General features: G+C 35.8%; 2 protein-coding genes and 1 long non-coding RNA gene across 4 annotated transcripts; 1 reads left to right on the top strand and 2 right to left on the bottom strand.

Moving 5' to 3' along the window:
* Window positions 1-15,616: 15,616 nt before the first annotated feature.
* LOC125647891 (atrial natriuretic peptide receptor 1-like) lies at window positions 15,617-52,234 on the bottom strand. Its single transcript, XM_056140652.1, has 23 exons — window positions 52,005-52,234; window positions 49,522-49,899; window positions 38,379-38,539; window positions 37,754-37,894; window positions 37,122-37,257; window positions 36,587-36,678; window positions 35,506-35,647; window positions 35,210-35,291; window positions 33,893-34,010; window positions 32,364-32,432; window positions 29,133-29,210; window positions 28,937-29,041; window positions 28,203-28,274; window positions 27,798-27,945; window positions 27,452-27,613; window positions 27,153-27,321; window positions 24,450-24,599; window positions 19,714-19,837; window positions 19,207-19,275; window positions 18,824-18,998; window positions 18,631-18,729; window positions 17,790-17,881; window positions 15,617-17,576 (listed from the first exon to the last, which is right to left on the bottom strand). Exons 1-23 carry the CDS (start codon window positions 52,156-52,158, stop codon window positions 17,520-17,522), a joined length of 2,973 nt encoding a protein of 990 aa, XP_055996627.1. The 5' UTR covers window positions 52,159-52,234; the 3' UTR covers window positions 15,617-17,519.
* LOC125647892 (uncharacterized) lies at window positions 20,961-22,005 on the top strand. The gene is made up of 2 exons (XR_007360127.2): window positions 20,961-21,190; window positions 21,319-22,005. It is a non-coding gene; the product is annotated as an uncharacterized LOC125647892 (long non-coding RNA).
* Window positions 52,235-56,659: 4,425 nt separating the features above from the next.
* On the bottom strand, window positions 56,660-69,935 carry LOC125645829 (lysosomal aspartic protease-like). Of its 2 annotated transcripts, none has more exons than XM_048871680.2 (9): window positions 69,696-69,935; window positions 66,984-67,119; window positions 66,612-66,735; window positions 64,885-65,003; window positions 63,794-63,993; window positions 62,310-62,432; window positions 61,955-62,102; window positions 61,523-61,621; window positions 56,660-58,821 (listed from the first exon to the last, which is right to left on the bottom strand). In XM_048871680.2, exons 1-9 carry the CDS (start codon window positions 69,758-69,760, stop codon window positions 58,657-58,659), a joined length of 1,179 nt encoding a protein of 392 aa, XP_048727637.1. In that variant the 5' UTR covers window positions 69,761-69,935; the 3' UTR covers window positions 56,660-58,656. The 2 variants fall into 2 exon arrangements, with proteins under 2 accessions (XP_048727637.1, XP_048727636.1); XM_048871679.2 differs by having other exon boundaries at window positions 56,660-56,954; window positions 69,696-69,904.
* Between the last annotated feature and the right edge of the window lie 2,154 nt (window positions 69,936-72,089).

Here is a 72,089-nt window from a genome sequence, read left to right as displayed (position 1 = left end):
ACTCATCTGGTATATTTCTCATTTGTTTGGAAGCATACGCGCTAATCCGACAATATCTCTACAGAAACAAAATCTACAGAGTTTCAGTGGCATCATAGGGCCTCAGAGGCCCGACAAGCTGGGAAACATCCATTTTGATTATTTATGACATGCCACTTTTTGCATTTCCCTAACAATACAACAAAAAAGGATGTGATAATGTTGTTTTGTCAAAACAATATATACAGTCAGAAATATACACACTCAATTCTGAAAACTCTCTGATTGCAGTGTCGGGCCCATTTATTTCTTTTATATGTAGTCAGTTTGTATAAGAAGAATACACGGAGGCATTTTATAGGTTGGTTCGCAGTATATTGTTGAACGTCCCATTTAAGAATCTTTCACTCATATGGAGACCCCACCATAAGGGCTGCAAAATTTAGGCCTATGCTTACGGCCTTTGAGCAGGAAGGGATCTTCATCATGTCACACCTGCTGTATTGAGGAACTATTCTAAACTGGATAGGTATTCAAGGTAAATGTGATGAATATATTTTAGAGTTCGATATCGAAACAAGCAAATCTGAACCAGATTTTATACCAAATATCAAATGAAAGGTGAAGATAACTCATTATCTCATAACTCATATAAGTAATACAAAATAGAGAGTTCAGCAAACATGGACCCCTGGATATACCAGACGTGGGATCAGGTGCCTAGGAGGAGTAAGCATACCCTGTCGACCGGTCACATCCGCCGTGAGCCCATATCTTGATCAGGTAAACAGAGTTATCTGTAGTCAAAATCAGTGTGCCAAGAACGGCCTAACAATCGGTATGAAACACGTCAGACAGCATTTGACCCAATGATAGGTTGTACTGGAAATTTAGATCGTTATAACGATCATAGAATTTGCGAAACGCTGACTTTAAACGAGACTGTTGAAACGCCTGTACTATCAACTTGTTTGTCAGTAGCTTGCCTCGATTTAAAAGCTGACCATACGTATCGAATCAGTTGGGAGATGTAGATTCATAATATGTGACTGACACTGACGATTTACAAAATGCATTGTACAATATTTTTTTTTTATATTTTTGATTACTTTAAGGCAACCAATGTACGAAAGGAAAATGAACAATAATATTGAATGATTCAAATTAAAATGAAGGTTTATTGTTAAATAATGATGAAAGTGAAGTAGATCAAATTCACATGACTGGTAAATTATTAGAAGCTGACCTTTTTGCACTTGAGGATTTCATAAAGAGATATCCTCCCTTGGTGTAATAAGAAGAAAAAATAGTTTTCTTAAAAGATGTGCGGGAAATGATTAATCTTATTCCATATTTTCATAAAGAGGAAGTGTGCTCGTATCTATGAAAATATAATTTCATTAAAAGTATTTTGATAAAACATACTCTTCCCATATACTTCAATGTTTTAAAATTTTAAGTGAAATAAAACAAGCAGTACCCAATATTTTGATGATGCCATGATTAGAGAAATCCCACCATCCAGAAAGTTAATTATGAAGTTGACATAATAAAGAGTTGAGCATTTTTTGAATGGGCCTCGGTGACTGATGGGGATAGTATTGAAAATGTACGTGTGAATTAATTCAAGTATTTGGTTATAATATTTTTCCAGACTAGATTCATTTGTTAGGGAGAAAACACCAGTGTTGAAGCACAGAAAGCCATATATGACGCACGCAATCACAATTCGAAAACATATATTTGTTTATCAATTGGATTCCAACTTGGCCGGATTGATACGCTTGTGATGAAAGTTACCACGAGTATTAAATGTATGTAAGGTAACTGAGATGTCACATAACAGACATGAATGTACTGATTGTTTTTTTAAATATGTTTTGTACTTTTAAAAGTTCTACAACTATCGTTACTTATGTGTATAATAGAATGGTTTCATATTCTATATACTTTTCAAGACATTCTTTAGAATCTTATGTGCAATGTAAGGTGAAGATAGCGAACAGTGATCAATCTCATAACTCCTATAAGCAATACAAAATAGATAGTTGGGCAAACACGGACCCCTGGACACACCAGAGGTGGGATCAGGTGCCTAGGAGGAGTAAGCATCCCCTGACGATAAATTACTTCGTATGCCAGGCAGATGTTGTACAGAAATAATTTCTATATGAATATTACTAAATAATTGAATCTGTCAAACTCGTGAACATCAAAAATGTTATTTTTAGTAAAATGTTTGTAACAGTTGATCCGCAAACATAAACACTATTCATACTGAGCATTTCTAAATCCTTCTAATTCTCCATTGTTTGCATTATATGATAGATCATTTTTACCATGCCTCTGACGTAATGATACATTGTTATATATTGTTTTATATACATGTGTAGTACCTCATATTTCATTGAATGTGGAGTGAATAAATAGAAAACTTCAATGGTGACTATTGACAATTACTTATTTTCAAAAAATAATTTGCTTAATCATTTTATCCAGGAATATGGTAAGAAATTCAATATTTGAAAAAATTAACAAACTATCAAACTGACAAGATTTTATTCTTATAACAGTAAAAATAGAATTCCAAAAAACTATAATAGTCAGTCAAACTTTGGGTTTAACATACCTAAAATAACATTAGTATATATATTACTAGAACAATTTTTTACGCCAGACTTCAAAGGTCTCTTCATGCAATCAGTGTAAAATTTCTATCTTGCTAACGAAGGGTTAATGAAATACCCGGAAGATTCACAATAATTAAGGGAAACTAACGTCCCGTGTTGTTCGGTCAATTCCAGTTGAAAGGCACAAACAAAATTTCAGAGATATTAATGACCTCAAATTAGCAACTTTGAAGGCCGTGCGTTTATTAGACAGTGAATGGTGCAAAATGTGTATGAAAAGCGAGTAGATCGCCATACGAAATGTCTTCTGTTGAACGGTGTGTATTTTGAATATGTGTTCAGCGTGTACAATATTTGGCGGATATATATATATATATATATATATATATATATATATATATATATATATATATCATCCTTAGACGAATTTGACTCCACTTTTTTGGCACGCTGTTTTTGGCTATAATAGTTCGAAAACTTCATTGTTATTTCGGATTTCAAACATTTTGGTTGAGCATCACTGAAGAGACATTATTTGTCGAAATGCGCATCTGGTGCATCAAAATTGGTACCGTATAAGTTTTACATACATACACACACACACACACACACACACACACACACACACACACACACACATATATATATATATATATATATATATATATATATATCACGAAGACATTTAGTAAAGCTTTACTAAACTTCTTCGTGTATCTTTTTTATTTTTTACCTATACTTTTACTGATCATTGCGAAAAGTAATTATGAACATAACTGCCCTAAGTGAAGAAATATTTAATATAAAGCACAGAAAATTTCATTTTATTTGGATACCCACTTCCACCCCTACCCAGAGTTGAACTCACGACCTGCGGAACCAAATCACCTAGCAGCATGTAACCAGCGCGCTAGACCGCTCGACCATCTAGGCAAGACTTACATAATGTGGCCAAAATTAACAGAGAATAATAACAAAAAGTACATATAAATACATCTAGCACTACAACTACACTAATCTACAAACATATTTACAACGCACACCAGACTACATGGTTTTTTTTTGTTGTTTTTTGTTTTGTTTTTAGGCTTGTCAATCAATGTTAAAAGCAGAGCGAATTAGGTCATGCCCAATGCCTCCAATGAGCTGATCAAAAATCTTTAAATATGAAAAACTTATACGGTACCAATTTTGATGCACCAGATGCGCATTTCGACAAATAATGTCTCTTCAGTGATGCTCAACCGAAATGTTTGAAATCCGAAATAACTATGAAGTTTTAGATCTAAATATAGCCAAAAACAGCGTGCCAAACAAGAATATATATATATATATATATATATATTCTGAGCACATTCTGTACAATATTATGATACAGTAACTATGATAAGTTCATGTTAAGAAGCTAAAATGTTCATTTTGTAAGACAGAGGTAGAATTATGAAAAGATCAGGTTCCATCTATTTCACTGGGTATCAAATTTCCAGTGTTATACAAAAATAGTGTTTCATAATAAGGTATATATATATATATATATATATATATATATATATATATATATATATATATATATATATTCCGATGAAGATTTCCCATTAATTCCAAAGCGCTTTCGCTCTACGGAACTTCAGTGGAATTTGAAAAAACAGCATTGTTGTTCACTGAAGAGCGCTTTCGCATTGTTGTTGGAATACACTGTAAATGTGAAATCTCCATCGGATTTTTTGGGGTATTTTACTGATACCAAGGACTTATTTTAGTCATATATATATATATATATATATATATATATATATATATATATATATAATGACTACTCTTGTTTCTATCATTCACAATCACAGACAAAAGGACAAGGGGCAAATCGCTCATCTGAGTTACCTTGGCCCATATATAAAGATTTTCTTGATATATTAGTATGTTCACCTTGCATGTAAAATTTGTACTTTCCTGGCCCAGTGGTTCTTGAGAAGAAGATTTTTAAAGATTTTCCTTATATATTTTTATTTGATCCCTTATTGTGGCCCCAACCTACCCCCGGGGGCCATGACTTGAAGAATCTTGAGAAGAAGGTGAAAAAGTGAAAAGTATACAACGGCGACACAGACGACAGACAACGGACATATTTTGATCAGAAAAGCTCAGTTGACCTTTCGACTCAGGTGAGCAAAAAACAGTAAACCCCAATGGTTTCAATATTGAATTGGTAACAAAATTCTAGCCACAAATTCATTTTTTTTTTCAAATTAAGATGGTAAACTCTAAGATGTCACAGAAAGGATGAAACAATAGAGCATATGTAATGGGAATGTAACAATGTTCAATCATTTCTTGATAACTTTGAACGTTACTTAGAACTCGGTGAAAAAAAAATCATTTTTGGGGGTATTCTTGATAGGAAATTGATTTTTCAACAAATATGCGTAGGTTTGATTTAATATTTTCTAATTGTGCTATATAAACTACATTCACGCAAGACATTTAGCGATTTTCTTGATTAAGCGGTAGGTGCTTTCCTCGTAAATGTAATACGTTTAAAGTAAAAGATGAGAGTGCATGCGTAACGACATCTTGACGTTACGATATTCGTGGTGCTGACATTCCTAATTTTGAAAGCATGGTGAGACTGATTGATAAATGCTATTAATCCAAAAACTGGCTCATCAATAAAACATTAGTGTAATTTTAATCTATTATATTTTTATGATTTTAGCATCATTTCACGACTGAAATCAACGATGTCTCAATAATTTCCGAACAAGCCTATCATTTGAATTTGTATATATGAATGTCATTGGCTCATTGGCCAAATTGTGCTAGTATACTCTCATTCTCAAAGCAAGATAAAATATGTTCCATCTTATCACAAAAAAGACCTTGCCCATTGGTGTTTTTTATCATACGATTACATATTGTCATGTTCAATGATTATCATTAACCTACAGCAGTCATGAAAAATTCGTCATTCATTAAAAACGATATTGATTTCACTTGAGTCACCAATACGTTTGTTGTAACTATTATACATGCAATTCATGGTCTATTTTTCAGAAAATGTTTTCGCTTACCTCTGGACGTTGTACTTGCTGTGTTTAATAATTCTATGTAGTCTTGTTCTGAATCAGACACGAACTTCAGGAGTGTAGAAGTTAGCCCAGCTTTGTCGAATTCCGCGTGGAGGTTTTCACCAACGATTCTATTCAAATTCTTACTTGGCACAGTTCGTTTACCCATCAGGTCATACATTACAGTTATGTCTGTCCAGTTGAACTCCTCGAAGATATATCTGTAAAATCGACCCAATTGTTCATAATTGTAGGCAAGTCTGGTGAGGGTCCTGAAATCAGCCTTGTTGCCTAGAAATTCATCGGTACCGACAGGAGTCAGAATAGGGTAGTTCCAATAACTTGCCATTCTGCCCACAACATCAACGGCAGCACTGCAACCTGATATAATGCCAAAATTAACATGCATTCATACTATTCAAACTCACCGGGACGAATGACCAGAGAGCTATTGCTATAATCCGGTTATCCGTGTCACACTATAAGGGAACATTTTTATCTGCTGTATGTTATCGGTGTCACACTTTAAGAGAACTTTTTTATCTGCTGTATGTTTTGAACCAAGGGGGTATGACTTTTATATTTCAAAAATACATTCCTCATGACCACGCCTTTTCTTTTGGTATCTGACTTTTGAAATATTGAATTTAACCATGTTCTTTGACCTACTTTTTATAAAAACCTATGCGATATCTATTGAACTAAGGGGGACATGATAAGTAGAATCACGGAGAACTACGTTCTCATGTAAACTATTGTTTTAAATAGTCACAGAGACACGATCATATTCCATCATATCAAAAGATTACATTAAGATATTGGTATCTACCAAAACAAGTAATGAAAGACAGTTCAAACGTCTATGTACATGTATTGTGTAGTAGTGAATTATCTACTTTCACATCTTAATATATTTACTGAATCCGTGAAACCACGACTTTAAAAATTCATGCAATCATTTTCATGTTCCATCTACTGAATCATTGCAAAATTAGTGTAAATTGTTGCGTGCTCCATTTTCGTTCAGTACATTAGTGAACATCAATAAATGAAAGTTAAAAAAAACCGTAGTCTTAGATAGATTCATTGCACGAAATATTGTAGTCTGATCGCTATGTAATAGTATCTAATATATACTAGATCAAAGATGCTAACGATATCCACTGTTCCTACACGTAAAACCCGTTCCAGGTAAATAGGGATATCTTTTCAATGGCTTTACTAGTTCTTACAAAGTCCAATATGTAAATACATACAACTTTGTTTACCACGGTTAAGATATCGGGACAAGTATTTAGAAACGTTAAGAATTCATCCATGCTAAATAAATACAGAAAAAACTTACTAGGTCCAATAAATGCAGACATGTACTTACCAGGTCCAATAGATACAGAAAAAACTTACCATGTCCAATAAATGCAGACATGTACTCACCAGGTGCAATAAATGCAGAAAAAACTTGCCAGGTCCAATAAATGCAGAAAAAACTTACCAGGTCCAATAAATGCAGATACGTTGCCAACGTAATACATTTCGGCAGCAAATGCGCCAACTTTATCAGCAGCACACCTTTCCGACACATAAAGCATGAAAGTGATGTTGGCTTCCTCGGAGACAATTTCTCGAAGTTTCTCTACTCCCATTTCAATTGCTGGGCCTGTTCGATAAATCGAAAAGGGCAAAACCCATTTGTCGGCAACAATAGTTCCAACAGTGATGTTTATTCGTTCCGCTAAGACAAATCCCATAGCCAAATTTATAACACCGAAGCTCATCAGCAACATTTCGATGAAATTGCGAGTATAATAAAAATCCATCGATACAATTTGCTTTTAAACTATGACCATCGCGTACATTATTGGATTTAATGAGTCCCTAATATATCACTGCTGCTCTTGCAACTTTTAGTCAGTGATTATTATAGAAATTAATATAAAGCAAATCTGAAAAGATCAAAGTGAAAGTATGTTATATCATTTAGTTACAGTAATTACAGGATGAAAATGAAATGATTTTTTTTCGTCAATTAATATCCGATATACCATATACAAGTGTATCTCTAGTAAATATTACAGAAAACCAATACCTTAAGATTAGGACAGTGTCATGTAATACATCAATAAGAGCGTGATACCTGAAACTTAAAACTCATATCAGCTACAACATATCCTCCAAATACACAATTGATGTTACAACGTTATAGATGAGAATCCCTGTCAGTTCTTCGATGGTATATTGTTTAACAACGGCGACGTCTTAAATATTTTCGAAAGGAAATAAAACATGTAGAAGATCTTCCCGTTTCGAGATACAACCAACAACTAGCTAATAATTGAAAACATGGCAGGTACATGACGGTGGTCGATATATTCCATATTTAGTTTTCTTAAACCAATACCAATGATCTAATTGGCATTTAATGATAATGAAAGTCAGTATAAATAATATTCCAACTTTTGATTTAGGGAAAATAATGCTTTTACTATGAGCATCCATTCCGTTATGCCTTGCAACAGCATTAGTTTGGACCACAGCTTGCACTTGAACATCCACCTTGGCCATATTTATACATCGCCATCAGCGCTCTACCTGTCTGTCCCCTTGGCAAGGTGGCATGGCGATAGTAAAAGTTAATCGTTTCAAAATAGTTCCCCTTATTAATCAGTGTAAGAGTGAAAAATAACTAAGTGAAGCCATATTGTTATCTGCAACATTCTTCATGTAATCAACATCCATTGGTTCAGTTCAAGCGTTTGGTGTATATACTACATAATCCAAAATACTGTAAAGGCAGCTAAATCTAACCAGAGATGTAAAGATTCCATAGGAACAGATTGGGTAGGTAAAGACAACGAACAGTGATCAATCTCATAGCTCCCAGGCTATAAGCAAGGTGAAGATAACGAACAGTGATCAATCTCATAACTCCCAGGCTATAAGCAAGGTGAAGATAACGAACAGTGATCAATCTCATAAATCCCAGGCTATAAGCAAGGTGAAGATAACGAACAGTGATCAATCTCATAACTCCCAGGCTATAAGGAATACAAAATTGAGAGTTGGGCAAACACGGACCCCTAGACATGCCAATATCTGACTGCAAATCCAAATAGAACTAATATATACAAGTATCCATATTTGATTTTTAATCAATGATTATTCACATTTTCTTCACATTTCATTTTTAAAAGGTCTAATGATGTTGACTACAAACTATCAACTCAACTTTATTAGAAACAAACAATATTCCATTATGACCTGCGTGTGGTGGTTATCTCTCATTCAACTGATAAGAGATAATGTTCTGCATATGATAAATTTTTAAACCAATGCAGGCTACTTTCAAATGAGTTAATGTTTAAGGCTTTCAACAGTTTCATTTGAAGTCAGAATTCGTTCTATGGTCGTTATAATGATCTTGTTTGTAAATACAACATGTAATTAGGTCAAATGCTGTGTGACGCATTTCATACCAATCAGGTCACAAGATGGCAATTTAAATGTTTGAAATTATTTGTATCGATCGGTTTGTTTGTCTATCATTGTAGCTCAGTGGTTAAAGCATTGGAATGCTGAACCGCATATCTCGAGTTCAAATCCCCCAGAGTCTCATATGTGTTGAAATTATTTTTTTGAAAATCATGTTTTTATCCAAATTTGTATATTTTTGCCTTTTTGGCATATATACTAATTGTATATCATCATATCTTTTATAATTAAATCAATTTATACTGATTTGAGAAACTATTTCTGGGTGACGTGAGCCACCTTAAGTCCAACTCTCAATTCTGTATTCTGTATAGGATTTGAGATTGTCCACCGTTTATTTTCTTCACGTTTCTCCTTTTTCCTGATCAAGATAAATGAACACGGCGGGTGTGATTGGTCACTAGGAGATCCTCCATCCTCCTAGGCATATGATCCCACCAGGGTTGGGGTAATTGAAAAGAGTAATTGTAATTAATTGCAATTTATTACATTTTTTGAAGTAATTGGATGTAATTTGTAATTGAAGATTTTTTAATTACAAGTAATTGCAATTTAATTAATTACCTGAGGAAAACACCCTGTAATTCAATTACTTTTTTAATTACTTTCAATTGCGATTACAATCCAGGACTATGAGATTTGTCCCTGGGTTGAGGCCTCTGCTGGTGGACTGTTAGTCCCCGGGGGTCTCTACAGCCCAGTAGCTAAGTACTTCGTTACTAGCTTGAAAATACGGATGTACATTTAATTGCCGTGATAAAATTTTGAAATTCATTTCAAAATTAAGGATTATCTCCATCATAATAATAATAATAATAATAATAAGACCTTTATTTAACCAGGATTACATATTTAGCGATAACGCTAGTTTTCAATATGGTCCTGCATATAACATACATACAGACAGATATTAGTAAAATAAACACAGATTAAAAGAAGTAGAATACATATAAACTTAAGAAATAATTATGAATGTAAGATAAATAGAATACAAAATGAAGCTTAAAAAGTATGGTGATAATCTCTAAGATAATTTCTCTTAAAACACGCAACACTCGTTGAGTTTCTTATGTTTTGACTCAAGGCATTCCACACTGTGCTCCCTGAAATGCTGAAAGATCTTCTATAATATTCTGTTTTTGCCCTGGGTATATACAAAATATTTGAATAAGAATTTCTAGTTTGCCTCTGACTGACTTCTGATACATATCACGCATAGCTCTTATCCTTAAATGAATTTGTCTCCACTTTTTTGGCACACTGTTTTTCCCTATAATAGCTCTAAAACTTCATCGTTATTTCGGATTTCAAACATTTCGGTTCAGCATCACTGAAGAGACATTATTTGTCGAAATGCGCATCTGGTGCATCAAAATTGGTAATCTCTCTCTCTCTCTCTCTCAGCAGTTGGTCTTTATATACACTGTAAGCTGATCAAACTCGCTGTACTTTAGTTGGTAAAATTCAAGCTTATCTGTACAAATCTCACATACCAGCATACATTGTGGTTTGCAAAGAACTCTGTGTGTGTGTTTTCTGTTTCTAACTTTAACTTTCCAAGGACTGCGTATGTTTTTAAGCTGATCAAATCTCACTGACAAAATTGAACAGGTGAATTCAAGCCACCTGTATTGTTCTCTGAGCTCCAGCTAATATATAATCGCTATAAAAACAATTCACATAATTGGCAAAGCCATATCATTCTTGACTGTTCCTGAACAAGGAATATGTCTAGTAGACCCCCAATATTCTGATAATTTGAAATCCCGGAAGATTGTGGAAGTGGAAACTTCAACGCAAAGTGTACTCTTTGTTCATCATTCATATCTGGAAGTTTGAAAGTAACCTCGAACTTTGTCACTCACGTTACTGGAGGAAGAATTCACAAATATATCCCTTACTATCAGTGCTAGCAAAGAAATACCTTAGCCTTATTACAACTTCCGCTCCAGTTGAAAGACTATTTAGTGTTGCAGATAAAGTTTTTCGGCCAGACAGATGCTGTTTAAATGATAGCACCTTTAAGAAACTGATTATGATCAAATGTAATAGCCGAATTAAACAGTAATCTGAGAAAAATTTATAAATGTTATTATTCATGCATCATATGATTATATGATTTACCATTAGTTTTCTGATAAAATTTCAGAAAGTAATTTGTAATTTAATTAATTACTTTTGCAAAGTAATTGTAATTTAATTAATTACATGCTCTAAAAATGAGTAATTGTAATTTAATTTAATTGAATAAATAGCAAATTAATTGTGATTTAATTAATTACATTTCAATGTAATTGACCTCATCCCTTGATCCCACCTTTAGTGTTTCCAGGGGTAAGTGTTTAGTCAACTCTGAATTCTTTATGAATTGATTACTGTTCATTATATTCACCTTTCAGTCTCCATAAGAGTGAAAAATTCTCGAGCGAGACGTTAACCAAGATACAATCAATCTTCACTTTTCATTGATTTCTGTTGATTATCTTCACTTTTTATTGATTACTGTTCTTTATCTTCACCTTTCATTGATTACTGTTCATTATCTTCACCCAAAAGCAGAACGTATTTCATCATAAACATAACGCAATGAAACTGTGTTCGTTATCCCGAAAAATTCACATTTGGCATTAAAATTTATACATGTATGATGCATAGATATACAATATTGTATACTAACCTTGTAGACCCTTCATTTCCATAAATGGCTGTCATACTGCTGATCGCATTGCGATATATTGTTTGACAAGATGGCTTCCGAGTACCACAGTTTCTGCGAATAGCAGCAACAAAATGACCTCCGTTAGCACTTCCGGCACATGCAGCTTGTATATAGCGTCATAAGCTAGAATACCAGTATCAAATTGAGAAAACGTAACAAAAAGCCGGAAACAACCTACCTATTCTGTTTTTCCGATTTAAGAAATGAATAATTCAGTAAATGGACATTTTGCTGATATTGACATAAAGGTTATACGGACATTTTAAAGCAATTTTTATAGAATGTTTTGTTTTCGTGCAATCTTATCAGGGATATCAACCACTTATTTGTCGGTATTTTTAAAGGTTTTAGTACATATATACAAACATATCAAAAATAGGTATTGGTCACATCACATCATGGTATTTGGAATTTGGGAACAAAATTAATATGTTTTAATCTGGGGTAAAAGATGAAATAAGTACAGTTTTTGTTCATACTGAGATAATTCTCACAAGATTAGAGTTCAAAATGATAATTCGTATTGCATGTGTAGATTCGCATACTAAAACATTGCAAATAAAATATGAAATCTCTTGCTGTGGCCTTCAATTCGACATTTAAATATATCGACGACGTTTTCTCTATTAACAAGAATAACTTTCATTCATATGTCGATTCGCTTTATCCCTGTGATCTCGAAATAAAAGACACCACAGAGTCGTCCACTTCTGCTTCATACTTAGATATTTTATTGAAAGTAGACAATAACGGCAAACTGACAACTCAACTGTATGACAAACGGGATGATTTCAGCTTCTTCATCGTCAACTTCCCATATTTATGTAGCAATATTCCATTATCACCTGCATATGGTGTTTACATCTCTCAACTGATTCGATATGCAAGAGCTTGTTCTGCGTACAGTGATTTTTTTAAATCGAGATAATCTACTGACAAACAAGTTGATGGTACAGGTGTTTCAACAGTCTCGATTGAAGTCAGCATTTCGCAAATTCTATGGTCGTTATAACGATCTAGTTCGTCAATACAGCCATCATTGGGTCAAATGCTGTCTGATGTGTTTCATACCGATTGTTAGGCCGTTCTTGACACACTGATTTTGACTACGGATAACTCCATTTACCTGGTCAGGATATAGGGTTCACGGTGGGTGTGACCGGTCGACAGGGGATGCTTACGCCTCCTAGGCACCTGATCCCACCTCTGGTGTGTCCAGGGGTCCGTGTTTTGCCCGACTATCTATTTTGTATTGCTTATAGGAGTTATGAGATTGATCACTGTTCGTTATCTTCGCCTTTCATACGTCTCAATCCCTATTTTTACTCCTCATGAAAATATTAGTTACTATGAGGTAGGAACGTCAGACGTAATTCGTTACAACATACGTAGAAGTGGTGTAAATCAAGGCTATTGGTACATGTATTTTGCGGAAAGGAACAAAACTGGTTGTGGGGTACCAAATGGGGAATGAATGAAAGATAATATAAAGCAATGGTATTTGATTTTAGGCTTGGGCATATCTTTTTTCTACTTAACGGAACCAGTTGTGTTAATGAAATGCCGTTTAGTATTAGCACTTTGCCAGAAAAAAAAAATGGTTCCGTTTCGTGAAATACCAATATCCGTGTGGATATTAGTATTAAGCGGAACGGAGCGAAACAAAGTGGTTGGTTGGCTGTACATATATTGTTTAACATCCCGAGAAATTTTCACTCATGTGGAGACGTCACAACTGTCGATGAAGGGCTGCAAAATTTAGGCCTATGCTTGGATCTTACAGCCTTAAAATCAAAATACCGGGCTTTAGAGTTCTAGTTTTCATATATAATTGTGTCCATTTGTAAGCTTTATTTCTGTTTTGATATCTAGTTACTGTGTAAACTGTATTTAATATTTTATATGCATTGATATTTTATATTTATTATCGATATAAAAAACACAATTTCTGCGCTGGTTCTGTTCCGCAAAATACCAGTATACGTGTGATTATCAGTATTCAGCGGAAATTGAAGTGTTATACTACACATACAAATAGTCTCTTGTTTTCAGAAAAGATCTCGTCACAATATATCACGAAATTTCTTGGCATTCGCTTGAAAATTAAAAAACAAAAGATTTTGAATACTTTCATTTCTTTGATATCGTTATGGTTACTCTCTTGTAAAGTAATGTCACATGGTTTTCCCTGTTTCTGTTGAAGTATTCTTTTTCTTTGGTTTATCAGTTGACCACTCTGAAAGTATGCGGAGTTGTCAATGGAAAAAAAATAGGGGTCAATGTAAAATTTTCTGCATAAATGATAGTGGCAAACAAAAACCTCAGGAAAACAGGACTGGAAATTTGCGAGGTTACATTAGTGAAACGTGTTTCATATCAATTCTTCAGCCGTTCTTTACATACTGATTAATTTACGGATTATTCCGTTTACCTGATCAAGATATGGTGCTCACATTGGATTTGAACAGTCGAAATTGGATGCTTAATCTTCCTTGGCATCTGATCCAACTTCTAATGTTTCCGTGTTTGCCCTATCCTCAATTTTGTATTTCTGAATATATGAGATTGATCACTATTCGGCGTCTTCACTTTTCCATGCATAGAACCAATTCGAACAAAACACGTCAGACAACATTGGACCGAATTACAGGTTGCAAACCGAAACAAAATATTGTTAAGTCAATTATAGTACATAGATGATAGTTTTACTTACTGATATAGTAAATCAAAAAATCAAATTTAAATTGTCACCTTATAGTAAACATAGTTTACGATTTCCAAATCGAAGAGTTTTAATTGCTTACCGTATAAATTTTACATATCCCTAAATTGTGCACGCTAAAACATCCAAGTGGTTGTGCTATTTTCTGTATGCTACATGTATTTTGTTTTCCCTTTATAATATTTTGTTTAACAGCATATAAACAAAATTCAACACTATACTTCTATTGCAACTACATGTATAATGATCTTTTGATAATACAGAAAATGAACAGCGCAATATTATGCTTTTAAAGGCATCTCCACATTGCTAGCTGTCTCACCCCCCACGTTGTCCAAGCCTAGAGAATAACTACGGGGATTTTTAAGGGTCTGTGAGGGGCCGAAATAAGGCTCCATTCCCAATGCTAAAAAGCAGGTACTTTCCCCAATTTTTGCTTTAAAATTCCCAAACAATGAAAACCGATCAAAGCAGGGTAGCCTCATCGTTCATAAATCTGGTTCATAAACCCACAGATTACAATTTTAGCTTCAAAATTGCAAGGTAAACCTAATTTTCTGGCCTCGGATTATTTGAATGAGGTATGCTTTGACCAAATTGTAAGTCAGAAGGAGTCCAATTATTCCTCAATGCACTGATTTGATTTTCTCTCTACTTCTTTTATCCATAGAACGTTTTTCCCCATTTCAAGCAAATGTCGCTATTTTTCCCAACTGGAAAGGCCCAGGCCCTTGAAATCGAGACCTTAAAAACCGGATAAAGTAAGTGGATGAAACGTATTAGCCGGAATTTTGCATCGCAAACGATAGGAGGACTTTCACCAAATTAAATGATAACTGATTCCCCTCAATATGATGAAATAACTGTTACTATTATATGATATCGGTAAAGTATTACGTTCTTTATTTTCAGTAAACGACCCATTTACTAGTTTATTAGACAATTGTTACGTCACAATTAAATGTGCACATAAAAACGCGATCGTTTATTGTCAAGGAACACACTGGAGAACTGCTTGGTTGTATGACTTTAATCGTATTAGCATAACATACAAATTGATACCTTGAACATACACGTAGAGCATTAATAATCCGAAATGTTCTCAACACTTTCATTAGTCAGTATAGTTGATCTCGCGCATGCGCTAATCAACAACTTGGGATTACTGCACACAAATTTTACAATCGATGGTGTCATATATAATTGCTGACAATCCCATTTGGGCAATGTGAATGACAAACATCAACTTCTACACGCTATTTACAACTATATCATCGATCTGAAATGTTCAGCGAAGATTTATGGAGAAAAATCATAAACGACCAGGGAGCAGAAAACTAACAACACGTATAAAGCCTAACATTATGACAGCTGACCAACAATACACCACAATCATTTAATATATCTACAATAATTCTGTGTAATTATTAGAGATTGGCAGGGTTATAATTTAACAAAATAAACATGGCGGTGACAACTTCCTGAATCTGGATGTAATTATGTACCCAGTACCTAAACATGTACAACAAGTGTGTCAAACACAAAAAAGACGAAAAACAGTCCTTCTGGAATTCAACAAACACATGTTAAGTGGTCAATTTCATAACTCCGGCATTGAATACAAAATTACTACATGCAGTACATGTATATGGCAAACACGTTCCTTGGATTGATTGATTCTGTATTTTTTAACGTCCCACTCGATAGTTTTTCACTCATATGGAGACGTCACCATTACCGGTGAAGGACTGTGAAATTTAGGCCTATGCTCGGTGCTTAGGCTTTGAGCAGGGAGGGATCTTTATCGTGCCACACCGACTGTGACACGAGACCTCGGTTTTTACGGTCTCATCCGAAGGACCGCCCCATTTAATCGCCCCTTACCACAAGCAAGCGGTACTGAGGACCTATTCTAACCCAGATCCCCACGGTATCGTCCCTTGAACATACTAGATGAGAATAGCAATACGACTACTTGGGGCATGAAGGCTAATGATATAAAACAAGCAACATGAATAATGAGCTTACAGCCATTTAAATATCCTACAGTTTTGCATTTACTCCTCATTGTGTTCCTAAGCTTCACATAAATAGTATCAACATAGAGTGTATATAGTGAAGCTTACGTTACCAAATTCTTTATTATGCTGAGTTTTAACATAAATTGTATTATTAAACAGTGTATAGTAAAGCTTACGTTACCAAATTCTTCATCATGCTGAGTTTTAACAGGTTCTATTATATCTATGGCACAAACAAGGTTTAATTTCTTCGACTTTATGAGAATACTTTTTAAAATGTACACTTCGTCAAATTGAAAGAGTTGTTGAAGGGGCGTGTGTGTGTGTTATAGCCGTATTTGACGTTTATTACTGTCCACGTTATGGACTTTAGCACTAAAACAATATGCCCCTCTTCTGGGAAGGGGATACATAATTAGAAATGATTTAAAAACCATCCTTTTGATTGACCTTGATCTTAGATATTTAACCTTGATCACCGGTAAGAACTCAAACTGTTGTGTAGAGTATTCCTGAAATGTGGCGACAAATGAAAAGTTTTGTGCACGTAATTTTGAAGTTGTATGTCCCAACTCAATACCAAGAATTACACGAACATATATTTTCATGCAAGTACCATTCTTGAAAATTAGTAAAATGGATAATGTAGCTTAGTTCCTGTACATGTAAATAACTAACCTAAAAATTTCCCTTAGAGGTAGTAATACAAGGAACCATCCCTGCAAGGTTGATAAAAATATGAGGGTATGTGTGCATGACATAAATAAAATTCACAAAGCAGAACACATAATGACTACAGGAACGAGAATAAGAAAAAAACAGACAGTTAACCACACCCCGCACCTCAACTGTGTGGATCATGATCATAATAATATACCAGATAAGATAAATGTTCTAAATTAACTGCACTCCTCTCCGATTTAACCAGTATGTCTTCATAAGACCCTTTCCCTAAAATATATACTTGTTGACAATAATCAATATCGATGTTGTTTTTTTAAAGCTAAATAACCAATCACTGACCAAATTGAATTTTTAACATGATGAAAACAATCGCAAAACTTCACTTTATCTTATTTTTAAGTATCAATTGCAATGGAAATAAAACAATTAGTTTACACTAAGATATTTCCATTCCAAATTTTCATATAATGATATAATTACCTTCACGAGTATCTCTCCCCTCTCTTCCAGGTCAAAGTCTTCACTGTCAAGAAGAAGATTTCTGGTTGATTCGCTCACATGAATTTTCATTGCTAGAGGAAAAAAAAGTTAACTGCAAGGATATACATTCGGGTATATTTTAAATAAAAAGTTTGACAACTTCTCATAATTGCATTAATGATGTTTACGTTCGTATTGGTAACTGATCATGAAACATAAGAATATGTTAATTTGACGAGGCCGAATACAATTCGAATTTTTGCGTTCGCGATTGTCGCGCATCATTTCACTTTCATGAAGTCGTAAAAAGTGAACTGTAGATATTTTAACAAATACTATCTTTTTAAAAATAAAACACCAAATGACTGTTAATTCATGTTCAAATATAGTAAATTCTAAAGATAATTTATTTTTTTAAAAGTGGTCAGAACAGACAAGGAGAAAGAAATATTACAAAAAGAAATTGTTTATAGTAAAAAGTTGGACTCGACCTTTGCCCCAAGATAAATGAGATCAGTGTTATCATACGCACATTGATACATACATTTTCCCCTACATGCGCATACACGTATTTCTATTTCCAAACGGCAGGGGCATTCGAGGGGCAGCATAAAAATACACACGAATGTATACATATATCATGAAAAAAAAAAGTAAGTACACAACACATAGTTTAGAAACAATGTCACTGTTGTTTTAAATTGCATATATTGTTCTAAATAAATTTCATAAGTGTATGTTCTGTTCTACTTTAAAAGAAAAAAAACTCCAAAATGGAAATATAATAGCGCTATCAGTAAAAGTATCAGTGATAACAGAGTGTCCAGTGTAAAGTACCCACCCTCTCCGTTTGACTCCATCCGTGAGGCAGTGTTCACTGTATCACCAAACAGACAATATCGGGGCATTTTTCGCCCCACAACACCAGCACATACAGGACCTAAGTGATAAGAATATGTTTGGAAATATTGACTGGGGTACATTGGATTTAGTGTACAAAGGCTCGATATCTTCAGGATGTAAGTAAGCACTACCTGAATGTAACCCAACTCGAGCACACAGCTTCACGCCTGGTCTGTGGGGTATCTTGAATATTTTGACATTATCCAGTATGACAGTCGACATTTTGGCAATTTCTACCACATGTCGGTCTCCGTTACGTACTGGTAGACCGGACACGACCATGTAAGCATCTCCAATGGTTTCTACCTAAAGATGAATTCTCATTTACAATAGATATATTATGCTTTCACAATAATTTGATGACCTACTATGGCTGTGTTTATTCATATATATAAATTACTTTAAGTGGAGTAGGAAATAATTTACAAGACTTCCTTCAGAATTACATGTTGAATTTGACAATGTCTAATTTAAAAGCATATTTTTTTAATCTTTCGACACACATTTGACATACCTTGTAGACATCAAAATTATCAATGATGCTGTCAAAACAAGTGTAAAGGTCATTTAGTAAATCCACTACCTAGAATGAAGACAAGGATATCGGTTATAATTCTCACCATGTTCATACATCAATGTCCCTCATAAGTTTGGAACAGTACTAGTAACCAAGCAATAAGTCATGACCAATCATTCAACAACTATACAGATACGCTGCATATCTTGCGATGTTGACAAAATTACCTCATGTCATTGGAAAGAATAAATCTTTTAAAATGTATGGCACACTGATTTTGACTGCGGATAACTCCGTTTACCTGATCAGGATATAGGGCTCACGGTGGGTGTGACCGGTCGACATGGGATGCTTACTCCTCCTAGACACCTGATCCCACCTCTGGTGTGTCCAGGGGTCCGTGTTTGCCCAACTATTATTTTGTATTGCTTATAGGAGTTATGAGATTGATCACTGTTCGTTATCTTCACCTTGCATTGATGAAATTGAATCTGTCCTATGTACCTGCATGGGAGTACTTTCCGAAGAAAGGGATGTAAATCCTACAATGTCACTGAAGTATTTTGTGACACAACCAAACGCCTCTGGATCCACCATTCGACCGTTCTTTAGTTCATCAGCCACATACCTGTAAAATAATCAATATCTCAAAACAGAAGAAAATGTTATGAATTTTGATCACTCAATGTCTATGAGGTGTCAGTTTTGCGAATTACAACCAATATCCCCATATAATTAAAAAAAGAATCTTCAGAGACCACAGAGATGCATCATAGCATTTTCCGAAGTACCTGTGACTGCTCCTAATAAACTACCACAAAACTTTCACCAATTGTTGATAGTCTTCAGGAGCAATAAAATATGTTTGTGAAACAATATTGAAACACTCTGCCTGATCATTATTTTAAGGGCTGTACGTTGAAATGCAATGAGTGCATATATCATCACAGAGAAAAGACTGGACTTCAGATAGAGTGATCATTCATTACACGTAATCTTTTGTCAGATATGTCACCTAGACGCAGAATTGGCAGAAGATGAACACTTTGACAAACGCATAGGAACATTACAAAATTAAGAGACGTGCAAAAATGAACCCGTGGACATACCACAGGTGAGATCAAATGCCTAGTAAGAGTAAGCAGCCCCCCTTTGACCAGTTACAGCCACAGTGAGCCCTATATCTTGATCAGGTGAACGGAGTAATATGTCATTAAAATCAATATGTAAAGAACGGCTTTAGAATGAATGCATTGTCATGACTACATGCACAGTTTGTCTGTTCGAGTAACTAACCCTGAAAACCAAACATCCGCAGAGAAACGAAATTCATAATTCATATTTCCTTTTACCACAATAATGCTATATGCCAACTCATTATGCAACCCAGTAAAATGGAGAATAAGTCAAAAATATTCAAATGTTAACATACTACGTCGGACAACACCAGGCCTCACGACCATAAACTAAGGATAGACTTACGTCAAAATTTTTGATTACTTATATCTTAAGGTTTTGCCTAGCACATATGTTTTTTTTTTTAAATTGCAGGTTTATGAAAAATGTAAAATGCAAACATATAATGTAAATTTAAAGAGGTATAGTGCATTTGCTGACGAAACGGCCGACTCAGAAATCTAAATGGAAAACACCGGTTTCCAATAATAGACTGGCGTGTTATATTTAAATATAAGGCTGTGATGAAGTTAATTTTCATTTTGTTAGTTTTTTTTTGGTGGTGTTGTCTGTAAATAGTTGTTTATGCTTGTAAGGTGTTTCCATAGTGTGAGTGTTGGTCGATAAGGCTATTTTTAGCATACCGGTTTGGTCAGTCAGGTAGCGGCTGTTTGTCAAGCGTGCGGCCACGTTTTCATGCTGTCCAGCAGGGGTCTTTTCTTGGCGAATTCCAGAAGTTAGTCTGGGTAATGGGTAGCCAGAGAGACAAACATTTTACTGTGTGGGCATAGGTTTTCTCCAGCCGGTAAGCTATTTTTGTGTGAAAATATTTGCGAGGTTTCGGGTTAATTTTCTCGTGTATTGTGTTTTCAATTTTGTTGTTACCCAAGTCACTTTGTGTATAGGTTTTAGGTTAAGTTATTGCTATTTCAGTGCAGAGGGGATTTAAGAAGCTATCTGGGCCATATCAGGCAGTACTCTCAGCGTTTCAGTAGGTGCTCGGCGTGGGAATCAGAACACGTGAGACAGTGCTGTACGTACATGGGTGTTCCACGTGGTGGACTCGGCAATTATTTTGTGAGCCTAGTGTTGCCATTGGTTCGAAATCGGCGTTATACCCAGTATCGTTGTTCAGTGAGAGACCTGCGAGTCCGGGACTGGAAGCGGAGGGGTTGTTCGAGCTGTATGGAGGCCTGGTTGTGCCAAGTGTGACGTGGCGTTAAATTGAATTGTGCTGAGTAGCCAAACTTTCATATTGTGTTTCAGTAAACTAACATTTTATCAAAAAGGAATTTGAGAAATTTGTACAAAACGTAATTTACTACTGTTTAACCTTTTCTGTAGTTAGCGGAATTAGCGACTATTCGAACCATTATGTAATACATTTATTACCAGTTATATTTTCAGCCTGGAACGACATACTTGTTGTATTAACTATTGAATTGTCTTGACAGTTATACGTTATATTGATTGTCAATATTGCCAGGTTTATTATACCAATTTATATTTCTTTCACACAGAGAGAGTATGGGTGTGTGAATGTGAAAGTGTGATTTCTTTGTTTTTCAAACATCTCTATATTTCTTATCTTATTGCTAAATAAATTTTCTTTTTATTTATTCTACGATTTATCATTTTCTCTACTCCTACACAAAATCCAAAAGAACTTCATTACAAAGGCCAACGTTTTTTATGTTTCGTTAACCAAGATAAATAACTGCCACAGTTTAGCATTACTGACATGTATTACATTTATAACACCCCACCCCTTAAGAAAACTACCCCAAAAAATTGAAAAACAATATAACATAAAAACATATAAACACAAGAGGTACTGTGAGCAATGCTCACTAAGAATACCCCCCGCTTACCCCAATCTCCCAAAGGGTGTTGGTAATCGGTAAAACTTCAGTATTATGATCTAAAAGGTATCTAGGAACACAGCATCTCCATGCGATGAAAAAAGCCGTTAAAGAATTTAAATGGAAACCATATTGCTACTTCGATGTCCAGTGCGCGTGACCTTTGACCCCAAAATCGATAGGGAATATCTTCATCCCATGGGTAGTTCATATGTATGATATGGTGACTGTAGGTGGAAATGATAACGCTTTAGAGCCCGGAAACCATATTGCTACTTCGATGTCCAGTGCGCTTGACCTTTTGACCCCAAAATCGATAGGGAACATCTTCATCCCATGGGTAGTCCATATGTATGATATGGTGACTGTAGGTGGAAAGGATAACGCTTTAGAGCCCGGAAACCATATTGCTACTTCGATGTCCGGTGCGCTTGACCTTTGACCTTTTGACCCCAAAATCGATAGGGAACATCTTCATTCCATGGGTAGTCCATATATATGATATGGTGACTCTAGGTGGAAAGGATAATGCTTTAGAGCCCGGAAACCATTGCGTCTACAGACGGACGGACAGACAGACGGACAACCCGATTCCAGTATACCCCCCCCCCCCCACAACTTGTTGCGGGGGTATAATAATATATTGTACTAATTAGGGCTATACGGACCGTGGATATCGGCCTGGATAGCTCAGTGGTTAGAGCACCTGACTAGTAATGCAGGGGTCCCGGGTTCGATTCCCGGTCTAGCCAAAAAAATTCTCCTCTCTCCTATATATACTACATTTGGTGCCGTTGACCACCCCTGAATTTGCAGGTTGTCCTGCCAGGGGCAAAAAGAACCTGGGTTGTGTGTGTCTTCGAGGGTGAAGACAACTTTAGGAGGGCTATACAGATTTTCTCCTCTCCCCATTACCACAATATTATGAATCAGTGGGATAAGACATTTTTTAAAACGTAGATAAATTAGTGTTCTGTGATAATGACACGTGTATTTCAGCTTCCTGGAACATGAAAAAAATGTATAAAGAGACACCATAGATCAGAGAGAAGTATTTATTCGTGGTTTGAATTTCCTCCATCGTTTACATATAGGTTATAGTGCAATAGCCTTGACCCAGGAGCCTATGCTATTTACGACAAACTGTAACTATATACAAATAGTTACTAGGCCTATAAGAAATATTATAGAATATTGCATCATCTTTATGATATTCTTGTTTCCAAGAATGGTAAGGCACCATAGAGCCCTTGTATGCAAGCCCATTAAACTGTCAATTTCAAGAATCTTCAATTCTTCTAATAATTCCGACATTAGCAGATTTTTTAATGTTAGTATGTTTATATAGTAATAATCTCGATGAAAACATTCAGGGACAATATAACAAGCAATATTATGACTTGAATTATACTTAAAATAAAATGCAGAATAACAGTTCTTTAAACAAAAATCTAAATCGTATTTATTTGTCTGATATTTATTAATTGAAATCGAAAACGCTAAAGCGCACATTTTCTACGGAACATAATCTTGAGTTTGATTCTGTGAATGTCGTTTTGTCATAGGCATCACACGAGTATCTAGGAAGATAGATGAGATGTAGGAAGATAGATGAGGTGTATGAAGATAGATCAGATGTATGAAGATAGATCAGATGTATGAAGATAGATGAGAGGTATGAAGATAGATCAGATGTATGAAGATAGATGAGAGGTATGAAGATAGATCAGATGTATGAAGATAGATGAGATGTAGGAAGATAGATCAGATGTATGAAGATAGATGAGATGTAGGAAGATAGATGAGATGTAGGAAGATAGATCAGATGTATGAAGATATATGAGATGTAGGACGATAGATGAGTGGTATGAAGATAGATCAGGTGTATGAAGATAGATCAGATGTAGGAAGATAGATCAGGTGTATGAAGATAGATCAGATGTAGGAAGATAGATCAGGTGTATGAAGATAGATCAGATGTAGGAAGATAGATGAGATGTAGGAAGATAGATCAGATGTAGGGAGATAGATCAGATGTAGGAAGATAGATGAGATGTATGAAGATAGATGAGAGGTATGAAGATAGATCAGATGTATGAAGATAGATGAGATGTAGGAAGATAGATGAGATGTAGGAAGATAGATGAGATGTAGGAAGATAGATGAAATGTATCTCAAGTAGTTTGCTGGTGAACATCTTACCTTGGAAGGACTTGGTAAAGCAGTTCCTCTGATATCCGTTTCTCTTCTAAAAATGCTTGCGTTCTCTCATCTACCAGGTCTTCGAGATTATTAGCATATTCTTCCATCCGAGAGAGAAGATTATCCAAGAACTTATCACCTGTTCTATCCCTTTAATTGAAACCATAAAAACCGGAAATCAATGTTTATATCCACTAACAACAGTACCGCAAACGGTGCAACATACGCCATCAGTGCAATATCTGTCTCCATGATGAGAAAAAGTCCATACATATATTTGATGTAGGTCACGGTACACCAATTAAGTTCAAATGTGAATTGATAACGTAAATTTCTTTGAGAGGGAGAATGTGACAAAATTTCAGGGAAGTACCTGTATTCATTATAGTAAAAATATCTGGAAAACTGTTTGACCTACTTTTACCTCTTACGTAGGTCATGGTGCACCATTACAGCTGAAGTGCAAACTAAACATATATTCCTCCGAGAGAAATTCAGGGCAATGTATCCATAACAGAATCAAGGTTTCATTATCAAGTGGTACTACGACCTTGACTTTTGACCTTGAGAAACAATAGGAATCCGCCACCTGACATAAGGTGTAAGTGTACCATGTTTAATGGTCCTAGCCCCAACGGTTCAGTCTGTATCCTGCCTATAAGATACGTTTTCTTACTAAGTGATACTACGACCTAGACTTTTCACCTCTGACCTTGAAGAACAAACTCCGTCCTCCACTTGGCATAAGGAGTATGTGCACCAAGGTTGACGGTCATAACCCCAATAGTTCGGTGTTTTCTGCATACGAGGTTTTCATATTAACTGATATAACGACCTTGACCTTGAAATACAATATGCATCTTCCTCTCATGCTGATCATTGAGAAACAATAAGGATCTTCCTCTCATTGATTAAATATACCACGTTGTAAAATTCTGGAGCTTACGGTTTGTATCCTGCCTACACGTCCTCCACTTGGCATGAAGCGTATATGTAGCAAGTTTGACGGTCCTAGTCCCAATAGTTTGGTCTGTATCATGCCTACGAAGTTTTCCTTCTAGGTGATTGTATCTTGTTTAACGTCTCTCTCGAGAATGTATCACTCATATGGAGACGTCACCTAGACCGGTGAAGAGCTTCAAATTTTGGCCTATGCTCGGCACTAACAGCCATCGAGCAGTGAGGGTTCTTTAGCGTGTCACACCTTCTGTGATATGGGACATCCGTTTTAAAGGTCATATCCGAGGACCCATTACATTCACACCTGATGTCGAGCGTTTGGCGATGGAACTGTCACTACCTGTTTTAACGACATAATTCTATAGTTACCGGGATTCGAACTCCGACTTTCCGCATGCGGGGCGAACACTCTACCTCTAGACCACCGCGGCGGTAACATAGAAGAGTGTGCACAAACAGCAGTCACAAACGTCAGGACAAAATGCTAGTCTGTTAACAAATCTAATCAGAACATAAACTTCTTATTGTATTTTTCTTTGATCAGTTTTTAATGATTTCCATGCAAAATATATTCTAATGAAGTTTTTAACGTTACCATAATTGCAAACATCGTGAAAAAATAATAATAAACCGCGAATATTACATGTTTAAATTTTTCAATACTGTCGTGGCAATATATATATCATCTATGTGAAATGTGAAAATAACGAACAGTGATCAATCTCATAACTCCTATAGGCAATACAAAATAGAGAGTTGGGCAAACACGGGCCCCTGGATATACCAGAGGTGGGAATATATTTCCCTATATATTCCGATGTAAAACTTTGATCCCCTATTGTGGCCCCATCCTACTCCTGGATAAACTTAGATCTGTACTCCCTGGGGATGTTTGCATGTCAAAACAGTGATCTCGTATTATGGTCCCACCCTACCCACGGGGGCCATGATTTCAAAAAACTTGAATTCCCTTTAGCCATGGATGATTTGTGCCAAGTTTGATTGTAATTGATAGATCCAGTGGTTTGTAGAAGATGAAAAGTTTACAGACAGACAAGCGTCGTACAAAAGGTGATCAGTTATTTAAGGAGGTACTCTACATCTCATAATGGCTGACTTTCTTTAAAAACATGGAGGAAAAAATCAGTATCAGCAATATTTGACTTTTCCTTTTCAATTTAAATACCTGGCCGAGTAGCTCAGTAGGTTAGCATACCGATTGGTGTTCAAGACAGGTTCAAGTCCAGCATGGGTTTTAAATTTTTTTCCAGACTATCTTCTACTAAAACTGTATTTTTTGATCAAATGATGTAAATTTGAAAATTTTCAACTTCAAAATATTGTTGTACATATCCTCCACTTTTCATCTACATCAAATTTCTCTGGTGTAGCATACCTCCTTAAAAATCAGAGAGCATTATGATATCGTTCACTTAAATTATGGAAAAATTAAGAAAGACTATGAATGACATTAATTGATGATTTAAACAAAGGAAACTTTGAATACAATTTGTACGTAATGAGCACAAGGATATCTCCAATTAGTACGCTTTTTGTACTTCGGCTCTTCAATAGAAAATATAGCCCATTCTACCTTCGATGTAGATAACTGATTTCCCCCGCTATAAACATTTTGACGTTAACCCATTAAAAGATCAATATGTAGGTTAGCAATGATTCATTAAAAAAAATTTCAAGAATAAGTACAAACTAAAGTAACATTTCCCAATTAGTTAGCATTACCAGCCCAATTTTGTAGATTCCATTTTGATGGCAGAAAAGGTTGGTCTATTTTTGGGACTTTCATCCCAGCAAAGCTTCATCACATTCACCATGCCTAAGTCCAAACCCGCAACTTCTAACCGTGGGCGAAATGGCGTTCCATTAAACTCCTTCAGTTTTCTTATTATCTCTGAAATATTAGGTAAAACTAGTGAAGTCATATACACGTTCAAAGGAAGTAAATATCAAAACGGTTTAGAATTATATCTTTTTAACAATCATGGTATATAACGCTGCATATAAAATTTGTCTTTGCATACCTTCAAAGAATAGAACATCTGTGTCGTCCTCGAACGGTTCCTTACGTGACAATATTTCGTATAGAATAATTCCAAAGCTGTAGATGTCAGCATTCTGCATTTCTATAACATTTCTCTTGGTTGTCGGAGTACGCAACAACTCGGGAGCCATCCAGAGAGATTCTGTATATATACCACAGGAAGTTTTAATAACAATTTCCTAGTCAAGACAGAACAAGAATTTAAACAATAAAAATATTGCATATAATCACAGTTAATTTGTTCGTATAGAGAGAGGTAAAATACATGATACGGATCCCTCCGGATAATAAACCCAAAGTGGATTGTAAAACATATATTTCCATACCTTTTCCGGTAAGATTTATATTGAAATCCCGCAGAGATTGTATTCCGAACTCAGTAACTTTCAATACAAAACGACTGTCGATGACACAGTTCATACTATTTAGATGGCCGTGATATTTTAAGTTGGAACCATGGATATAGACCATTGCCTGTAGATTTGAAGATACTGCACATATATAACATCATATATTTCTTTGATATCATTAAAGCTTTTTTTTTTTTTTTTTGGACTGTTTTTGTAACTATTCCTCGATATTTTTTTTTAAGAAGACTTGAAAAGTATTTACTAGAGAATCAATTTCTTCCAATACAAATTACAGTATATAGGATTTCAATTATGATTACGTCATTCATGTTAATCATTTCGATGGATAATCTTGAGCCAGAGAAAAAAGGAAACATATACCTGAATGACGTCATGGGTTAAAGAGGCCCGGAAATCCCAGTTCAGTTTAAACGATTCATTGCTAAGAATATCCTATCAAAATATGTACATGTTTTACAAATTTGCAGCAGACAAAGCGGCAAAAAATGCGCTTCAAGATGATATTGTACACTTTAAAAGACTACGCATCGGACATTCAAAATTAACTCATTCTTACTTACTAAACAGCCAGAATGCATACCTTGTTAACTATACATCACATTCTTTTAGTGATTTTACTGCCATACGAAATAGACTTTCTGATAATGTGCAATCAATAAAAGAACTTTTTACAAATATCGACAATCATTATATTATACAATATTTACAAGAATGTGACTTTCACAGAAAAATTTGAAAACTTTTATAATACAAGTCAACTGTTTATATACACAAAATGATTTTTAAATGTGCTTTTAACTTTTATGTCCGTCGGATAAGACGTTAAAAGGTGGGATAACAATCCCCTTGGCACGCAAAAATTCGTTTCCCTGATGTTCGAAAAAGAGTAGGCTCACAGGGGGCCGTCAGGGAAACCCAAACACTCACAACCAAACACATTTCAATTAGTTGACCGCCGTAAAATGGCTGAAATGTTGCCAAAACGGCATAAAACCTCAACCAATTAATCATTTTCCAAATTTGCTCTTACCGATTATATATCACAGAAAGAAATACCATTATAGAGGTTTTATATTATAATGAGAATAACTTACTCTTAGATCACCACGGGTACAGTATTCATTCATGGCGTAGAGACCTGATGGACCATCAGTCAAGCCAATGAACTTTGTCAAGTTCTCACAATGTATGTTTCTCAGCTGAAACAAGCATTTTGTCAAATAGACTAATTTTTTTTTATAACTTGATAAAAATATTTTGAAGACACTGCGTCATCAAAAACCCTCTCACCTGTAATAAATCTAAAAGGAATTCTCTCGTGGTAGGCAACACGTCTCGATTCAACTTGAATAGAAACACCTTAGCCCCCTGTTGAAAAAAAAAAGATTTACTTTTCATAATTACATTTCATACCCGATGGTGCATGTGTTTCTCTTAGATATAATAATAACTTAGATATTTTTGTGATCAATCTACCATATTCATGAATGGAAGTTGACCAAAATTTAACAAAACTAGGCCAACAAGACAGTTATATTACGATATTACTTACTATTGACAATTATGATATCAAGACATGATTTATCGGTAATATATGTTATATAATTTGTTGTTGAGAATCATACATGTATTAAATTTCAATTTGAATGCTGCACCATGACCTATTTAGTGCTAAAAGTATATCAAATAGTTTTCTGGGCTATAAAGATTTTCCACTGACATTTTGTCACAACCTCTTTCTCAGAGAAATACATAATCAGTTCACAGATATATTAGTATACCTTGACCTACTTTAAAGACCCAACTTTAAGTTAACGCCCCCAAATTTTACCTGTGTCGCGATCAATGATAAGCCGCTGGTCAATCAAACTTTTAACAATAGAGCTTAGGTTGATTGACGTTTGCAGAGACCGTGGTCTACAGCTACCTGAGAAAGATGTTTTGATAACAATCATGGCTAATGATGACCGGCAGTCTTCAGATCTCGAGGAAAGCCCCAGTATACCCGAGTTTTGATAGCATTGACTCGCACCTAGAATATTTTAATTTCTAACTTCCCCTATACAATGCAATTTATCATCGTATTTTCTCTCTCCATCTTTATACATGTATTATAGATTAAACAATCGGAAATCAAACAATAATAATAAAAAAACCCAAACATAAGTTATTGGAATACTTTCTATTAATGATTTATTATGGCTTTATATCTATAAAAACATGAACAATTCTTTATTGGCGCAGCACATCAACAGTATAATGGTTATATTGCCCATGCGTAAAACTGTTACAGTAGTTTAAAAAATGCTTCTGTTTGAGATACCACATGGATTATAAATTACACAATCAGAAATCAAACAACAGTAAAAAAGCATAAATAAGTTATTGAGATATTTCTATTTATAATTTATCACGGCTTTAAGTTTATATTTAGAGAGAGAGAGGGGGGGGGAGAGAGAGAGTTAGAGATATTTCTATTTATAATTTATCACGGCTTTATATTTAGAGAGAGAGAGAGAGAGAGAGAAAGAGAGAGAGAGAGTTATTGAGATTTATAATTTATCATGGTTTTATATTTATAAAGATAAAGAGAGAGAGAGAGAGTTATTGAGCTATTTATAATTTATCAGGGTTTTATGTTTATAAAGAGAGAGAGAGAAATGTGTAAAACTGTAGCAATAATATATATGAAATAATATGGCATGGCAATAGTGTTGCATACGTATGACAATAATTACCCATTTAGTCAATGATTGAGAGTAAGGGAGAGAGAGAGAAAGGGGGGGGGGGGTAGACTAGCTATGTGTCAGCTTCTGTTTGGGATACCATCGTTACACAAACACTACGTCCACAGAAACCCTAAAGAGAGAGAGGGGAGGGGATGTACACTTCGTGTCAGCTTCTGTTTGGGATGCCATCGTTACACAAACACTACGTCCACAGAAACCCTAAAGAGAGAGAGAGAGGAAGGGGGGGGGGACTTCGTGTCAGCTTCTGTTTGGGATACCACCATTACGCAAACACTACAGCTACAGAAACCCTACAGACGGCCCATATTGAGGGGTATCTTGACCATTCTTCATTTGGTTGTATATGTACACAGATCTACTTGGATTTATTCATTCTCTCGAAACATGGATATTTTACCTACTACACCCACGACACCGCGAACTCCCAGGACACCAGGAAGTGCCTGGAAACGCCGGGTAATATTATATTTCGGAAATTATTTATATACGATATATAACAATTTAATTAGAAGTTTTAAAAAGCAAAGGTTTAGAAATGGGCTAAACCTGTCATTTGCAATACATAAATATGACCAAGTTTGAAGGTTTACGGGAAATAGAAATGCGGTATGCATGTAGGTAGAAATTTGAATTTATTTTTTTTTTGCACAAATCAAGACACTAAGCATAATTTGTAATAACCTGAGAAATTTCCTGTGTATATCATAAAAATATACACAACAACCGATCTCTTGGCCAGGTAAATTCCAGGTAAATAACATTGACCATGGATAAGCTCCGCCCACATTCAGTCATCCGTGGAGCAACCGTACGGTGTTTTGGGGGGGGGGGGGTCTTTAAGGCTTTTCTATTCGAAATGTGTATGCTATCAGTGCACAGTTCTGTTTTCTGTTGTAGTGTTTGCGGTACTCTTGTTAAATTTCACAAACGTTTCGGCAATACGGAACTTTGGAATGTGCCGGAACGACCGATTAGAATTGACGTTTATACACCACGGACACGTGATAGTAACCAATTGTAGGGCAAAGAAATGGTGTTTCGCTAGCAGACAGTCCGTAAATAGTTATGCACAGTCCTACGATGACGATCCAAATCAGTATTGCTGCATAGTACCTGAGTGAAAATTAGATGGAAGGGAAAAGGCACATTAAGACGCGTATCCTTGTATGCAAGGCGTGAAGTTTTGCCGACATCCTCAAGATATTCCCTAGATTTATTTCCCTCGCCAACTCGCATACTTCAATCAAATGCTGTTGTAGTGGTTCCTATCTTTGAAAGATAGCATATTTTAATGCAGGAATGTGATAGCAGTTGAAGTACTCCATGCTTGTTTACTTAGTTGTTATTGTAATCCGGAAGTGACATGCCCTACAAAGCACGTTCAACGTGTGATAAATGTCAGAGTGGATCCGTATCTCGAAAGTCCTGTATTACAGGTTATTTTTTCAGACAAAAACTGAACATGGTTGACGATTTATATCGCTGTATTCTTGCATCACCGTCTCAGAAATTTAATATAAAAAATCCTAACACATTTCCCTACTATACTTGTGTCCAAACATACCTTCAAACCTTCATTAAAGTCTCATACAACCCGAAAAATGGTTTTGTTTGTTGACGTAGCCATTTTCTCTGCACCGTAAATCGAAGGGTTTTACAAGGAGTGGATCTGCAGCTCTCTGGGCTTTCCCAGATCTGCAGCTTTCGGATTGATTGTAATGTTAAATGTATGTTCATTTACATTTAATGCAAACATTTTTACATCACAAACCTTATATGTAGCCAACACATTCCTTTTGAATTCGAGTGTGGTCAATTCCTCATCACACATTGATTTCAACTGAAATATATAAAAATAAAAATGATATGTCTAACTAAAACTTTATCGCTTGTTCATTCCATCGAAAGAAAATTGAAATTTATCATTGACGTTTTACTTCTTTTTCGCTCTTTTCTTGCAGTAAAACCTGTCAGTATATGTTAAGGTAACTCATTACATCAAAATTTTATTTAATGGCTCGTTAAAACATCTTTTATGAAGTATGATTTCACCATCGAAAGAGTGATACAAGCTTTCAATTATTTTTTATGAATTTTTTGTGATTTTTCTCGGAATGATAAAAAAGGTTGGTTTTTTGCCAATAAGAGATTCTAGAGTCCAAATTTCACCATAATCTGATGTATAATATGAATATCTACGAAAACATGCCTGAACGACTCAGATAAACAGTCAATTTTTTTTAAATGAAAAAATATTTATGAAAATTTAAAACGTTATTTGTTAATATTTTTTAAATCTACGGATAAAATCTTCGAAAAGCATGTCAATTAGAAAAGCGATATATATAGAAGAAACATATTTTAAAAAGAAATTGAAACGAAACGACCAAATTTCAGATATATATATTATGAAAATGAGAGAAAAAAGTACCGATCCCGATCAAAATTGATAGAAAACACTGAAATAATCATATTTTTGCTAATTGTACGCATTTTTCATCAATAGATTAATTTCCTTTATAAATTCATTTGATTTGTAAACCATTTTACAGCAAGGGAATGTAGTTTTCTGATTACAATGTTCTCTATGACTACTTTTATATAACTTCGATCGGGTTTGGTTCAAATTTGAAAAATCGTAATATTTCTGAATTTTGACCATTTCATTTCAATTTATGTTTGAAATATATTTCTCTGATATATCCTTTATCTAATAGACAAGGGGTTTTTTGGTTGTTGTTTTTTGGGGGGGGGGGGTGTTTTGTTGGTTGTTTTTTTTTTTGAAGATTTTATCCGTAATGTTTTGGGGGTTTTTTGAGGGGTGTGTGGTTTTTTTTGTTTTTTTGTTGTTTTTTTTTAAATTTTTTTGTTTTGGGGTGGGTTTTTTTTGGAAGATTTTATCCGTAAATCTAAAAATTATTAACAAATAACGTTTTAAATTTTCATAAATATTTTTTCATTTATAAAAATTGACCGTTTATCTGAGTCATTCAGGCATGTTTTCGTAGATATTCATATTATACATCAAATCACAGCAAAATTTGGACACTAGGGTGTGTTATTTGCAAACATTGCAACTTTTTTTTATCATTCCGGGATAAAATCACAAAAAAAAATCATATAAAATACGCAAGAGCTTGTATCACTCTTTTGATGGTGAAATCATACCTCATAAGAGGTGTTTTAACGAGTCATTAAATAAAATTTTAGCGTAATGAGCTACCTTAAATTAAGGACGATAACACACATATATGTAGTTAAAACATTCACAAAAACACAACCAATAATAGAACTGACAACCTTAGCCACGGAGAGTCCTATGCTAGAAGTTTTGCTTTTGCCACAAGAAATCCAGGTAAGATCCACCCAAGGAATCCGCCACCAGTTACTGTGGATTTCAGACTCATTTTTCATTCTCCTATCAATATGTACATGATTGAAAACATAAAAACCTATAAATTCATCTATGCAAAGGGTCATTAGGCAACAGTCAGCCGCCCATGGCCGTGATCAAACAAAACTTCAATACACAATGATTCTATGAAGTTACAGTCACTGATTGATCTTATACGCCAGTCAATGTCCGTGATGTGGGCGTTCCCACCCTGCCCGTCCGTTCATCCGTCTGTTATCCCTCCCACTCCTGGTCCTAGATACTTTAAACTTCAACTAATTGACTTACAGGTTCCCGTCTTTGATAATTTACATGTCTGAGAAAACTCATAAAAGGTATGATAATAAGACAAATTTAAGTAAGTATATACACGAGAGTGTACAGGTAATATGGTTGGGTTTTTCCCCCTGTGGCCCCCTAAAAAGTCATTATACAAATTGCATTAATATTATAAAATAGAACAAATTGGTTGTAACTTTTTTTTTTTTTTTTTTACAAAGTGTTGTACATGTATTCGCTTTTAAATATACTACAGGTATTTATGATACACCCATTTCACTTCCGCACAGAAAAATATCGAAAAGAAATAAATACATCTAAATAACGAAATGCCTTTGCTCTGGAAAGCATATCTACAAAGATAACAAATACTTTATTTACTACGTACATGTAAATACGGCATGTAAACACCTAGAGCGTTTTATCAACCATAGAAAAAAGTTTTCAATGAGTCAGTACTTTCTACTTGTGTAATGTTGTGAATATTGATGAGCTAATCTCGCAACCAATGAGAATGTAGGTCACCATTTGACAGGCAGTAAGTACGTAGCGTCAGGAAAGTCACGCCCTACTGAAAATCCAAGTAAAACAGAGATTTGTACTGTTTACTGCGCTCTCCGTTTCTCTGGTAAATCGCCCATTATACATTTTTGTACATGTTGAAACGCGTGTAATTGCTTGTCAATTATTAGTGTTGCCGAGTGAGGCGATGACAATGGAGAAAGGTCCCTATATACTACAATGTACTACACTAAAAACGAATTCAGGTGGTTAAAAACACTGGGGAAGAGGTGCTTTCAAAAATATCTTATTCAATTACTTTCTTATTTCATTATTCAATGAAACCATAGGACATTATATTGCTTAATGAATACGGTTCATTCCACTCTTGAAACTACTCCAATTTCATCATATATAGATACATGTAAGAGTTCACTTCTCACCTGTATCCAATGACTACGGATACTCCCAGGATTAAAATCATACCCGCAAACACGATAGATATAATACCAATCAAAGGGAATTCTGAAATTCATATACATGTATTTTGAAATAAGCTGAGGGTGTGTGTCCGTTATGTAGTTGAAGATTATTAGGTTTAAATGATATATAAAACTCCAATAACATTAGATTAGATTGGTATTGGTATATCACACTTAGCATATGACCATGCATTCAAAAGCATGAGAAATACCAGTAGGATGTAAGAAACAAACATACAATTTCCAATACACCTTACCTTTGATTTGACACACGGGTGAGTCGCCAGTGAAGCCACATCGCGGACGATTTGCCGGTGGCCCATTATTGTTTGGCCAGTGAATAGAGACATTGGAGTCAAATTCGAATTTTCCTTTCCACCCGTAGAAGTGGCCTACTACCTACAATACAATGCTGTAAATTCTAATACTACCTACAATACAATGCTGTAAATTATAATACTACCTACAATACAATGCTGTAAATTCTAATACTACCCACAATACATTGCTGTATATTCTAATACTACCCACAATACAATGCTGTAAATTCAATTATAACACTACCTACAATACAATGCTGTAAATTCAATTGTAACACTACCCACAATACAGTACTGTAAATTGTAACACTACCCACAATACAGTACTGTAAATTGTAATACTACCCATAATACAATGCTGTAAATTGTAATACTACCCACAATACAATGCTGTAAATTGTAATACTACCCACAATACAATGCTGTAAATTGTAACACTACCTACAATACAATGCTGTAAATTGTAATACTACCCACAATACAATGCTGTAAATTGCATACTACCCACAATACAATACTGTAAATTGTAATACTACCCACAATACAATGCTGTAAATTGTAACACTGCCTACAATACAATGCTGTAAATTCTAATACTACCTACAATACAATGCTGTAAATTTAATTGTAACACTACCTACAATACAATGCGGTAAATTCAATTGTAACACTACCTGCAATACAATGCGGTAAATTCAATTGTAACACTACCTAAAATACAAAGCTGTAAATTGTAATACTATCCACAATGCAATGCTGTAAATTGTAATACTACCCACAATACAGTACTGTAAATTATAATACTATCCACAATGCAATGCTGTAAATTGTAATACTACCCACAATACAGTACTGTAAATTATAATACTACCCACAATACAATGCTGTAAATTGTAACACTACCCACAATACAATGCTGTAAATTGTAATACTACCCACAATACAATGCTGTAAATTGTAATTGCTTCTGTACATTGCAGTGAAAAAATAATAATGTACAACATAGTGAATGCCTTACCTGGAATTTCCCCGTTTCCGGTTCCATATCCGTTAATATCATATCCATTTCTCTATCACCATTAGCATTGATATAAATCTCACCACTAACTCCTGTATCAGGAAAGATTATGGTGGTTTATAATAATGAGAAAAAAATACCACGTACATGTTCAACTCAACACTTCAAATAAGCAACTTTGATATGAAGTTGAAATAGTTAGGGTTTGTGAATTTCTCAATTTTAATTGCTTATTGATAAAAGTTGGATGGTGCAGTTTATAATCTTTAAGAAAATTGAGAGGAATTTACTTGAAATGTTCAGCCTTTACCATAGACCAAGTAAAATATAGGCAAATAGTTTATTGTTGTCATTCTTCGTAACAAATATAGATGCCGAATTCATTTCACAAGCATATTGAATATCTAAATATTCTTGGATTCATTTTAAAGGGAAAGGCTTAACGAAATTCTACAAGGATGAGTCTAATTTGATTATAAGTACATGTACAACTGTGGTAATCATATACATATTCTTTCTAGAAAATTGGACAGACCATGAAAAGTTCTGTTCCATATTCTTTTGTTGATCTCCTGACCGTTCCTATAGTCCTGACCGGCTTGTAATGTCTCTTTCAGTGCTTGTCCATAAATACTGAATGCATCGTAGAAGGCGGTGACATATGGATTTACCTGAGATAAAATGAGTTTGTTACTGTAACAAATATATAAAGTATAAGACGGAGAGGATTTAAAACCAAATATGCTGAAGTGAAGTACTAGTGATGGAACAATACGCCGGAAGACCTGATGTACCCTACACAATCGCCTTAAAACAACATTGCTCAATGACTTGTGATTCATTCAGAGTACCGTTACGTGTACACTTCCATCAAATCCGTTACGTGTACACTTACATGTACATCAAATCCGTTACGTGTACACTTACATCAAATCCGTTACGTGTACACTTACATCAAATCCGTTACGTGTACACTTTCATCAAATCCGTTACGTGTACACTTACATGTACATCAAATCCGTTACGTGTACACTTACATCAAATCCGTTACGTGTACACTTTCATCAAATCCGTTACGTGTATACTTACATCAAATCCGTTACGTGTACACTTACATCAAATCCGTTACGTGTACACTTTCATCAAATCCGTTACGTGTACACTTACATCAAATCCGTTAGCATCGTAGTCAAAACTGTACAGTTCCAGGGATCGGTTCTTCACCTTTGCTTCAAATTTTTTGAACTCAGCACTGGATGGTTGAAACAATTTAACAACGAACATACACTCGTAAGCTTTCTTCACAATCTATTGAAAGAAAACGGGTATTGTTCGATATCATATTCATATAAAGATAAGCGTAGGGGGTACGACAAGGTCACACGTTTGTAAGAAAAAATTGGAACCTTTCCTCAAATTATATTTTGATATGTAGATGAGGGAAGTTAAAATATCGTATAGAAAACAAGTAAATTTACAACTTGTTGCTTTTGAATTCCGCTATAGTGTTCTAATACATTTTTTCCTTCTAGATATTTACATCATTTAACCGTGTTAACTAAATTCTTCCTTATTATTCCTTGTTTATTTGATTGTTCTTTGTTGTTGTTGTTTTTTTTTTAAAGATATTTATTTTACCTGATACGCACATATAAAAAAAAATATATGGTCTGGTAAGGTCTTAATTCGTTTTTCCAATGATACCAAGTCGTACATCGCAAGTATCATATGAATGTTCGGATTCTATCGACTTCGTCCAAATAATACAGCATATATATACATGGATATTTACATCGTCATTCTTGTCCCCTTTCCTCCAGGAAATGTCTCCGGTCTCAATGCCACGAAATCCCTCATAATACACGAAAACGTAGTCTCCATTTGTCATCCCACGGGAATGGGCCACTAACATGAGTTCTCTGAGAGCGACACTGTCACAGGCTATAACGAACACTGAAAGAGTTGGATTACATTAAACAGTGAATACATTGTCACGTCATATAATATGAAATAGTTTTCAGTTTTGAAAATGCGTAAGGGCATGAAGTGCATACTGAATGCCAGCATAAATTGTTGCAGTTCATATTCTCATGCATTTTCAAATACCTGCACTTTCCGTCCATCCATCTGTCACACTGTTTTCTTCCTCAAACCCCTCTTTTATTTTAGGTAGCAGGGGACAATTTCGCACTATAGGCCCATTTTTTATTTGATAGTGTATACTACTATAGGCCCGGTCAAGTTTCTTAAAAATTGGAGATACTCCATATTTGAAGTGATATTACATGTGTAAAAATGTGTAGAATAATTTTAGGATACATTTCAAGTGTAGCTGAGTGCTTAGTGAAAACAATTATATGCAACATGTAGGTGTCACCATGATGCCTAGTATATAGATTGGTGCAAATGTGAAACAAAGACACGTGGTCAGCAGCTGAAGAAATTCAGACTAAAATCTCCAGGAAAAGGTAAGTAGCTCAGAGGGAAGGTGGATGTCCCCATATGAAAGGTAGATTTTTAAGAAGGTCAGACAGGGTTCTTGATTATGCACAGCGTCTATATCCCCTCGCTTCTCGGTTGGTACTGTGGTGGTGGTGGTGGTGGTGGTGTGTGTGGGGTGGGGGTGGGGTGCTGATTTAGCCTAAATGAAGGGAAAAGCAAAGCAAGAAGGGGGCACCTGCTCAGGGCATGTTTTGTGCAGCAACACCTGCATGTATGGATGACATTTAATTAAGGGCCCTAATTTAATAACTACACTAATATGAAATACAAATATTGAGAAAACAGGGTAGTATGATGTTTCATTAACCTGTCATAACCTTAGATGTATACCCCCTTCCCACATCACGAAAAACAAAAAAAACTGTCCTCTGCATCCTTAAGCAGTAACCAATCAATCGTTTGGAATATAATAAGTGGTGCAAGAGGGTTTTGGAATTATCATTTTAATCCTTGGGACAAAATTGGTGTCAAAAGTGACGATTTTCTACAAAAATTATGTTCCCAGAACTCCTCTTACATTTACGCAGTAGCCAAATCATCTTTTGAAGATAATTGTTGGTTTCTTGTACATGTGCAATAAGGTTTCGGAATTTTCAGTTTCACACTGGGAGAAATTATAAGGGTTTAAAACTACGGAAACTCTCGTTCCCAGAACCCCCCTTACATTTTAATCAGTAGCCAAATTATCTTTTGAATATGATTGTTGATGTACATTTTAATCAGTATCCAAATTGTCTTTTGGAAGATGATTGATGGTGTTCTGTATATGTGTAACAACGTTTCGGAATTTTCATTTTCGTTCTGGGGGCCAAATGGATGTTTTAAACGACATTTATTCTATAAAAAACCTGGTTCCCAGAATAATTTCTCTTACAATTTAGGCAGTAGTCAAATAAGCATATGGTAGTTTCCTGTAGATGTGCAATAAGGTTTCGGAATTTTCATCCTGAGTACCAAATTGCGGCATTTTTTTTTTTTTTGACAAGAAAAACTCTGGTTCCCGTAATTTCTCACATTTTATACAGTAACCGAATCATCTTTTGGAATGCAATAGGCAACTTTCGAGATATCAGCTCTTTTGTGATAGAGGTAAGTTCAGTGTTCTGTTGAACGCTTGGGTGGGTACAAGATGTATACATATACTATAGACTAGCTATGTTAATACGAATAAAAGTAATGAAAGTGTAAATTCTGTTTATATCAGCTGTTCGTATACATTAAACTGACCATATCAAGAATGCTATTTGATTGAATTAGGCCATTAAATTAAATATAAAATTATTTTTTATTTCCTCTTCTGCGCGAGTGATATTTTAATCATAGAAAAATGTTGATTATCGATTTCTGTTTGAGATATTTTATTATCTAATAAACTAATAAACTTACTAATATTGTGTGTCCCTGCAGTTTGGGTGGTTGCATGTTGTCTGATAATCAGCGTTTAGGCAATATATCATTGCAGCGATAATCATTTTTACCCACCGCGTGTGGACGACAGTATGTTTTGCGTCTCACTGTGCGTAAGAGTTCAACAAAGGGAAAGAACTATTGGGCAACTCGGAAATTGCGTATTAATTATGTCCTATAGATGTGCAATAAGGTTTCAGAGTTTTCCATTTCACCCTGGGGGGAATGGGAGTTGAAAAACGACGTTTTTGAATAGAGAAACTCCTCTTACATTTTATGCAGTAGCCAAATCATATATTGAGAGATGATTGGTGGTGTCCTGTAGATGAGCAATAAGTTTTCGAAATTCTCTTATTCATGAAAAGGTGAAGATAACGAACAGTGATCAATCTCATAACTCCTAAAATGAATACAAAATTAAGAGTTGGGTAAACAAGGACCCTCGAATATACCAAATGTGGGATCAGGTGCCAAGGAGGAGTAAGCATCCCCTGTCGACCAGTCACATTTGCCGTTAACTCTGTCAAGGTAAACAACGTTCTTCGCCCACTAATGTTTATTGCGGATTGCTCCAATCCGCAATAAACATGAGTGGGCGCAGAACGGACTAACAATTGGTGTTAAACACGTCAGACAGCATTTGACGTAATGACAGGTTGTATTGGCAAACTACATGTAGATCGTCATAACGACAATATGATTTGTGAAATGCTGACTTTAAATGAGACTGTTTAAACCCCTGTAATATAAACTTGTTTATAAGTAGCTTGCCTCAATTTAAAGACAGACCAAACGCAGAACAAACTAATATGTATTGAATCAGTTGAATGACATGAACACCATATACAGGTGATAATGGAATATTGCTAATAGATATGGGAAGTTAGCAATGTATCAGTTGAAATCATCCTGTTTGTCATAAAGTTGAGGTCCCGAGAATAGGTCCTCAGTACCCCCTTGGTTGTCGTAAGAGGCAGCTAAATGTGGCGGTCCTTCGGATGAAACCGCAAAAACCGAGGTCCAGTGTCATAGTAGGTGTGTCATGATAGAGATCCATTCCTGCTCAAAAGCCGTAAGCACCGGGCATAGGCCTAAATTTTGCAGCTCTTCACCGGCAATGGTGGTGTCTTTTATTTCGAGCTCACTGGGATATATCGAATATATATGTCGAATGAAAATGATCATTGTTAAAGCAGATTAAACATTGTCGACATCTCTGAATGGAAAGTTGAAGGCCACGTGTTGAAAGATTTTTTCTTCTCATGTAGAAGCTGTAGGAAAAACTCTTCCTCATAAAAATATCAAAACAGGTCAACTAACAAAGGAACACCATTCGTGCCCAATGGCATCCCAACAGACTGCTAAAAGACCTGATTATCAAATACTATGAAGATATTGTCAATGAGGAACTCCAGCATCTTTTTGATATCAACTTCAAAGTACTTGTGTGTAGAAACATAGTGGTTTTTAACAAAGTAATTTATTGAAAGACTGATCATTAGATTTTTTAATTTTTCTTAAAGAAGCAATTGTCTATGAGGTCAGAAAGTCTAGTCTTCAATTCATCCTGAGGAATGGTCGTGTAAAGTGTTGAAAAGTCATACGTTTTGATGTGATTCGAGAAACATTTGCTTTTACTAGAAGTTCTTTAGAATTTTTAGTACCCATATTTGATTTATTTGTATACTATTTCCGGCATATGTAATTGCACAGTACGTTTGAAGTTTGTCCTTCACAGCTGTTAATATTTTCATGGGGAGCAAAGATATTGACTTGGTAGAACATTTACTGGATTCAACAATGTATCTTTGTAAGGGTTTTGTGAAGTTTATGAATCCAGTATAGGTACGGTAACTCATATTCATCTGTCATCTTATGGGGCAAATGAAGTGGGAAAAGAACAAAATCCTGGTGCTGAGTACATTATGTCATATGCAAAAAATATATCGGTGGTTATACATTGTAGATGGGAGTTTTTATAAACTGTTTACGTCTTAGGTTTGACTCTAGATCTGCTATGGCACGAGCGCGGCTCAAACTCACGACCTCCCGGATACGAAGTGAATACTCTACCACTGCGCTACCGCGACCGGTATTAATTGGCGACATATGAGCTGATTGTAAAAGCACCATACACCTATATAACCTCTGTCTATTACTTTTGGTGCTTGTGAATTACTTTATGACAGAAAGATTAAGGGAGTTACAATTATCGCTGCATTCACGCTCTGCTTAAGGTTCTCATCCTACACATCAGTGCGGAGGCTCATCAAACATTATGTACGTTTATTTTGTAAAGTTTATTTTTCAACCCTGCATCAATTCAGATTGATGATTTCCCCACGTTTTTCACTTAATAAGTTATGAAATATAAATGATTTTTTTAAAACGTTTTTCACTTAATAAGTTATCAAATATAAATGATTTTCCCACGTTTTTCACTTAATAAGTTATGAAATATAAATGATTTTCTCACGTTTTTCACTTAATAAGTTATCAAATAGGAATGATTTTCCCACGTTTTTCACTTAATAAGTTATCAAATATAAATCATTTTCTCACGTTTTTCACTCAGTAAGTTATGAAATACATGTATAAATGATTTTCCCACGTTGTTCATTTAATAAGTTATCAAATAGAAATGATTTTCTCACGTTTTTCACTTAATAAGTTATCAAATATAAATGATTTTCCCACGTTTTTCACTTAATAAGTTATGAAATATAAATGATTTTCTCACTTTTTTCACTTCATAAGTTATGAAATAAATATGATTTTCTGATGTTTTTCACTTAATCAAGATTATTTGATTTTATATCAAATAGTCAACTATTAATTTAGTACAGGTTTCCACCCGGGCTGTCACCCTGGGCGCCCTTAACAATTATACTACAATGGTATCATCTTACGACTACGTTATGGTACGACTATGCTACGGCACGAGTTAATGAACAACAAACAGTCTCCGGATGTCGTTCTCTTTTTCAAAATCCACCGAACAAGAAGGACGTTTTTTTTTTGACAGCCAAAAAAAAAAAAAAAAAAAAAAAATCTGACATCATCGTTGCCATCTTTTAGGACAATGCCACCGGTTAGGACCAGACCAAACACCTGAGCATCTCGGAAAAGAAGAGAGAGCATCGGAACGCCCGCTAGAGGGAAAGGGAACCGGTGCAAACAAAGCACCCCGGTGCCCCCTCCATCACCACGTGGTCCACCCCAAGACCAGCCACTATTGCCTTACGTATCTGACGAAGAGATACCTTCATCAGCTACATTAGACCCTAACACCACGCTAGAGCTGGGTGAGACATTTTTCTTCAGTGCTTATCAACAATTAAGTTGTTACGATTCATTGGGCGCCTACATCCCGCAAAGAATTAAGACTCAGATTTGGGAGGGCAAATTCATAGACCTTTCCCTTCTCATTAAAACCACCAACGAATTGCAAGATTACGATTCACAAGGTGATATTAAGGTTAAGGAGGGGCGGTTGTGCATCGTTAAGCCCAAGACCAATTCTTACCTCAATATAGACAAGTGGACTTCCGCTTTTGTCATCTTCATTAGCATCATGCTAGAAAAGTTTCCGACACGGGCGCAAGAATTGATTAAATATCTCAGGGACATTAGACTTGCGGCGTCTAGGTCTAACTATTGGTTTCGATACGATGAGCAATTTCGCCTCAGAATGGCCAGTCAGCCACAACTGTCGTGGGGCAACATCAACCAAGAATTTTGGTTGTTGCACATTTCGAATAGGTCAGAAACCCACACCCGAAACAATGCTCATCAGAACCAAGGCAGTTATTTTAATCAACCAAGCCGTTCTGCAGTAATGTACTGCAACCATTTCAATAAGGGAGTAAGTTGCCCTTCTTCCCCAGGTGCAGATACAGGCACGCATGCAGCAAGTGTGGAGACAACCAGCCAAGCAGCAGATGCCCAAAATAACAGTCCCATATATTCTTTGGGAGCAACACCTCTATAAAGTTCTATAATTTATGCAAACATTTGGAAGGATACAGGGACGGCAAATTTATTCGGGAAGGTTTTCTACACGGTTTTAAACTTCACCACGCGAATCCAATAATCTCCCTAGCCTTAATGCTAATTTAACAATAGCTAACAATAAAATTCACAAAGAAGTTGCCTTAACAAGCGTGGCTGGCCCCTTTAATCCACCACCATTTCCCAACTTGCAAGTTTCACCACTAGGCCTGGTCCCCAAAAAAGATGGTGACATGCGACTCATACACCATCTGTCTTACCCTGAAAATGCATCGATCAATCATTTCATTGACCCTAAAGCATGTTCAGTACATTATAGCAACATAGACCAAGCAGCACAGTTGATAGCCAAGCTTGGAAGGGGGGCAATTTTAGCAAAGACTGACATTAAGTCAGCATTTAGGCTGCTCCCTGTATCCCCTGGCGTTTTCGATTTGCTTGGGTTCAGAGTTCAAGGCAAGTACTACTTTGATAAAATGCTACCGTTTGGGGCTTCAATTAGTTGCGCATTGTTTGAAGTTTTCGTCATTTTTACATTGGCTCATCCAAAAACATACACAGAACCAGTTCATTGTTCATTATCTTGATGACTTTCTTTTTTGTGGCCCACCCCATTCTTTTGTCACCCACCACTCCCTTCAGGCTTTCAAGTCTATATGCGCTGACATCGGTGTTCCCATCGCGGATGAAAAAACCGTGGAGCCTACCCACATTCTCACATTTTTGGGCATCGAACTCGACACCACCAATATGACCATGCGCCTCCCTCACGAAAAATTAAATCAACTTAAGTCTTCATTACAGTACTTCTACAACGCCAAAAAGGTCTCGCTTCGCGAAATGCAGTCTCTCATTGGTCTGCTTAACTTTGCTTGCAAAGTCATCGCCCCAGGACGAGCCTTCTGTCGCCGGCTCATCAATTCAACTATCGGCATCACTAAACAACATCACAGAATCAGGGTAACAAAAAACATCAAAGCAGACCTTGAGGTCTGGAGCAATTTTTTTAGAGTCTTACAATGACATTTCTGTGATTTCGCTTCAACCTTGGGTATATGATGAAACAATTCAATTGTTTACAGACAGCGCAGGGGGGGGGGGGGGCGGAAGGGAGGTTTTGGTATTTATTTTGCGGGGAAGTGGGCACATGGGTCCTGGCCAAGTAGTTGGGCTGAGCAAGACATCATTAGAGACATGACTTTTTTGGAATATTTTCCAGTGGTTGTCGCTCTCACCTTATGGGAAAAGCAGTTTGCTCATTCCAAACTCCTATTTCACATTGACAATATGGCAGTGGTCCAGGTTATCAACCAGGCTACATCCAAATCCGACCGGGTTATGAACCTGGTTCGCAAGCTAGTATTAACATGCCTCAAGTCCAATATCTGTATTCAGGCGTCATACATCCCAACCAAACAAAATTTTATAGCGGACTCCTTATCTCGTTCACAGTGGGGCAGATTCAGGCGACTGGCACCCCAAGCAGACCTGTCCCCAGTTCCACTGCCACACGACATCTGGCAAATCTAAAGCTGGGGGCAGATCGACTTCTTCACAGATCATTAGCACCATCTACACAGCAAGCATATTCGGCTGCGCTTAACAAATTTCACAATTTTCTTGTTCAGTTCCATTTACACCCATTTTGGCCAGTCCTAGTCACACAGTTACTACATTACATTGGGCACCTTTCACTGCAAAACATGTCTTACAGGACTGTATCACTTTATCTAAATGCCATCGCCTACAAGCATAAAATACATGGCCTTCAAGATACAACCAAATGTTTCATTGTTACCAAAACCCTTGAAGGACTACGTAGGTCAGCAGGCGTAACCAAGGATATCCGTATTCCTATATCCTACGAACTTTTCTGCCGAATTACCCACTCCCAACCCAATGTATGTAGGTCTGCTTATAAGTCGGCATTATTCTCGGCGGCATTCACCATCACTTATTATGGTTTGCTCAGAGTTTCTGAAACAATTGCACTACAGCGCTCTGACATTACTATTGTGCATCACAGCCTTTGCCAAATTATCATACAAAAGTCCAAAACGGACCAGATAGGCAGCTCTGCCAAAGTGGATATCACTCCACATCATAACTCCACGCTTAACCCAGTTGCGACCATCAGTCAGTTCCTGCGCCTTCAAGACCGAGTATCCAGAACCGGCCCCTTGCTAGCACACCTGAACACTAAGCCCTTAACAAAATATCAGTTTCAAGCAGTACTCCAAAAATCACTGCAATTCATAGGAGTATCAGGTCACTTTAGGTCACATAGCTTCAGAATAGGCATGGCAACAGAATTGGCAAAAATGGGCCTTTCTGATTCTGAAATCAAGGCCAAGGGAAGATGGCGATCTGCTGCATATTTAAGTTATATCCGAACATAACTCTTAATTTATTAGATGTTCTCCTATGCTAACCATACCAAAGTTATTGTAGGTACCCCTACAATTTGGATCCTTGGATCATCAATCCCTTTTTGGGCAGGACACCATGCAGCAACCCAACGGCCAGGGGGAAGTAACCTTAATTTACCTGTTTTAATCAATTGGCTTGGTCGCAGGGGAATGCATTGGGACCAACTGGATAGTGTGGTGTCTGAACATTTACTTCATCTACCCCCACCAAAATGTTTGCTAATACATCTTGGCTCTAACGACCTTACTACACCTGCATTGACAGGCATTGAGCTTGTCCACAGAATCCAGTGTAGCTTGTACTGCTACAATGTACTTCTTCCCAACACCACATTAATTTTTTCATCAATGTTACCCAGATTATATTGGCACGGTGCCCCACTTACTGCAGGCGGCAAAATCAATAGCAAACGCCTCAAAGTCAATAAGGCTATCAAAAACTTTATTACCCAAGAAGTCACTGGCTGTTATATTAACCATGACACAACTATCAGGGTTTCAGAAACTCCCCTGTTCAGGCACGATGGTACTCATTTCTCCAAAACAGGTCTAGAAATCTATCTAAACAACTTGCAATCTGGGATTCAGTTGTTTTTAAATAACACGTCTAACATCTACCCTTCAGAGTAGCTCAAATTAAGTGTTCAATTCTTATTTTTGTGGGGGGACATAGTGCCTATGTCCTGTGGCGGGGACTGGGGGATACCGTAGTGTAGGCTGGGATCAAGTGGCCCCATAACCTGGTGGTCTCCCCACCCTTCATACAAAGCAGGGGGCGTGGCTCAAAGTAACAATGTGTAGTTGTGCAAATATGGTAACAATCGTGGGTCATGGCCTGCCAGGGCTGGTCCCACCTCCACCTCGTTCAAGCGGGGGGAGGCCACAGTCTGGTAAATGTAAAACCAGATGGCGCTGGAGACAGGGAGAAGGGCGGTCCCACCTACACTGGTCCAGAACGCGGTAATCGTTCGGATCAGGCACTTGTGCTTACACTCGGCCTCCTTTGTGCCCATACTGTCTTGGTACAATTGCATGTATCCCCCTGTCCCCCACAAAAATTGCGGCCTTTTCATCCACTTACAAACCTTGTTCCATTCCATATGTTGTATCGTGTAAATTGTTCTGTTGTACCTTTTGAAGCATCAATAAAGTCATGTTCATATTCACGGGTGTTATCATTTCAAGGCAATGCTGATGCATTAAACAGGCTGGGATCGGACTACCTTTGGCTCGAATGTCGAGCAAGCGGGCATGTGCTGCGGAATGCCTAGCTCACTGGATCTTATAATTAATAAGTTATCAAATATAAATGATTTTCTCACGTTTTTCACTTAATAAGTAATCAAATATAAATGATTTTCTCACGTTTTTCACTTAATAAGTTATCAAATATAAATGATTTTCTCATGTTTTTCACTTGATAAGTTATCAAATATAAATGATTTTCCCACGTTTTTCACTTAATAAGATGAAATATAAATGATTTTCTCATGTTTTTCACTTAATAAGTTATGAAATATAAATGATTTTACATTAACGGCAAACTAACAACTCAACTGTATGACAAACGGGATGATTTCAGCTTCTCCATCGTCAACTTCCCACATTTATGTAGCAATATTCCATTATCACCTGCATATGGTGTTTATATATCTCAACTGATTCGATATGCAAGAGCTTGTTCTGCGTATACATATAGTCAGTTTTTAAATCGAGGTAAGCTACTGACAAACAAGTTGATGGTACAGGGATTTCAACAGTCTCGACTGAAGTCAGCATTTCGCAAATTCTATGGTCGTTATAACGATCTAGTTCGTCAATACAACCTCGCATTGGGTCAAATGCTGTCTGACGTGTTTCATACCGATTGTTAAGCCGTTCTTGGCACACTGATTTTGACTACGGATAACTCCGTTTACCTGATCAGGATATGGGGCTCACGGCGGGTGTGACCGGTCAACAGGGGATGCTTACTCCTCCTAGGCACCTGATCCCACCTCTGGTGTGTCCAGGGGTCCGTGTTTGCCCAACTATCTATTCTGTATTGCTTGTAGGAGTTATGAGATTGATCACTGTTCGTTATCTTCACCTTGCATGTATGAAATATAAATGATTTTCTCACGTTTTTCACTTAATAAGCTATGAAATATAAATGATTTTCTCACGTTTTGAACTTAATAAGTTATGAAATATAAATGATTTTCCCACGTTTTTCACTTAATAAGTTATCAACTATAAATGATTTTCCCATGTTTTTCACTTAATAAGTTATCAAATATAAATGATTGTCCCACGTTTTCACTTAATAAGTTATGAAATATAAATGATTTTCTCACGTTTTTCACTTAATAAGTTATGAAATATAAATGATTTTCCCACGTTTTTCACTTAATAAGATGAAATATAAATGATTTTCTCACTTAATAAGTTATCAAATATAAATGATTTTCCCGCGTTTTCACTTAATAAGCTATGAAATATAAATGATTTTCTCATGTTTTTCACATGATAAGTTATCAAATATAAATGATTTTCCAACGTTTTTCACTTAATAAGTTATCAAATATAGATGATCTTCCAGCTCACCTCTTGAACGTGTACTTGCTGTGTTTAACAAATCGATGTAGTCTTGTTCTGAATCTGACACGAACTTAATGAGTCTGGAAGTAAGCCCAGCTTCGTTGAATTTTGCGTGGAGGTTTTCCCCAAGCAGTTTGTAGAGAACATCACTCGGCACCCGCCGTTTACCCATCAGGTCATACATTACAGTTATGTCTGTCCAGTTGAACTCCTCGAAGACATATCTGTAAAATCGATCCAGTTGTTCATAATTGTAGGCAAGTCTGGTGAGGGTCCTGAAATCAGCCTTGTTGCCTAGAAATTCATCGGTACCGACAGGAGTCAGAATAGGGTAGTTCCAATAACTTGCCATTCTGCCCACAACACCAACGGCAACACTACAACCTGATAGAAAAGATAAATAAGTGAGTTTGAAAACATGCGCCCTGTATATCGAATTTTAATTGAGTTGCTTTAATTTTCACGTCATTTCAAGAAAGAAATGAGTTTTTAGTTTTGCCTTAGTTACTATGTTACGTGTAATCTCAGTTTAATAGAATATTTTTTGATGCATTTATTGCTCTTTGTTATAGTTTGTTTTACATGTAAAGCGCTTTAGGATAATTGTGTTAATTAGATAAAGCGCTACATAAATGTACAATGATAATTATAATTTCACAGATTTCGACTCGCTAAAAGCTCTTACTATTTCACACAGATATAAATTCTCAAAGGAATTTTATGCAGAGTATCACAAGTTGACGAACGTTCAACAGCAGTATAGAGCATAAACTCGAAAAATTGAAGATTTTTTTTAACCATTTGAAGATTTCATTCATTCATTTGATGCACGCAACATTTCAGTTATTGTTCTCTTCAATTAAATTCACGCGCGCATCAATTCAATATTGATACGCGCAATTATTCTATTATTGCCCTCTTCAAGTAAATTAATGATATCATTATTTCAACTGATGCGCGCAATAATTATGAGAGAGAGAGATGGGGGGGGGGGGGGGGGGGGGGGGGGGAGAGAGCAATTATTTGATAAGAGATATCTTTCAATTCAAAATATCCACATCTGATTTAATGATCTCTATTATACTGAATTGTTGCAATTGCTCTCTGATGCATTAATTCCTGATACAAAATTTTAAAGATATATTCAATTGAAGTTACATCAATTGATGAAGGCAATAATCGAATTGCGCGTATATACATGTATATGCAAATCATTAATGATATCATAATTTATTTGCCTTATATTAATTTGGTGCTCCATAAATCAGTACCTCAAAACAATAAGAGAAGTGCGAAAAACAAAGTGTGGGAGGCAGTCTGACGTACGGACGGATATAGGAACGGACGGACTGACGGAAGGAAACTTATGAATGCAGACACATACTTATGCAAACTGACTTAAATTACTTGCTAAGTCTAATAGATATAAAGTTATACTTACATTCACCAGATTCAACATTAAATGTAAGCGCGTACTTACTACATGTAGGTCCAATTAGACATGCATGCACATGATCTCCCTCCGCTAATTCCAGTCATTAACTTCATAGATGCATTAAATGCAGGGAGGTACTTACCAGGTTCAATGAAAGTATGTAATTACTAGGTCCAATAAATGCAGACTTACTAGGAATAATAAATGCACACTTACCAGCGCCAATAAATGCAGACGCATATATACTGAGCTCATTAAAGGCAGATGTACATGTACTAGGTTCAATAAATGCAAACGCGCATGTACTATATTCAATAAAGGCAGACGTACATGTACTAGGTTCAATAAAGGCAGACGTGCATGTACTAGGTTCAATAAATGCAGACGTGCATGTACTAGGTTCAATAAAGGCAGACGTGCATGTACTAGGTTCAATAAAGGCAGACATACATGTACTAGGTTCAATAAAGGCAGACGTACATGTACTAGGTTCAATAAGGGCAGACGTACATGTACTAGGTTCAATAAAGGCAGACGTGCATGTACTAGGTTCAATAAAGGCAGACGTACATGTACTAGGTTCAATAAATGCAGACGTGCATGTACTAGGTTCAATAAAGGCAGACGTACATGTACTAGGTTCAATAAATGCAGACGTGCATATACTAGGTTCAATAAAGGCAGACGTGCATGTACTAGGTTCAATAAAGGCAGCCGTGCATGTACTAGGTTCAATAAATGCAGACGTGCATGTACTAGGTTCAATAAAGGCAGACGTACATGTACTAGGTTCAATAAAGGCAGACGTACATGTACTAGGTTCAATAAGGGCAGCCGTGCATGTACTATGTTCAATAAATGCAGACGTGCATGTACTAGGTTCAATAAATGCAGACTTACATGTACTAGGTTCAATAAAGGCAGACCTACATGTACTAGGTTCAATAAAGGCAGACGTGCATGTACTAGGTTCAATAAAGGCAGACGTACATGTACTAGGTTCAATAAAGGCAGACGTACATGTACTAGGTTCAATAAATGCAGACTTACTTACCAGGTCCAATAAATGCAGACACTTCGTCAACGTAATACATCTCCGCAGCAGTGGCGCCGACCATATCCGCCACACATATCGTTTTTGCCGCAGCTAGTCTGAAGGTGATATCAGCTTCCTCGGAGACAATTTCTCTGAGTTTTTCTACCCCCATTTCAATCGCTGCTCTTGATCGATGAATCGCAAAGGGTATTCTCCATTCATCGGCTACAATGGTTCCAATTGTAATATTTTTTCGTTCAGCTGACACAGATCCCATAACCAAAATTATAACAACAGACCTCATGAAAAACATCTCAATGCAATTGTAATATTAATGTTACATGTAAGGCAACATCTAACAATTCTCTTTTACATTATGACCCTCGTGTTTATATGTCTTATTGGATTTGAAACGTTATTATATCGCTATTCGTTTGCAGATACTCTGCAGAGCAATTATCATTGCAGAAATTGGAATACATCAAAGTGATTGTAGTAATTAGCATTGCTTGTAATCCTATGGTGAAATCGTTGAGTAAAATACATATTATTGTACCATATAATAAGAACCTTCAAAGGTCAGCGCAGTGTTGAATGTATGATAAGACTCTAATGAAGAAGAATTCGAAATAATTGCCTTCACTAAATACAGTGTAACAAGTCCCACAGAGTACACACTTATCGTTTATCTTAAAGTTAAATACTACTGGATGAAATTTCGATCCAAATGTTAAATATTAACTCTCAACGAGTGTGTTGCTTCTCATGGTGTTCTACAGAAGGGCTACCAACAACCCATCAACACATTATTGTTCATTCAGCCTAGACAACAGAAGGCTACCGACAACCCATCAACACATTATTATTCATTCAGCGGCAGCCTAGATAACAGAAGGGCTATCGACAACCCATTATTCTTCATTAAGCCGCAGCCTAGACAACGATGAGCTGGTCGTCCGAGGTACTATCAATGTGAATCACAAAAACATTGAACTTTTACATGCACACAATATGTTACCCTAATACCCAAGATGGCACATTCAAATGACAATTTGATGTGAATGGTGGCTATAATTTACAGTAATTTTCTTTGAACAATGTGATGCAGAGTGCTTTGTGGTGTTTACACATACATGATAGTTCAGTTAAATAATACAGTAATCATTTGTCGAATCTGAGGAATCTATAATTATTCTAAATTAACTCTTGGGTTCACAGAAGTCAAACTTTGCATGTAGTGTAGGATTATATTATAATAGTATTTCACTTGTTGGATTTCAACTCGGTATAACAAATTTACTAACAAAGAAATAGATTCTGTCAACATAAACAACATTTTTCGTCATAAAAAAAATCAGTCTTGTATTCCATCATACATTAAGTTAAAGTCTACACCCTGAATTTCCTACATATATACTTCTACTATTACATCAAAACTTTTTAAATTACAAATAAACTTTACAGCGTCTAGATGCAGACCGTCTCACACAAAATCCATCTTCATGTTCTTCTTTCAACTACATGTATAATTCACCTGGACATATCACTACAGGTGATGAAAATGACGAGTTAAAGTTTCTTATTTTAAAGGATAAAAGTACAAGAGGAATGGCATGCATTGAAATGTCGTAATAGGCACATTAAACCATGAGCCACAGGGGCTAAGCCCGTTTTGGGCCCGAACTCTGTGATACCATAAATATAGTTATGGTATCACAGAGTTCGGGCCCAAAACGGGCTTAGCCCCTGTGCCATGAGCGGATAACTTGGTTTATCAAGATATATGGCTCAGGGCGGGCGTGGTCGGTCAACAGGAAATGCTTACTCCTCCTGGCCACCTGATCTCACCTCTGGTGTGTCCAGGGATTCTTCTTTGTTCTACTCTTAATTTTATATTCTTTATTGGATTCATGAGATTGATCACTCCTCCTTCGCTTCACTTGATCACATGTACGGTACCCCATGCAGCCAGTTAGAGGTTCAGCGGCCGAACTTCTATTTTTCGTTATCGTGTAAAAGATTACTTTCTTTTTTGCTCTTATTTTCATTGCATATTCATTTTATTTTATTATTTATTACCGCATAAGCGACATAACAATAACGGAGCGGATCAAAGATCTTATTTAATCCGATTGATTACCACATAGCCTCTACCAGGCAGACGTTATGATAACAGTGATCAATTTTAATCTCATAAATACTAGAAAGAATGCATAATTGAGAGTAGGGCAAATACAGACACCTGGAAACACCGAAGTTGGGTTCAGGTGTTTCGGAGAAGTTAGCACCCTCTGTTGACCGGTCACACACGCCGTGAGCCCTATATCTTAATCAGGTAAACGGAGTAATCCGTAGTTAAAATTAGTTTGTAAAGATCGGCCTAACAATTGGTATAAAACATGCCAGACAGCATTCAAGCAAATGGCAGGATGTATTTGCATCCATTGTAACGAAAGAGAAGGATTTGTGACTCAGTTGTTCAGGAATTTTCCAAATAAAGTAAATACTCTGAATTACATATTATACCTTGGTCTATCACCAGAAGCGTTGCTGGTATTTTGATCTATATGCTTCACAATCATTAAATGAACAAAGTCCTCAGAATCTGTGTCACGACAATTGTAGTGCAAGCTGACGTATACTGATAGTTTGGTCCCAAAATGGACGGACGATTTAAAAGGTCTATTATCGTAGCTCAGTGGTTAAAGCATTGGGCTGGTGAACCGCAGATCTCGAGTTCATATCCCGCAGTCTTTTGTTCATGTGTTGATTTTTTTTTTTTTTTTTTTTTTTTTTGAAAATCATATTTTTTTTCCGAATTTGTATTTTTTTTGTTTTTTTGTTTTTTTTGCCTTTTTGGCATGTATACTTATTGTATATCATCATATCTTTTATAATTAAATCAATTCGTACTGATTTGAGAAACTATTTCTGGGTGTAGTGAGCCACCTTAATAAGTGGTTTTTAACACACATAATTACACTGATGCCTGGAGTACCTAGGGTACCAAATGACATTACATGTATGCTCGCAACATCCAACATTTTCATACATGTATTAACTGACGTGAATGAGAAACCTCACATGTTTGTGGTGTAAATCAACTGTGGAATAGCGTTTTCTGTATGGTGCAGTATTAATGCTTTGATTTGGATTCAGTCCCCCCCCCCCCCCCCCCCAACAAATGTTTTTGAACAGCATTTACAACCTACTGGTACTAATGTACCGATATGATAAAGGTATCAGTTTTCGCCTCTTTTGGTACAACTCTGGGGCAGTTACAGAACGCACACTTGCTGTTATATTTCCCAGCAAATACAAATGTGACAGAAACAGACACTTGATTTGCTTTCGTACTGACCTGTAGTTCACTGTACCTTTTAGACAGTCTGCACCAGTTGGTTACATTTTGTTCCCTTTAACTTAAATTTCCTTTAAGCTGTCGTTTACATAAACAACATCCATACTTCACAGGAGGCCCCATACTTGTTTACATTTATTCACTAGCTGCATGTTGGAATTCATTACTTGTGATCGTCATTAACACTGCATAAACAGCCAGAGACAAATAATTATGGGAAGTCTATTCATTAATAAGAAGGAAAAAAATAGATAGGAAAAATTGGTATTCGAACCAGATATGCAATCTGGGCTTGTCCAAAACTTCAGCGAGTCTGCCACTATTTTTTTTTATCTACCACCTCGGCTATCCATCCTATGAATTTCCGAATTTCAAGCTATCTAAAGTCGACCGTCGTGGACATAGAAATTTTCTTGACAATACTACAAAAGTTATACACAAGAAGTTTTTTTTCATAGAGTGGGTCAAGTCTCCATACTTTTATTTACAAAACATACTACACCTGAACATGTACCAACATATTTTACTTCGTTCACAATGGAGACTTGGCCCACTCCATCTGCTTGGAAAACACAGATTTACTGTTATTTTGTAGGGTTTTCGCGTATAGGTGATTTTAAGTAGGATTTTTTTCAATGTTCCTTTAAAATGGGCACATCGAAAAAGCATTTTGGAAACTATAGATTGATTGTTTTACCTAGAATGCAAATTTTTCTTCTTCTGGAGAGTTTCAATTTTAACTTTGATATGTGTCCCTCTGTGGGTTCTCGGCTCGATAAAGTCACCCATCTTCTTCCTTGATTCACTTACACTGACGATGAATACCACAAAAAATGATTACTTTATAACCTTTCAAATCTGCATCAATAACTGCACCGTTCCATTTTCTAGGAGCGTGGGATCAAAGATATGTTATAAGAAGTGTAGAATGTCTTACAAATCTTTATTAATTTTAAAGTTTGCCTTCATACAGTTTTACATTAAAGGTTTTTGGGGCGATTTTTCATGCATTTCCTCTGCATTCTCCACCCTCGTAAAGTATTCAAATTTACAGGTAAAAGTAGGTAGAAGTAGCTACTTTAAGTAGGTTTAAATACCTATGTAGCTATTAATAGCTTTGGACTGGACCCGTTATACTAGGTTTCAAATTTCAACAAATATATGTCCACATCTTTTCAATTTGCGAGTTCAGGTATATGTACTTCTCCAATAAACGTTTTTCTAGCTGGAGATTTTCATTTCTGTGCTAACAGGTCTTTTCAAATCTTGTATAAGCAACAATTAGCATAATCTACATGAAAAATAAAAGACATTTTCAAAAATTGAAACAGCTTTATTGCACTGTTTTATAACATAACACACCTGACAGATTGCATTAATTAAACAACTCAATTGTATTCTAATTTCAATCTCCTATACCCGTGGTATATTTCTGCTTCTCATGGGCTGACAACATCGGCAAAGCCAACTTTGTTGTTTCCTAGATCGAACTCGGTGTAAAATCGACCAATGAAAACATCACCCAGAATCCACAGGGGACCCGCGGGAGGTGGCACGTCAAGACCAATGAAACCGCTCAAACAAATAGTCTGGCCTTGTTGTGAGACCTAGTTAATGAGTGAAGTCAGGTTAGAAGAGATGCTATAAGCAGAGTTTCTATGATTATAGTAACAAGGTGCATAAAGCATATCATATTCCACATAAAACACAAAAATATAACCGTGCAGATCATCGTCATGCTAAATTTCACTCACTACATTCAGCAAATGCAAAGCTTGATTAACTAGTACTTAGTACTACAACTACATTTTTTACTCAAATGCATAATATGCGGTAAGATATGATTTCCAGAGAGTTTCATAAAGAACAACCAATTTGATAGGGAAAAGGACAATTTTAACAGTGATACTGTACATAGAATAAAAAACTATTGAACATGTTTCTCTAAAACTCTCGAGAAATTGTCATATCCTTTCTAAAGCTACTGCATTGAGCATATATGTACATGATTATATGATACTATATTTACATAAATGTACAATACGCTTAAATATCAAAGAGGAATTAATTTCAGAGGATGGGTGGATTTCATCACAGGTATGTTAATCCGGTATGGATATCATTTGTTATTTGCTTAGTTATAATCAAAATAGCATGTGTGGTACTAAGATAAAAAGCAACCTACACCGAATTAAGTACACAACGAGATGAAATCATAGAAGTTAATGGAAGCATACAATAACAGAGATATGCATGAAGTGCCTCAATTTTATACTTTATAAAACGTACTCCCAATGCCTCCAAGCATACTTTCCTGTATCAATCCAATTCAAATTAGATGTTAGATCTGCTCGCATAACTGAGGGATCTTATACATAATTTCAATTAGATTGCACCTGAATGTAAATGCATTCAAAACCATCAAAAGTGTCTTTAACTCCTGTGAGAGAGAGAAAGATAGATAGAAAGGAGGAGGCATAAAGTACCCTTTGTTAATAGTAAATAAATAAACTGAAACCATAAACATGAAGTGGCTTTGCAAACTTTGAGACAATAACCAATATTTATGATAAATTTTGGTTTTAATTTGACTTTCAAACTCTGAAGTCAATGTGCATTTTAATATTTCACTTTAATGCCTGAAAGGACGCAAAGTTGCATGCACTGTAAAAGTAAATCAAATAAAAAATTAGGAAACTATCGACTATTAAATGTGGAGAGAGTACAGCATGATTTCCGGTGCAGCACAGTCTACCCCAAACACCAAATCTATAGGCACTTCTATATAAAGCAGAAAAAAGTTCTGTTAGTACAGAAAGCTGTTAAAAGCAGATGGTGAAAAAGAGATAAGTAGTCTATACTGTTAAAATGTTCATTAATGCACACATGTGCAACAGAACTAAATTCATGTATGTAATGAAACGTAAATCAAGGGTACGGATATCTACAATCGTTGTCCGATTTTTATATTTTGCCATACATTGTATGTATCAATTGGAATGTAAGCTCATTCACCATCTGTTTTCATTTTGCCAACAGATCCTTGCATATTTCTACAGAGACATCAATAATTTGATATTTAAATATCTGACTTCACTTGATTTTTTTTTTATGGGTTGGGTTTTTTTTGGGTGGGGGTGGGGAGGGGGTGGGGCAAATTTCAAATAATAAGAAATGAGAGATTCAAGAAATACAATGTTAGCCCAGCTAGCATTTCAATTCATAACTGTTTATCAAGATCTGTTCCACAACTTCAAACTGCAACAACGGAGTTGGTTTGTGACAACTCTACACAAAACAAACTGCAATTTAGTTACGGGTTCTGGCAAAGCCAACTCGGTTTTTGCCCATGTCAAATTCTGTGTAGTAAGCACCGATGAAAACATCGCCAAGGATCCATAGTGGACCAGCTGGAGCCGGAATGTCCAAACCTATAAATCCACTGAGGCAAATTGATTGACCCATTTCAGATACCTGTAAGGATTCAATAGTTAACAGGATAAAAGCATACCATGATATACTACCATAATACAACACTGAAACATGTACCCTTCCATCTATGTTGCATGTAGTAATTATATACATTGTATATACATGAATTGTACATATATACATATACTCCTGAAGAATTAAACTATTAGCAGTCAAGTATACTCAATCAGCGGTGTGACATTTTCATTTTACCACTACTTGTGTAGATTATATGTACACACACACACAAATTTGAATTTCATTTCAATTTTAAATAAAATCATACTTTTCCATTGTGAGCCCTGGTTGTGAAAATAAATCCCCAAACAATAATCTTCTTTTATAGTTTAATATAAAATATATCAATTTTAGTTGTTCTGCTGTAAATTTATTCATGCAGGGATAACACACCATCATAATCGCTGACTTTCTCTTGACAGGAATCAAAATATAAATAACAGCAATACTTGTATATTCCTTTTTTTAAAAAATCTAATTGCCTAGCTGACTACTGATTTTGGGTTTGGGTCTAACAGTGGTTTTCATCCCCCCCCCCCCCCCCCCCCCCTCAGATTACTTTCTTCTAAAACTGTAAAAGAAAAGAAAATTATCTTTAAAATATTGTAAATTTGAAAGTTTTCAATTTCAAAATATCATTGTACATATCCACTTTCCCTCCATATCAAATTTCTCAGGTGTGTTATTCCTCCTTAAAAGGTGCAAGTCTCAACAGTATAATCTAAGGCTGTTATCAGATAAATGGCAATGTCCCAAAACTTGGTCAGATCTGTCTCTAGTATCAACTCAAGTGTCTGAAAAGTCATGTCACAACACACAATGTGTACACATTCTTCATCACACAGAGATAAAAATACTAAGGGCAGTCTGTCCTCATCAGTCAACAGTTGGTTTGCATTCTAGACGATAAAGTCAACTTATTGCTTCGACTGCAGAATTCAATCTTACTAAATGTGATATTTAACTGATATGGCTATCAACTGAAATAAATAAGATGTACCGCTCAGCTTCACAACGAAGTTGCTGATTTAGAGGAACCTAATTACTCAGTAAATGGTTCAAATGTTGAATTCAGTCAAACTGATACACTAGAAAGGTTGAGATTTCCTGATACAGTTCAGTGGCCTTTTCACAATTAAGACTAACATCAAAATTTAGAAACACAATTTCAAAAAAAAAATATCAATCTCTTGCAGTTTTTTAAAATACAATATGCATAACACATCCATGGTTAATAGAACTTGTGTACTTGCTTATGATCATGTGATGTACATTTGATTCAAAGATTATTTTTTAGTTGTAAGATAGTTGTGAAAAGGGCCACAGGTTAACCTCCCAGTAACAAGAGAAATTCAACAAAGTACAAGAGCTTGTTTCACTTATCAAGGCTCTGAAGCTTATAAACACACACAAAGTCTATACAGGTATTAGGCAAGGCAAAATAATTCAAAAGGTTCATTTTTTTTAATAATCACAATTATTTTAAAATTCTGGACATTGGATAATAATGGGTCTATTTCACGTAAATTCTATTTGATGATTCCGGTCATGAACGGTTTATTTATTTCTATAATAATTAATTTGTGTTTGTGAACTTCTACACAATTGTGTATAGAAGATTAATTTCTGTGTCTTACAATGTGTGGTCCGACATATTAACATTTGAATGATTTCTGAAAATTCTCTGTAGTTTACAAGACCAAAAAATGTTTATCAAATGACATTACATTCACAACCTAAACCATAATCAATATAATAATAAAAGCTGTTTCTCCGTCTATCGATTAAATATCGATCATTAATGTATACTAATTTTTTTTCTAATTTATACACGAGGTCCATAAGCCTTAATGGTCACCTGAGTTAGCACATTTTTTGGTCATTATCATTTATGAGACTTCTATAATAATTTAGGCCCCATCCTTGTATCTAAACCCCAAATCCTGGGATCATGAAATTTTACAATTTTGATAAATGACTACCTGCTCCTTCTAAATATCCATTCAGTTTCAATTTACTATCAATAGTATTACAGAAGATGTTACTGAAATGCTTTAAACATAAAGTCCCCCCCCCCCCCCTCCGGAGTCAGAACTTCTACTCCTAGGATCAATTCTGGTAGATGTTGTCCTGCTCTATGTGACTACAGAGGATGCATATATTGTTTTCTTACAGATGTGAGGATGTAGAAAAGATTTGTGAAAACTGGCGAATTTTTGGTAGATTTTGCCCCATCTCCAAGGCTGTAGGAATGCAAGAATAAAAAACAATGACCTAAAAATATCAACTGCATGAAATTCAGGCGTGCATGATTCACCAACAAAACGTACGATGCTATGTTTAAAGTCTGTAAATCGTAATAGTTTATAAGATTCCGTATGCTACAATAACTATTGCATATTGTCATCCCTTGAAAAACCTTTATCGACTTGGGCTTCACCTCAGTCAACAATGGTTTTCTAAGGTTGACAATTTCCAATGTTACTCTCTGCAAAATCCATGTCATAGTATAAATCCATATACACTGAACATGCGGTGAAGAGAGTCTTGTATAGCACCAATTCAGGGGTGTGCCAAAGTGCTGTGCTGTATTTTGAAGACTTACATGTATGAATGAACACATGTATACTAAAATTGACATAATCAATTCTAACAACCTGTAAGGTCCTTCTGCCTTCTTACTTACAGTCAATATATAGTCTTTGCCTTGGAGAGTGAAATCTTTTCCATTTAATGTGAAGCTTACTGGTGGCAACTTTGGAATGCTTGCGCAGTCAACTGTGTACTGATAAAATCAAAGAAAGTTCATCATGAAAAATATCATTAAAATTGTTACTCCAACAATATAAGATAATATTTTAAGTATATAGAATTCTGTCTAATTAAAATCATTATGACACAACTTGCAAATTTTGAAATCCTGTGAGTTAAATGAACAAAAGGCTCATAGGCCTTATCGGTCACCTGAATATTAGTTAAAAGTATCTATAAGTTTCAAGGGCTATAAAATCTTGGGGAAAAAAATTCCTGTTCAGCAAAGATGCTTCATACCAATTTTGAAAAGAATCGGAATGTTAGTTATCAAGAAGGAGTTAAAAATGTTCTTTTATGACTATACCTCTCCTGCTGCAAATGGTTTAGCTCCAATCATTTCATTGAGGGACTTGATTTCTGAGGAGGGTCCCGCCAGGAGAGAGGTGCCGGTATCAGCGATAGCTTTGCATCCACCAGAGCAATATTTAGACTCCTTACCATTGACTTTAACTCTGAAATGGCACATATATATCACACAGACGTCTCCATATGAGTGAAAAAATTCTCAAGACGGAGGTTAAACAAGATACAATCATATCTCACACATACAACAGAGGTCAAGGGACATGAAAATGTTCTTGACTAATTAATTACAGAAATAATTGTGTCTCTCAATAACTAACATCTGATGTTCTATGTAATAAGAGAGATCAACTTACCCATCCATATTGAACTGCCAGTACCCATCTCTAGTCACATTTACATACGTGAAGTTACCAGAGTAGAATTTGGGGTCACTGCCTCCCAAAATCAGCTCTCCTCCCTCTTTACCACTAGGATTTCTGCCAACATATATATCTACATTATACCGATGATAGTATTCATGCATTACAAATCAAATCAATCTCATTGGCGAAGGTGCAATGTCAATATAATTGATACCAACAAATATAACAATGTTAAAAAATTTTGGTCAAATTTTAATTCTAATTACTTTAAATTTCAATTTAATGGCATCTTACAATTGTTCAAAAGCAATTTACTGCAGGACATAAGAATGCATATTAAAATATTTAAAAGTCATGTGACAATTGTTTGGCAACACTTTTTTTTTTATGTTTTATTTGTCTGTAATTTATTAATGTCCCATTCATACAATGTAACAACAGGTGGTATGGCAGACATATGAAGTGTCATTTTTACAGTATTCAGGTAACACCAATGTTACCATGCCATTCCATCACTTTTGAGCTTATGACTACTTTTAAGGGGACACTTTAATAACAACATAGACCATGAGCTCATAATTACATTATTCAAAAGACAAAGTGTTCATTTGCTCATTAGGTAACGAGATCGTATAGTTTGTAATGGAAGATTGATATACCCCTTGCTTAAGAGGCGACTAAATGGGACGGTCCTTCAGATGAGATCATAAAAACCGAGGCCCCATGTCACAGCAGGTGTGGCTTGATAGGGATCCCTTCCTGCTCTAAGACTAAGTGCCGAACAAAGGCCTAAATTTTGCAGCCCTTCACTGGCAATGGTGACGTCTCTATATGAGTGAAAGATTCTTGAGAGGGGCGTTATAATCAATATACACACATAGTCACCACCCTGACAAGCAGAACCGCTTGGTTTGAACATATTCATTCTCATATATACAAATCTTTAGCACAACCTTCCTCAGGATATATATTTCATTCTAGTCTGTTTAAATTAGGATCTACAGCGAATGGACACTCCAAAAAGCTGGTCATTAAAAGTCATGTCTGCTTTAAAACTTTTAAAAAAATGTGTTTGCTGATCTATCTTTTGAAATAAGATTTAAAACATAAGGTTATATTTATATACATACACTATCCTTAAAAGTTTGGTCCTATTAGATTTTTAATTCTATACAATTTGTGAAGATTTGCTATTGTAAGTGAAATAACTAAAACCTTTCATATTTTTTTGGCACGATGTACTTATATCATGTAAGTGCTTTCGTAGAATATGAATAATTCCAAAATTTACAACACAGTTCGTAATTCTGAATCAATTTTGAAAGTGCACGTGAATGGTCATAAATATACTTTTTTGCCTTATATCAATATATCAAATGCAATTAAATCATATTGAGTGGAGACCAATTATAATAATTGTATAACAAGGACTTAAGAAAGGAATTAATTATTTCTTTAATGGTCTTGATACCCACCTGTCCAAGTAAAAGGAGAAAACAGGTGATGGAACTAGCTTTTGAGTGACCATGTTATTGAAGACTGGTACCACATGGTCAACAGAGATTTCAGGGAAGCCCATTCCCAGAATCCCGTCAAACTTGGCTGCCACAAATGTGATACCCGGCTGTTCTGTTGCCTCAGCAAATGTCTGACCCTGTACTTTGATGTTTCCAATCTAGGATACAAATTAGCATATTAAATAAATCTTGTGTGTAGGCTAGAAGTAGAAGAAACCAAAGACTGAAATTGCAGTTCATTACTCTTCTGAAGATATGAAGAAGGACCTCACAATTATCCTGATAACCTTAATATCAGCTATCTGTATTATCTCTCACACTATGATTAATGCATGATACAATGCCCTCTGTGCAATTAAGACGTAGTACTTTAAGAAGTCACAGATGATAAAACTATGTGTAAAGTTCAATGTTGAAAAGACTGTCAGCCAAATACAGTGAAACAACATTGAAATTATTGACTGGGTGGGTCTGTTTCGTGTCATTGGGAGAATGCAGGTTCGCAGAAAACTGATTAATTAACTGTTTAACCATTTAGTTATCTCAAAAAAAGTTTGATTATTTGAAATGCTGTGTTATAAAACCTATACAAATATTTTAACTGAATCCACTCTCAGAAGATACTTCTTAAGAAAGACATGCTGATACTCACATACATACAAAAGTCATGCACTTTGATCAAAGTTATATGTTCCTGAACTACCACAAAATTCCTCCAACTGCTTACAATGTGTACAAATTTTTAAATGTATAGATTAAATGGTTTAAATACTTTTGCAAATGAAACTTTAATTAACCAACAGATTCCTTCATTTCTTTTTTAATCCCGACCACTAAGACCTAAATATGACAGAGACAGATCATTACATCACGAGGTGAAGACTACAATGACTGGGCAGCAAAGAGAACCAGCTGTCCTAACGAAGGTCATCAACCGAGGTCAACAAGTGGGCAAAACCAACGAGTTTCCTTAGAATCATTTCATAGAATATCGCACAAAAATCCAACTGTGAGACATATGCCAGTAGTGAGAGAAATCAGGACTTTACCGTAACAGTGTCAGTGCTGAGAAATCCCTTCAAGCTTCCAGTTCCATATCGAATCTCAAATGATGTTCCATTAGCTTTGTAGGTGGATGACTTTGTGCTATCGTATTTACTATGTAACACTGAAAAGAAAACAAAATTAAAATTTCTAAATCTGTAGCACACTGTTGGAGGAATAGTTTGAACTTCTGCACATTCCTTAACATTTATGAGAGATTTATTCGTAAATACATGATTTCTGAGAAAGTATTCTATGTCAATAACTAAAGCTGAAACAAATGTTTGAATATTTCGAGAAGTAATAGAAAATCATGAATATTCGAATGGAAATTCAGTATTCGAATATTTGGTCATGCCTCCGATACCTATATGCGATATAAACTGTGCTGCATTCTGTCATTTTGTTGCAGTGGAAGAAATATTGGGCGTGGGAGCATTTCTCTTTTACGAGATTCACAAGAGATCCAGAATTTGAAGCTTACACTATGAAAGGGGAAAAAAATATCTTAAAAAATTGATTCACATACAATTGTTTAATATAGTTATTTTATGCCCTCCTTCAAAGAAGAAGGGCATATTGCTTTACACCTGTTGGTCAGTCAGTATGTTGGTAAACCATGTGTTGTCTGCTCAATACCTTGAGAACCATTGGTTGTAATGATATTTCATATATGTAGGTTGTTGTTTATGAGTAGAAGAGGACACTATTGATTTTCAGGTCAACAAGGTCAAAAGGTATCAAGGGTCAGTCTACTATGGACAAGTGCACCAAGTTTGATATCTGTCAAGTAAAGAGTTTGTAAGTCTTTGAGCGCTCAGTATATTCTTATGCCTAGTTTGACCTTTGACTATGTGACCTCAAAATCAATTGCGTACCAAGTTGAATGTCAGGCAAGGAAAGGGTTCTCAAGATATTGAGTGGACAGTATCTTCCTATGTCCAGAGTAGATTGACCCTTGACCTTTTGACCTGAAAATCAATAGGGATTCTCTTCTATTCATAACCAACCCACATATGAAATATCATTACAATCAAATGAATGGTTCTCAAGGTATTGAGCGGACAACATGTGGTCTACCGACCAACCGATATACCGACAGGTTCAAAGCAATATGCCCCTCTTCTTGAAGGGACATAGAAATTTCTTTATATATGACATCAACGAATATTTGAAATGAACAAAATAGTAGTGTCTCGAATATTCAAACATTGATTTTTCGTATTTGTTTCAGTTCTATCAATAATATTTCAATCCATATCTATCCATACATAATACATCCATATAATCCATACATTTCAATATTCATAAATTCTACAGTTCATGAGGCATTATCAGGAACCAATAATGTGTTGAGAGACTTGCAAAATCTGCACACAATAATAAAAACAATCCCACAGAAAACAACACCAAATGTATAAAGTTTTGGGGGCCTCCATGGCTGAGTGGTTAGAGCATCGCGCTCAAAATCACACGGCCTCTCACTTCTGGTCGGCGCGGGTTTGAAACCCGCTTGCGCTGGTAAGTGAGAAAGTTTCCCTGTTTACTTTCGGAAGGTCGGTGGTCTCTTCCCAGGTACATTGTATCTGGGTTCTCTCTTCTACCAATAAAAACTGGGCGCCACTAGATAACTGAAAAATTGTTGAGTGTGACGAAAAACATCAAACAACCAATCAATCAATGATATAAAGTTTACATAAAACAATATATTAATGACCTCTACCATACTTACAACAAGCAATATCAGACAGTTTGCATTTCTTTGATGGAACCCAGAGATTTGATGAACCGGTGTCAAAGATCACTTTGAATTCTTGAGGTGGTGTTCCAATTTCAATCACACCATAGTATTGAGCCTGTCAGAGAAGTGTTTACTTAGTTAATGATGATTACATGCACACTACAAACAACCGAAAGACTTCTCAGAAGCAATCTCCTCAAGGAGTTTTATCATACCTAGTACATTATAATTATTATATCATGGTATTAAACACAATATATTAAAATGATTGCCATGAAATTAAATGAGTAACTTTAAAGGTCATGTTCCATGTAATGTACTTGCATCCTATAGTAAAACGTGTATTTTGTGTAGACTACTTACATCCATATAATTTGACAGAGGTTCAGGTTCAGGGCCTGTCTGATAGCGACTATATATCCTTTTCACGTAATCTGATGTGGTTCCTTTCTCCAGTAGAGTCTGTCGAACTGTTTTATCAACCTTATGTAGTTTAATTCTGGAATGTATGATTAGATCATTTCATTAAACCAACTTTTTACCAAGAGTTGTCAGATGACTATCAGCAATTTTTTCCCTTATATTACTGGAATCAATAAATGGTACACTGTACCATTCCCAATGCTGATTACTATCAATTTTTCCAAATTTTTAGTCTAAAAAATTACTTGTAAGTCTTTGAAATTTGAGGCTTAATTCACTTTCTGTGAAACATGCGAGTTAACTAATTTCTTCACATCCTCTTCTATAGAAAGTAGAGGTCAATAAAATGGTGGTCGTTTGTAAAATTGTAAACAATGAATACCTGTTTATTCTTTAAAATATGGTTTATTCAGTGTTAATTCTAAAACAAATGCTATCCATTGACATGAAAGAAAATTCCCACCTGACTGTTCAATTTTGACACAATATTCTCCCGAATGAATGAGTATCAATACTATTCTCAAATGGGAAGGAAAATGCCCACTGTAGTACATGTATATAAATTAACATAGCTTGCTGAGAGAAAAGCACGACACTTCTACTCACCCTAGGTATTTCCCTTGATCCGAAAGATACAGCCAAAGTTAAAAATTTTGAAAAGCAGGTCAAAGTCAAACTAGGTCACTACACTGTTGGTCAACTGAAAGGCCTGGTCAAGAGAAATTCAAAAATATGTGAAATATTAAAGCCCTATTCCCCTTGGTTAAAAACATTTTAACCATGGTTAAAATTTTTGAAAAGTAGGTCAGTTCAAGGTCAGTGTCACCTTTGTTAAAATTCTTCTTCATGTGTAGGTAACATTTCAACATTTGTACCAAAAGAAAGGCCTGACCATGAGGCATCTATATGTGACATATCAAAACTCTACCCTTCTTAGTGGTTCAAAAAATATAGCCAAGGTAAAGTTTACGAAAAGTTGGTCAAAGTCCCAAGATCACTACGTTTAAAAGTCGGACTATCTTGGTACCAAACGAAAAGCCTGATCATGAGGCATCTATATGTAAAATGTCAAAGCTTTATCCCTCTTGGTTCACAACATATAGCCATGGTTAAAGTATTTAAAAAGTAGGTCAAAGTCCAACATAAAGGTCACTATGTCCCGGTCATGAGGCATTTATATGTCGAATATCAAAGCCATACCCCCCTTGATTCAAAAGATATAGCCCAGGTTAGATTAAGTTCCCTTAAAGTGTGATGCTGACACCAACACCAGAGTCATCAAAGTACATCTCTGGAAATCCGTTCTAGCGAGCTTTTGTGCTCTCACAACCTTATATTAAAAGTTTGTGTAAGTAAGTATCCAAAACCTTTTTTCTTGTTTTTTCCTTCATAATTTTACAGTTAAAAACTGTAAATTGGTTCTAAATACAAAAGAAGCTGAAGGAACTATGCCAAAGGTATACACACTGGCCTATAAATGATGAATCATCATAAACAGTAGCAAAAAAAACGGTGTCACGTCATGGAGATTTTATTTCACTTGGTCAGGCAAGGGCAAATGAACAACCATAATCCTGTTAAAAATTGCACCACCTGACATACAGTGAACCATCTAAGTGTTCCTGTGTTCATACTATTCATTAATCTTTTCATTTCTGATTAAAAACATTAAAACTATCACATTCATAATGAAAGTATATTGGATATTTTTTTTTTTAAATTGCATTGCATGGTCATAATGTAAAAAAGACTTTTGCACTCTAATGGCTGACTTCCTTTTAAAACATGGATGAAAATATAAATATCAGCAATATTTGTCTATACATTTAAAAATCCTCACCTAGCTGATTTAAGCTCAGTACTTAGGTTAGCATGTTGACTGCTGAACTGTAGACCGTGTGTTTGAGTCTAGCAGGGATTTTAAATTTTTCTCAGATTGCTTTCAACTAAAACTGCATTTTTGACTAAACAAAGAAAATTTAAAAGTTTTCAATTTCTAATTATTATTGTACATATCTTCCTCTTTTCATCCATATCAAATATTGTCTCAGGTGTAGCAATTACCTCCTTAATTACTTTAATTTTAATGTTCAATAGTGCATCTTTCATTTGCAACAAAGCAAATTCATTCCAGGAACTTTTAAGCAAGGTCTTAGTAAAACATCTTTGTGAATGAGTTGCACCAACCATGTCATTTGAGAGAGGGTAGATTCTACAAATGCTAAAATCACAAACTTTTCCTCCCCCCCCCCCCCCCTTCCAAATCTATAAAATATATGTACAGGAAAAGTATCCATGAGTGTTATTCTCCTTAAAAAAAAGTGGACAGACAGAGTAGTTGATGTAGTTTATTCTCTATGAGTCACTGTCAGCGGAAAAAACTGCTTGTATTGTAGGAGATATACCATCTTCTCGGGGGGGGGGGGGGGGGGGGGGGGGGCTATTCAAATATTAGGATAAAGAAGTCCTGGTCCTAAATTGACGGAGTTCGAAATCTGTAAAAGCATACGGACGGTTCTTACTACTTGTTCAGTTTCTGCATACAATGTTCAGTGCTAGTTTAAGCTCACTTACAGGGATATCGGTAAATAAACACTGATGTGACGACGCAGAATAACAACACGACGTCTGCAGGAATGGGGGATTTCTTACCTTTGAAATGCAGAGGCACATGCTGTGATGAAAAGTAGACAGGGGATAATCAAAACCGACCTCATCTTGCTAAGTATTGGTGGGACACTAAAATTATCCCTACAAGTTGTAATGCAAGTACAATGCTCTACAATATAAAGTCACACGGATATAGTCATATGATGTACCACGTGATTCACCATGTGCACTTCCCTACCAATCGGATCACGCGCTCGTCCTTTTCCGGAACCGGCAGAAAGTTCGTTTGCTATTACGGAAATAGCCGAGTAGTTACGACTGCTACCCTACATAGTCGGTAACCAGTTGTTTCAAGGCTGTGTAATTTAGGTCCGAAATTTATGTATACATAATTTAAAATGAAATGCATAGAAAAGTGTACAGTCTCTTCATGACCTTGCATTCTAAATTATACTGCGTGCATTGATTGAATTGTTGATAGCATCAATTATTCTGCTGAATTGATGAGCGCTTTATTTATGATTCAAATGAATTGAACTCTTTCTGTGGCCTAATTCAATTCGACATTTAGATACATCGACGACGTATTATCTATTAACAATAATAATTTTCATCCATATGTAGATTCGATATATCCCAGTGAACTCCAAATAAAAGACACCTCACAGTCGTCCACTTCTGCTTCATAGTTTAGATAAATTATTGAAAGTAGATATTTTAAACAGCATATTAACTCAACTTTATGAAAAACGGGATTATTTTAGCTTCTCCATCGTCAACTTCCCATATTTATGTAGCAATATTCCATTATCACCTACATATGGTGTTTATATCTTTCAACTGATTTGATACACAAGAGCTTGTTCTGAGTATGGTCAGTTTTTATACGCCCGTCTTTAGACGGGACGTATTATGGTACAGCGATGTCTGTACGTCCGTCCGTCCGTCCGTCTGTATGTCCGTCCGTCCGTTCGGGGTTTTCTCTTTATAATTTCATTTTCCTTTCACATATCATGCTGAAACTTGCTGTGTAGCTTTTTTGTGGGTCACTCTAGATCATACTGCAATTTTGACCCATTTCGACCTTTTTTCCAGGAGTTTTGCCCCTTTATTTGGAAATAATTATTATATGGAGGGTACATAATTTGTCCGCCCTACTCCTCCCACAGTTTTCAAGTGAGAGCCTTCTTATTTTGCAGAGTGTTTGTATGGGAATTGAAAATGTGCATGTGAGATGGATTTTGATTTTCTACATTTTTTGAGAAAATTACAGGTTGTTGAACTTAGTCTATTTGGAAATTAATATTCTATGGAGGGTACATAATTTGTCCGCCCTACTCCTCCCACAGTTTTCAAGTGAGGACCTTATTTTGTGGAGTGTTTGCATAGGTACTGAAGATGTGCATTTGGGATGGATTTTGATTTTCTACAATTTTTGAGAAAATTACAGGTTGTTGAACTTAGTCTATTTGGAAATTAATATTCTATGGAGGGTACATACTTTGTCTGCCCAACTCCTCCCACAGTTTTCAAGTGAGGACCATCTTATTTTGTGGAGTGTTTGTATGGGTATAGAAGATGTGCATTTGGGGAAGAATTTTGATATTCTACCATTTTTGAAAAAAATACAGGTTGTTGAACTTGGTCCATTTTGAGGAAATCTCGATTTTTAAGCTAAGACCCTTTGTTCACATGAAAGTTTGTCACAGCCTCATGATGGCTGATACTTCCTGAAGCAAAGTTATACAAATTATAGCACAAGAAAAACACCCTCTGTAAGCATTTCACTGGCGGATTATGTACCGTTTGCGATACTCTTGTTAAATCGAAGCAAGCTACTGACACACAAGTTGATGGTGCAGGGGTTCTAACAGTTTCGTTTAAAGTCAACATTTCGCAAATTCTACGGTCGTTAGAAACGATCTAGTTTCTCAATACAACCTATCATTGGGTCAAATGCTGTCTGGCGTGATTCAGACCGATTGTTAGACCGCTCTTGGCACACTGATTTTGACTACGGATAACTCCGTTTACCTGATCAAGATGTAGGGATTACGGCGGGTGTGACCGGTCGACAGTTGATGCTTTCTCCTCCTAGGCACCTGTTCCCACCTCTGGTGTGTCCAGGAGTCCGTGTTTGCCCAACTCATAGGAGCTAAGCCCGTTTTGGGCCCGAACTCTGTGATACCATAAATATCTATATTTATGGTATCACAGAGTTCGGGCCCAAAACGGGCTTAGTCCCTGTGGCCCAACTCTCTATTTTGTACATGTATTGCTTATAGGAGTTATGAGATTGATCACTGTTCGTTATCTTCGCCTTTCATACAATAATTGAATTGATGCGCGTTAAGTACAATTCAGTTTAAGAGAGCAATAATTGAAATCACGTACATTGCTCTCTTCAACTGAATTTAGCGCGCATCAATTATAAAT

The sequence above is a fragment of the Ostrea edulis genome, chromosome 6, assembly GCF_947568905.1.
Source record: "Ostrea edulis chromosome 6, xbOstEdul1.1, whole genome shotgun sequence".
NCBI lineage: Eukaryota > Metazoa > Mollusca > Bivalvia > Ostreida > Ostreidae > Ostrea > Ostrea edulis.
This window is presented reverse-complemented; position numbering and strand designations above follow the sequence as displayed.

Bases quoted from the DNA above. Each gene is read 5' to 3' on its own strand.
- LOC125645829 (XM_048871679.2), bottom strand. From the start codon at position 69,760: ATGAGGTCGGTTTTGATTATCCCCTGTCTACTTTTCATCACAGCATGT. The intron at 67,120-69,695 runs GTAAGAAATCCC...CATACATTCCAG, and splicing joins TGTGCCTCTGCATTTCAAAG to AATTAAACTACATAAGGTTG. The intron at 62,103-62,309 runs GTAAGTTGATCT...GTGCCATTTCAG, and splicing joins TGGCAGTTCAATATGGATGG to AGTTAAAGTCAATGGTAAGG.
- LOC125647891 (XM_056140652.1), bottom strand. From the start codon at position 52,158: ATGGGGGTAGAAAAACTCAGAGAAATTGTCTCCGAGGAAGCTGATATC. The intron at 38,540-49,521 runs GTGAGCTGGAAG...CAACTCTTTCAG, and splicing joins AGCAAGTACACGTTCAAGAG to TGTTCGTTATAGCCTGTGAC. The intron at 37,895-38,378 runs GTAAATATCCAT...TTCTTTCAATAG, and splicing joins AAGGGGACAAGAATGACGAT to ATTGTGAAGAAAGCTTACGA.